This window comes from Dreissena polymorpha, chromosome 11 (genome assembly GCF_020536995.1).
Source record: "Dreissena polymorpha isolate Duluth1 chromosome 11, UMN_Dpol_1.0, whole genome shotgun sequence".
Taxonomy (NCBI): domain Eukaryota; kingdom Metazoa; phylum Mollusca; class Bivalvia; order Myida; family Dreissenidae; genus Dreissena; species Dreissena polymorpha.
The window spans coordinates 46,200,853-46,271,928 of record NC_068365.1 but is presented as its reverse complement, the minus strand read 5'-3'; the positions used below and the strand labels follow the sequence as shown (position 1 = coordinate 46,271,928).

Here is a 71,076-nt window from a genome sequence, read left to right as displayed (position 1 = left end):
TTAAAATCACATTGATTCGTATTTTATAACTTCGTTAGGATGAGTAACGTTTACTTATTATTGATTTAAGAAAACAAGAAACTTCGTCCGGACTTCAAAAATCCATCTTTTGATTTGTTTATCTGGTCGATACTCATGGTTCAGCAAGAAATGGCAAAGATATTCTGGATACATGGGAAGGTAAATGTTTTAAATGTGTAAACAGACATGTAGGTATGAAGATGTTTTTGTCAATATGGACTAGACTGTGATTGTCACTGATGCGTTTTTGTCGTATGTATATGTATGTCAACAATTGCTGTTGAAAGAACTGCTCATGAAAACCCCCAGTCGTTTGTACAGGATGCTCTACCCAAAGCTCTTGTTGGGTACACCTTGCTGAAGATATTGAAGAGCAAGACAGACAACACAAACACAGAGTTGTTCAACCAAATACAAGAATGTCTTAAGTAAGGGTATTTTCTTTTTCTTAAAATGTTCTGATTAACCTTTATGAACCACACAATAAAATAGGTAATATAATACAGTAATGTTTTCAATTATCAACATACTGGGTCACTATGATATAATGCTTCTTTAGTGAATGGTCTGAAACAGCCGTTGGATTGCTCAGCGCATGTCATGCCATGGACGAGCAGAAGACTCAAGATCTTCTAGTCCGTGAGATGTCTTACTTTTTCAACACATCGTGTTGTTTGATTGCTATGAATTCGGATAACAAAGAATTTATATCGCAAAAAGCGTGTCAGACGCTGCTCAACAATATCTGGAATGGAAGATTGGCACACGACAATAGTTTTTTGAGGGTATGTGTTTCATTGTGAATATGTTGTCTAATATATGTTGTTTATACTAACTTCAAAGAAATGCTTCAACTGTTGAAATAATTTGTATTATACACAGGTTCGCTTGTTTACATCGTTAACACGCATGTTTCCTTTTCGGGGGATGAGAGAACTTGCCGTAGATCACATACCTCATAATTATTCCTAAATAATAACACATACACGTATGTAATCGAAATGGATTAAGTCGTCAATCTACATACAGTGTTTATGTCAAATGCAGAGAAAAGTAGTCGTTGATGACAAATATGCATATTTTTAAACACAAGTTTTTGGTGAAATACAGAGTACTAGTGTTTGGTGATTGTTCATGTTTCAAAGCTCTCCGGGGATCGTTCTCACTTTGAAATGTCAATAACTGCCAATGATACTACTTTCTTGAATTCTTATTATCAAGAAGGCATTAAGGTGATATTTGTGGCCTCTTAATCTCATCGTGCCGCAGACAGTTCTTATTTATGTAGTTCTGTTGTATAATATACCATTGGGTAATTAAGGTGTGAAGTTCGACGCGTCATTTATTCGATTGAAGCCCCATGCTTGTCATTGACCGTTCCAAGGCGGTGACCGCAGCCTAAATCATTGTTTATGGCGATAGTTTAATTTTATTTAATTTTCAGCTTCTTTGTTGCATGTTCTGTCCTTTTCTTGCGATCCGTGCTTTGACATTCACCATTCACGAAGATACATTTTCCAAAGTTGAGCACATGAATGTTCATAAAAAGGCAGAAGATATTGAGGCCAAGCCAGATGAGCCATTCCAAAAGTCGTCGAAAAGACAGAAGTGCGAGAAGATTACGAATAAAAGAATGGCGTTAATGTACGTTTGAAGCTTATATGTTTTGTCTTTCCTTGTTTATTCACCATGTATTATATATAATGACTCAGATTGATTAATTGATTTGAGGAATAATACAATATTTGACACAATCAGGATGTTTTTAAACATTGCCTTGGCCAGCCTGAACAAAAAAACTTAAAGCACTGCCTTCATGTCTCAAAATAATTATCGCATATTTATCTTATCATTCTTAAATGATATCATACGTAAAATGCCACGTAATTAAGAATTGTGACACATGTCTTTATGTAACTTTTCCACGTCAAGGCAAATTAAAGTTCACCAAACGTAAAGAACCCGAAACTCAAACCATAATAATAGGGGTTTAAAACAGATTAAATAGAATATGTCCTGTTTAAATCATAAGTTTAAAATTTTGATGGGCTTGCATATGTTATTCGATCAAACAAATGTTTAATGTTTTACGAGTAGATTTCAGTTATTATTGACAAAACATCAAGATATGGGTGATCATATGAATATTAAAAAAACGTTTAGGACTTTTATTTAATAAGCCATGCCGAGAGCATATTTAACGATAGTTCCTGTAACATGTGGTAGGGGGCCGAAACTTTCTGAGGAAATGAAAACAGACAGACAGCAGATCACACTAAGAAAAAAGCTGTACTATTTCTTCACAGCCCCGGTGATCATCTGCATGTATAATGTGGTATGTAAATCAGTTGTTTTGTGTTTTAGCAATATTCATTATATGGTGTTTAGAGAAACACAATCACATTTATTTTAACAGTTGAATTTTAAAGGTAAATGTTTTCTTCTAGATGACTTACGTCGTCTTCCTGAGCATGTATGCCTTCGTACTGATTTTCAAATTCGAGTCGAGTGTTTCCCCTCCGGATATCGCTCTCATTGTGTATGTGTTCTCCATCTTCACGGAGGAAGTACGGCAGGTTTGTATAATAAGACAGCATTGTGTTTGTCTGAGTAACAGGTGACTGTACAAATTGCCTTGAAAGTTGACTTCGAATAAAGTGCATATTTCGTTGTTTCAACTTTCAGGTGGGAAAAAGGCCCTCTTCAGGATTGCGTTCCAAACTGTATCATTACATCTCTGATGTTTTGAACAAGGTGGATATCTTGACAATAGTGCTCTTCATAACAGGAATGACAGTTCGTTTGTTGCCGTACAGTGGTGCGCTTGAGGCCGCTCGCGTGATACTTGCTGTGAACTTCATATCGTTTTGCATCCGTCTTCTTCACATTTTCTCTGTTCACCAACAACTTGGACCAAAACTAGTCATGATACGGAAAATGGTAGGTACACAAGTCTGCGACCCACGCAGTAGTAGTAGTAGTAGTACTGCTATTACAACTTCTACTACTACTACTACTACTACTATTGCTACTGCTACTGATACTGCTGCTGCCGCTGCTGCTGTTGCTACTACTACTACTACTACTACTACTACTACTACTACTACTACTACTACTACTACTACTACTACTACTACTACTACTACTACTACTACTTCTTCTACTACTACTACTACTACTACAACAACTACTACTACTACTACTACTACTACTACTACTACTACTACTTCTACTACTACTACTACTACTACTATTACAACTACTACTTCTACAACCACTGCTACTCCTACTACTCCCCCTACAACTACTACTACTACTATTACCACTACTACTACTACTACTACTACTACTACTACTACTACTACTACTACTACTACTACTACTACAACTACTACTACTACTACTACTACTACTACTACTACTACTACTACTGCTGCTTCTACTACTAGTGCTACTACTACTTCTACTACTACTACTACTACTACTACTACTACTAATATTATTATTACTACTACTACTACTACTACTACTACTACTACTACTACTACTACTACTTCTACTACTACTACTACTACTAGTAGTAGTAGTAGTAGTAGTAGTAGTAGTAGTTTCCAAAGCTAACATTTAATATATCCCATTTAAGAATGCAAAGAGTAAAGTTTGTTCAATAATTTTAATGATTTTAACATCTTGATTTTTCTTCAATATATTGTCTTTTGCTATAATTTATAACAATATTATAAATCGTCATTAAAATATATATCAACATCTAAGAAAATAACAAGGTGCTTGAATAGTTATAAATACTATTGACTATCAACCTATACAGTTGGCAGACTTAATGTACTTCATCTTGATCCTGATGGTGTTCGTTGTGTCTTACGCCATCGCGTCGCACTCCATTCTGTATCCGAACTCTCCTTTGACCTGGAAGACGGTAATACACGTCCTCCGAAGGTCCTACTGGAACATTTATGGAGAGTTATTCATCGAGGAAATTGAAGGTGAATTGGAATAATGTAACTGATTATTTGTGTCTAACAATTTATACAGATGTTATGGTAACATCAAACATTCCATTGAGTTATTTAAAAAAAATTTTTTATACAGCATCACGCATTTAATGGCTTTAATAAACAATATGTGCACAAGAACGTTAATAATTAAAGGTTCAATTAAATTGTGGTCTTCATGTTTGAACATATATGCTGTTGTTACAGGTGGCCTAGAGTGCACGTTTGATGAGATGCTGTGGAGTAACGGTACCTACCCACGCTGCTCCAGTGATGTGGGCAAGATCGTGGTTCCGATCCTTATGGGCGGCTACATGCTGGTGACTAGCGTGCTTCTTCTGAATCTCCTCATTGCCATGTTCAAGTATTTGCAAATCTTTCTTTTGTTCTACAGTCATTATGACAGTGGATTGTATTGTTGGATGCATTCTATACTTGTTCAATAAATGGCCAATGAAACACCTAATTTACTTACTCCACATTATGTTTTCATCTGCAGTTATACGTTTGAGAAAGTGCATGCAGACACTAACAAACACTGGTGTTTCCAGCGACTTTCCTTAATCAGCGAGTACTACAGGCGGCCTGTGTTATGTCTTCCCTTGAATTTGCTGAACCATCTGTTCGTACTTATCAGATATGTTTTTGCAAGATGTTGCAAATGCAACAACGATCAAACACGTTGCAGCATTTTGAGTACGTATGCGTTGCGTAATTTTGTTGAGTCGATACACGATTATTACCGTCAATCAAATAATCTTGTGAACAAAAAACAGTTTCTAAAGCATATGCTTAAACTTAGGTACGTAGGCGTATTTTAATGGTTTATCAATTTTATACAGTTTTTAGTCATCCTGTTGTTAACGGTTTTACATGCGATAATTGATATTAAATATTCCGTTACATAAATGTTTTTGTTTTCTTTGTGCATTAGATGAGAATCATACACTCTTAGGGTTTTGAAATTTTTGGTGTATTTGTTGTTGTTTTTTCTGTTCGCGTTTAGTTGCATTTATATTAAACATACATTTATAATAAAAAAAATAGACGTATTGACTGTATTTTTATAGCGATAGTTATTAAAACACACGGTGGAAACAATAAACAAAAAAGATCATTTGTTCTTTTCGGTAGATTATTGACTGTATGCACTGGTTATTATAGAAAATAAATATTTCTTTCTATTAGATGCGTCACTTATGAACATATTAATGTCTCCGATCGTTTATACTGAAAGTTAAAAATTGATAATCTATTTTTATAAGGCAATAATTTCGGCTAAATTAAATGTATTTTTAAGTTTGTCAAGTTTTTTTTATATGAACATCGGCAAAAGGCCAATTTTCAGAACAAAATACAATTATGTTAACAAACATAAACTACAATGAATTTGTTCAACCATCAAGTTCTTAAAAACATGAATAAAATACAGTAAGTACACACAAGTAATAAACATACAATATATTAAGTGTGTACACCATATTTATTTAAGAAACAGCACATACTTGGAATTTTTCCGCACGGAGTTTCATCAAGGAGCATCAGCAATGAATTTGGCAAAATTGATAATGACTTTATTATTTTGGCAAAAACATGTGGTTTTAAATTTCGCTAAATTCGGCAAGTTTGGTCGAAGACAAAATTTTTGTGAAAAAATTAATAGATTTAGTAAGTTGGAAAGAAGGAGAATTCGGATTCAACAGTGTTCGCGCAACATAGTTTATTTGCTTCCGACTCTTCCTTTGTTATTATATAAACAAGATTCTAAGTCCAGTTCATAGGCACTTAGACTAAATCTTGATACCTGTGGGGTTTTGTGTTATTACTCAGTTGAACTTTACCCTAAAAACAATAATGTCAATATTTGTGCAAGAATGGTTTGTATGTCATGCAAGTAGTGTTAAATCTTATGTATATGTGGTTTGATAAATCTGCTGCCTGTTATCTAGCCAGTTGAAATAGGACAAATGAAGCATATTTGTACATTTGCCCTATATGCATTATTTTTATTATAGACCGAAAGCTAAAAAATAAGGACATTGAGAGAGAGTTTATTCAATGGGAAAAGGCAAGAGCGAATGCTTACCACCGGCAGGTAGAGAAAAAAGCGCTAGAAAGCTTGGATTGTAAAGTCGACTGTACAAACGAAATGTAAGTTCTAAGCGAGGACACTGCTATCGCCAGGTTTAATTGTTTTGCATATCGAATTAATATTTTGACAGATTGTTTACGTTTGCACTTCAGGGGTCCTTTGGTAAAAAAAATAATTCTTTTTTATGCACTGGTATATTGCAGTGACAAACTTATGTAAATTTGTGATACGTATAGGTCGCCCATCTTGGCTGGTCTTTATAGCGACTCTTTTGTAATTATCATTTTTAATAAAAAAGGATTCCATTTGGCGAAGTGTTATCTACAAGGTCATCATAAGTTTTAAAAAATAACTATAGAAGTATAATTAATGACAGAATATACATATATAATAACAGGTTACTGACTGGTCTTTTTGTAATATATCAAGCAAGGCTTTGAATAGAATAACGGTGCGGCTTGCCGAGCCGTTATTTAATTCGTGCCGAGCCTGATATATTGCAAAAGATAAGACAGTAACCTGTCTTTCTGTTTATCATATTTCTACGTCCCCGATTTTAAAGAAATAATGAAAGAAAAAACGCTAAAAGCCGCATTTTCAGCGGGAAAGAAAATGATTTTTGTGGTTTGACGTGTTAATAATGACGTCATGAGCTCGTGCGCTTATTATTTGTAAAACATGTTTTTTGCTGTCTGTGTTGCATTTTGTGTGTAAATATATTACATTAAATTGTTTGTTTTGTTGAATCTGATTCGATTTTACTAAAGATTATTACTATATAGTTTATTTCGAGTAATATGACCATCCTCCACACATGACTGATATAAGAATTTCCTGTTGACCATGATATAAAAAATATATCAGGAAACGTTATTCAAAGCAGATATCAATCCGGTGGTATGATAACAATGCACAATACCCTACATCTTTAGAGTTTGCAATGTCCATTTAACGCTGCCAATAGGTTAAGTTCGCTAAAATGTCTACACACTTACAAAAAAGGAGATATGTTTGATGCCTTTCCTATTGGCTGCTTGCCAAATTTGACTATAAGTGTGAGTTTGTGTTTAAAATTAAAAGAAACAAATTTTTGGTTACAGTTATTTTAATGATGGTTTTTAGGACTCACATAAAATAAACCGATTTTTCAAATATGATTGGATATCCATTACACAATGCATTTACGTTCATATACTTAAAAAAATAACATTAAAAGCAGTGATGTGTTATTCTACATATATATTAAAAAGCTAGTATAGATTTAATATGTTGAAAAATATAAATATAAATATTATGTTATCTTATAAGGTCAGCTTGCTACTTGCGCGTATTTTACTAAAATTAAACCAATATCAGGCTTAATCATTCCTATTATGCGCTAAATGATTTGAAATTGTGAACGATTAAAACGAATGCATATGTTTGTTTAATTGAGTTTGACATGATGTGGCGGTTCTTTTATTGGGTCAAAAGATGTTCACTTAAATTGAAATTTTCCATTTTGAGAATCTGATAATTTATTGTGTGACTCTATTTTCACATTGAAGATTGAGTCGCATTGAGGAGAAGCTTCAGAAGCTGCAATCCGCTCATCGAGAAATGAAACAAGAGGTTAGTTTGTCAGTTTTTCGTTACAGTTTCTCGACTGTCAAATATACATAGGCTAAAATTAACAAATTATTTAATAATATATAATTATTTCATGAGAATTGAACAATGTTTTGCTTTGTATTAGTCTCTGTAAAATACATGATCATATCAAGTTCACGACTAAGGGTATATGTTGACTTTAAAAAAACTACAGGATATATATGGTTAGCTTAAACCTTAGTTTTACATGTCGATATTCCAGATAGATGTACTTAGAAAAAGCACAACACGGGCTGGTCAACTATATGAAACTCATATGTAACCAAGAGAAGGCTTGTTATTTCATGAACAATGAAAGATGGCGTTAAACTTTAACCGTGTGCAGTCTTACACAAAACGTTCAAACGTCCACATAGAAATTTCATATCAATATATCTATACAACCACGTAAATAAAACAATTATATTTGAGGTACATGTTATCTAGATTACAGGATACGGTAGATCTGTCAGTGTACCAAGACCATCAGATAGAGCAGACATACCGGGAGCCACACAACAAGTCCATATATAGAGAATTGACTCATGTTGCCAGAACATCATATGTATAGACCTACTAGTATATCCATATAAGAATATAACATAAACCTTTTAATGTAATAAGATTAATTCGTTTGATTACTGTAGCTTGACTACTAACAACATATTAGTAGACCTGACTTGCGTTGTGCGTTTGTTTAGGTTGTTTTAAGAAATTAATATAGTTAACATGTTATTCAGCTACGTGATGTTTCCTGAGCGCTTTGTGGTGAAAGGAATTTAATCAAAGGTCGTTTTGATGCGCCATACAAAACAACCAAGGACGCATCAAAATAAATCTCTCCCACCATATATTTTCAACGACCATATTTAAATCAGTGACGGTAGTTTAAAAGATTGGGAACAAAATGGAATAACCGTGTGTTTGCCTAAGTAAAAAAGTTCGCGTGTATGGACGTTTTCGTTCATATACTCTCCGAGTGATTTTTTCATTTCAAATAAGTATGTCTTTGTGAGACCTTATCTATGCCTAGAAATAAACGTTTCAAGGCGATGTTTAAATCTAAAATATTTGTTCTTTTGTTTTTGTACTGTATCAAATTATTTTTTCTTCAGTTTGTTTTGCCATAAACAAAGGCTTATCGTGCAGATTGTTTATTCCTGCTGCAATTAAATTTACATTGTTTATAGTATCTTTTTTATATTGGGTACATGTATGTTAAGACATGGCTGGGTTCCGGAAAATAATTGTACATTGATATATGCATATGTTGTTTGTATAAGTATAATACATGTTATACATTACTCGCTGTATAGATAAGATAAATCACAATATGGTCATTTAACAGTTTTTTGAGCTTATAATACAGGTCTTACTATAAAATCAAGAATATAACCTAACATCACTTACTCTTATATAGCATTTTTGCAAATAATTGTTTTAGTAATAAATCAATCATACCATGATGTTTTACATGAAAGTTCATGCCTAAATAATACATAATATCGCGGTATGCAAACAGCTTTCTATTCAAACAATATTTATAATATGTACTTCACGTACACAAATTGTAATTGAAACACTGGTTACACCAAAGCTTGCTTGTAGTATCCTCTTTGAAAATATTTCGCGTTTCAACAAATCACAACGCAACTAACTCCTTCTTTTCGGTCTTAAGCTTTTGGGCCAATTCTGTCCAATTTATCCATGCAGTTTTCTTAAATTTATCATATTTATGTTCAACATATGTGTCAAATGTATTATGAATGTTACATGGATGGCAATTATATACTGTAGATTTAAATATATATATATATATATATATATATATATATATATATATATATATATATATATATATATATATATATATATATGATCCAATAGATTAAACCAATTTATTGAATAAAATGTTTCATATTTGCTTCATAATTTGTTTCGCATTATTATGTCAAACATATCCTCATTTTGCTCACTTATCCTTGTTTGCAATGGTACTAATGGGTCATGCAGCTAAAGTGTTGTAGCGGTTGAAAAAAAATGTCGACTTAAATGATTGTAAAAGAAATTGCAATTATCTCGTGTTATTTGGAAATACGCATTTCTGCAAGCCCCTATGCAGTGTGTACATATACAGATAACTAGTAATACAACTATGCTTAATCTCTCAATAATGCATGACACTGTTCGTATATTATCAAGAAATCAATGAGCACTCTGTATATATGCATTTTATATGATAATAATTCTATATAAATATAATTAATAGCTTTTTATTATGTTAAAGGACACCTGTTTATTTATGTTTTCCCAATTGTATTTTACTATGTGATATAGCTCGTTAACATTAACTAGATGCTGGCATTTATGAATGAATTTTTAAATACCGTTATGTCTGATATATTAATTTTCGAACTGCGATATGCTTAAATAAATCCCACTATCTCACTGTAATATAAGTAATACTTCTCGTGAAACACGTGAACGAACAATAACGAGTTTGAATACAGGACAAAATTCAAGCGTGCAAAGAGGTCACAAGTATCAATTCAATTTTGGCGAATTATGCGTATGTATGTAATATGTTTTGGACTTCTCAATAGCTATATACCATGGCTTAACAATGGTATTGTCTTTTGTTCTGTAATTAATGCTTCATGTTACATGTTTGTATTTGGCAATGACTTCGTAAATAAAATCAAATGGGTTTGTCTCGTGTGTGCTGTTTTATATCATCAATATGCCGTTGTAATATCATATAAGAAAAATATGTGCAAATAATATGTCAATAGTGTGTACTTTTGTGAACACACACATCATACACAATATGACCTGAAATTTAACGTTTACAGTCTGTGGAAAGTTGTACGTCTTTTCAATCACAATCAAATGAAGTCCTTTTAATAAACCTTTGCTTTGAAGCTATGTTTTTTGTCCAAATTTTAAATGTTATAATGACTTAACAAATGAATATATGCAAATATTTCAGAATATTATATTTGTTTAAAAGTAATACAATACGAATACGTGAAGATGAAGAGACATGCCATGTGATAGAGAAATGATTTGCAAAGTTAAATATTACAGATAAACATCCACCGCGCCTGGCAAGCATGTATTTAACGAATCAACGTATTTTAACGAATGACTTCGAGAAAACAAAACTCGCACCTTTCTGTCCATTTATTCATCTTGATAAATTATGGCGACATGTCGATTTAGTGTTCAAGTGGTCGTTTATATAAACGTCATTTCAAATTAAACTTGACCTCGACCTTTGAGCTCGGGACACGCCATGTCCTCTGAGCATGGTTACCATGTCAGTTACCTTATTTAAAACAAAAAATCGGTTTATGAGTTTGTTACAGTCTTCAGACGCTGTAGTGTGGTCATACATTCGGAATGACCCTTACGTGTGACCTTGACCATTGAACTTTGAACACGATATTTTCCCTGTTTGTTTGGGACACGGGTCTTATGCGCTTCACACAATGCCCACATACTTAGTATGTTAAGTTTTAAAATAACGATAAAATATAAAGTTAAAACCCAAACCAGATCTCAAATTTGACATTTGACCTCCAGGTTTGACCTTAATCTTTGGGTAAGTAGAATGGGTCTTACATGCATGACGTAATCTTTAACCGAATGACATGTTAACGAAGTCATTTTAAATGCTCTTGCTTCGATATTTTAATATTTTAAATGTATCACAATTATTTGAAAATAGTTGGTTCAGAGTCAGCTGAAATGATGTTCAATGTGTACGCTTTTGTAAGAGACTAGATATTATTTTTAATTTTGGCTATTTGGCGCCGTTTACGCGCTGCTAGAGCGCTTGGTGATAAACATGCGGTGACTTGCATAAGACATTTTTCAACATCGTCTCATTACTAAGACATTAACTTTTGCAATTACACACAGACTAAAACATGACAAATGTATAAGTAATCATTTAACATTTAGGACAGATAAATTCATCAATCAACACTGTTGATGAAAAAAAGATATTTAAGACTGTTTTATACTTAAATTATATTAACGATTGGTGCTGCGATATTCGGAAACTGCAATTATCAGTGTGCCCCTTACTCTATTGATAACTTGTTATAACAACTTAGGATCAGTATTTCGGAATGATAAAGGTACTCAAGACTTGTTCTCTAGTATGTTTTCAATTTTTGGACGATCAGTAAATTTTGCGTCTACATTAATTCTGACACATATATTTAAATGCCATCTTCAAACAGACTAGAGCTTTTGAAAACAAAATCATAATACGTCTTTATGAAATCATTTACCGAATACAGCAAAACGGTTTTGTGAAATGAAATATCTCTTGCTAAGAGTTGTAGTTACTCGACAAATGATGAATGCTTATTTAAATCAAAAACTGAAGTCTCCCTCCTCATAAAAATAATCGGACCTAAATGTAAACTTATATCCGAGAATACCAGTATCTGGAAATGTTGTATTTTAAATATCAAAACATGATTTTACAATATTTACCACACACAGAGAGTGTGCTTTAAGGTATTCGTTTCTAAACAAAGAACAAAGATATTGGAAAGTGTACCTGTATAATGGACAACTTATTATACCCATTTAGTACTGTTTAAACTGATATGACAGGGAACGGACGCAACCAAGGCACTTGCTGAATTAATTATCGTATGTACTTGCAAAACGATTTATAGATAAATAATTATTAAGTAAGTGCAAAGAGTTTCATGTCGGAAACAAAATAGTTCCATACATTTTATATGTAATTCCATTTATAGCGCATATATAAAACTTACTTTTTCACCATTTGTATATATAATGGTGACCTCCATTCAACAAAAAACAATTATGAAAATGTGAAATTGCGTATGCAAATTTTGGAGTGGTTGTCGATATCAATACTTTTGAACAAAATTAGTGAAAATAAAAATTCCTAAAAAATGTGTTTCTACTATTTCATTCTGCAACAACATAGCCGGCTGCAATTTCGGTTTTGTAAGCAAACCACCTTCTGAGTAGATTTGCTATTGATCGCAAACTTTCGTAGCGCACGTTTGCGAACAGTTGAGAATACGCTTTTCTGATTCACAGAATCATCTGACAAAGTTTTGTTAAGATAAAAAAAAGTTTGCCACTTAAGTTAAGTGACCACATGATCGCACCATGAGCAAGATGCACTTCAAGTTTAGGTGACCTGAAAAAATGCTATTATTGCCAGTGCTGTATTTAACCAAGTAAACGTATTGAACTGACAAAAGCAACAAGTATACTATCACAGATAAATAAATAACTGTGATATTGTCAGTTGTATGCACATACATTACATTTCTAATTTGAGAAATAGTATATTAAATGAGTGAAAGAATAAATAAATAATAAAATTGATATATAAATTAAAATAAATAAATAAATATATAAATATATATAAATATAAAATGAATGACTTAATTAATCAATTAACATGTTGATAGACAATATGAAGAATTTACACTGTAGTTAGCAGACTTCTTTAAGATTACAAAACGGAAATAAGAAATGTCTTTGAACAAAGAATTCTGCATGTGTCCTGATTTGAAAGTAAAGGTGGAAATTTAACATTTTTAATTGCTTTTTGTTTTTCATTTATTTTACCATGTTTGACATTTACATACGCAGCATTTACATTTTCATACATAACACATTGGTAATATAATATAACATATATGGATCACTCGTTCAGAATTGTTTTTAGATTTTCAAAAGAGTAAAACATATAAAGTGCATTCATTCATAATAGTTCGCACACATACATCATATAAATGTCAGTATAAATCATTTAACATGAGAGGCAAACAAAAAGCATGCACTCAGTCGGAGTCACACTCGCTGTCACACACACACGCACACACACGCACACACACGCACACACACCCACACACACACGCGCACCCGCACACGCGCACGCATGCACTTGCATACATACAAACAATACATATTTTTGTTTAAATGGTTCAAGAGAAATATCCAGCAACTTATAAGCATATACAATACATAGTAAAATATTTATCGATTATGAAATTGCTAGTACTTTGCGCTTGACATAAACATAAACATGTTCTAATGGTTGACAGCGTGGGCACTTATATAACAATTAATATGTACTAAAGAGAAGTTCTGTTGGTTGAAAAAATATTGTATGAAGTGGATCCATTTATTATTATTTGTTTCATATTTGTTTTTAATGAGAGCGATTTCTGCATCTGTCTGTATTTTTATCTTGAGATAATTAAGAAAAATATAGAAATTTGGGATGCATTTTTTTATTTTCATGTTATATATAAACGTTTTCATTTAAATTAGTATAAAATTAAGAACATGATGGTGTACTTTTTTGTCGATAAAACTAAGGAAGGCCATTTCTTTGCTTAATTTCATTTCAATGTTCACATCTTTCAGAAAGTGTCGCAGTTTTGTCCATAATTCTTGAACGTAAGTGCATTCCAAAATTAAATGGTCAATTGTTTCAATATTTGATTGGCAAAATTCACACAAGCTTCACGCTTTCAGTCCACATTTGGTTAAAAATATATTTGTTGGTACTATTCTAGATAGAAACTTATATTGAAAATTGCGCAGATATGTATTAATTGTTGACTTAAATGCAATTTTTATATATATTTCTCCAGTCTGTATTTCCTTTAAGATTCAATTGTTTGTTCCATTTCATTTCAGTACAGTTAACAATTGTAGTTTGTGTTTTTTGTTGTATGTTATAACGTGTTTTATTTATTTTTTTGGTATTCTATATCAAATTACCAAAAGTTCCTTCCGAAATTGTTAAAGTGTTAATCCCTTGTGTAAGCAATAATGTTTAACATTCTTTGGGAATCGCAGATAATAGAGAATTTCTGTAATTAAGACCTCTTCTTCCTTTTTAGATATTTTATTTTTATTGAACAGTATTTTATTGTTTCATTACAAATTTTACTCTAAAATAGTTCCCACATTGTGTTTGGATTACATTCTTTATTCAAATTCGTTATGCCATTAATACTTTGTTTTATTTTGTTTTGATATTCAACATCTAGTAGAATGGCGTTATTAATTTTAAAGTATCCACGTCCTTTTCCATTAGAGTAAATTATCTATGTTTAACTGTACAAGAGAGTGGTCCCTTTTATATCCAGGTTTAATGTTACATATTGATATAAGATTACATAAGTTATTTGATATCAAGAAAAAGTAAAGTCTGCAGAATATATATTACAATTAGAGTGCCATGTGAATTATTTTTTGTCTGGATGTTTTATCCTCCTGATGTCACTGAGTTCATTGGTGGCCATTACATCTATAAGATATTTTCTGCAGATCTTATGGGTATTGAAATTACCGTTTTTCTTGTCAAGTCCTGTTAAGACAGTATTAAAATCACCGCCTATAATAAAATATCTGAATAATGTATGCATCTTTTATTTGTAGAACCTAATAAAAATACCATTAACATGAAAACAATTACGAAAAACAAAAGTTACTGTTTCTTTCTGACCTAAACACAATAATATTGTATGTTTACATAAACGAACAGGTTAAATGTTAAGTAACATATACAGCATAAAATACAATAACATCGTTTAGTACAGTATTTCTAAGTTGTGTTGTATTAAATTGATTATTAATAATAATATTAATAAGCATTCTTTCAAAACTATTCAGGTACGCATCTATCGATGATTTAAGCTCCGTGTACATAATTCTGTACTAATTTGAGTCAATTAACATAAACTATTCACGTGCACATGCACAAAAACTATCTATGATGTCCTGCTCAGTGTGCATAGTTTGATAATAAGTTGCCTCAATTAGCCTATACATGCGTATCAATTTCATAACAGTTTTTACATACGGACAATCAGTACAAATTACGAACATCTTGTTTACGGCTGAAATTCTTATAAAAGCAAAAACGAAAAAATATTAATAACCGTATATAGCACGTTGTACAAGCCTTATTGAGTGGTCAATGGTAACCAAACAATATTGAATTCATATCTTTATAATAAAAATATTATACATACCACTTAATCAGCACAGTTTTTATATATCACGATTATAACTAATGTTTTTCCATGCGTGTGATTATACTTTTATAAATCGCTCAGGCCGTGCTGGTGCCCGCACGTGATTTTATTTAGTTATATATATTGATCAAAATATGTAAATTTGCGCAATCAACATAGTTTCCAATATCATACACATATCACGATAATAACAAATTGTTTTCAATGTGTGTTATACTTTTATAAATTGCCCAAGCCGTGCTTCAAATAATTTTTGTATATCACGAGTATTACTAATGTTTTTCAATGTGTGTTATACTTTGATAAATTGCTGAGGCCGTGCTTGTGTACGTACGTTATTTTATTTTATTATATATATTGATCAAAATGAAAATGTATGACTTTGCGCAATCAACATAGTTTCGAATGTCATACAAATAATTGTACCCACTGTCGTGAAAAGAAAAGAGAACAACTACACAACAACGTGGATTAGCAAAATAAACATAGTTTGGAAAGCAATCATTGACGTCCAGAGCTAAAGAAAACACTGGGTCGATACAGGTTAGAAAAAACAAGAGGAACCGTATTTTAACGTAAGCGTTCGTAAGATCACCCCTTAAAACCCGATATGCTGTGAGAAGTTGGATATGCTAGGAGAATTTGCCGATAGATTTCGATGAATTTCGGTAGGGTAAGTAAATCCAGTTCATAATTGTTAAAAGGCATTATTTAATTAAAATATATTTTGGTGTATGCAAAGGAGGTATTACCGTGTATGTTAGAAAAATCCTGGTTATTAATATTCGAGATTTATTGAAATATGGCTATTTAAAGTCGACGATGCAGGGATTTGTCCCATATTTAGCACTTTATTTACAAATTTCTTTAAAGGTATGCCAGTGAAAATGTTTTAGCACCAATAATTATATTAACCAATGTCCCCGAGTAAAATATCCGCCAGCGTTTCTTAAAAAAATTTGTATTGGTGGAAAAATTCGACTTTACATTCAACATGTTGATGAAAAAATGATATGACATGGTGTTGTACAAAGATGTCGATATATGACATGAGAACAGTTCATTTATAAACTTAAAAGTTCACTATTACAGTTGATGTATGCCCATTCTGATGCATTGTAGATCATTTTCATTGCACTTTGAGGTTTTATAATTGTATCCGTTATGAAGCTAAGTCAATTTCCAGCTTATTTGTATCTTTTTTTATTGTTTTAAAATCATTGTAAAGCAATTGATTCATACATGTAAAAATATACGTCCGGTTGGCAATCTAAACATCTATAATAATATTTTCTGCCTATAGTTCCAATTATGGGTAGACTTTCATAAATGTGAACTAAATTTGGATCTATTATACTTGACTTCAAGTTGACAGCTTTGCAAACATCTCCGACAATGCACGCGTGTAAATGTTTGTTTCTTTTCGTTCTTTTTGGTAATGATATATGCAAAATGTAAACATTTATTTTCAAAACCCAATCCACGCCTCCTCTTTATGTGTATTTGAATAGATAACACGCATTTTTCATCTGATGAAGCCCCAAGCCTTGAATGAATATATTCAGCCAGATTTCAGCAAATTATAACATCGTACCATCGCATTGTCGCCATCGTACTATCGCGTTGTCACATTGTCGCCATCGTATTGTCAATTATAACTTCTTAACTTATAGCCATTGACTTGTTTTTCGAAGGGTTATGATGACCAGAGTGGAGTTCTTAAATACGGCGACTTGAGATCACCTGTCGCTTTATGTTCGATCATATTTCAGATGTTACATATTTCAAGTCAGACAATCATTGGGAAGGCGTTTTGAAGGTCTATGGGTAGCCCCATGTGTTTTGCTCACGACGCATTATACTCAAAAGGCATATTGTGATTTTCTCCACTATAATAAGCCGGAAAAAAGCCAATATATGGCCAATGACTTTAGAGATTAAACGCTATGCACATCAGAATGAAAATAAAATTGAAATAGATTAAAAAGTATGCGTATATGTAACTTTATGTTCTTTGAATAATGTTTCATGGGTTTTCATATGCAGACAGCGTTATCGAGTGTGTACCCCGAACCTATTTTACGACTTACTAATCTCAGATGTTCCTGATGTACCAACAACAGTATTCGATAAACAGTATATTGAGATAGGGTATATTATAATCTGAATTAGCAAAATATGCTATGTTATGTTGTTTTATTATAACTAATTATAGTTGGTATGTTTGTCTTAGTAGTATCACAAATGTGATAAGGCAACTATAGACAATCAAGTCAACACACGCGTGCTGTTTCTTAGGCGTTTATTTTACAACTGGCAGATAACATGTGGCTAGTGCCGGGTAGCGGTCAGTGGGCATGCGCATAGAGATAAACATGCAGACACGTGTTCGACATATATTACATCCTCCTCTCTTTAAAGAAGAAAATTTATACAAAGCATAATTAAGTTCTGTTAATCTCTTGATCAAAGTTGTTTCTGTGGGGAGTGTTATTTGGTGTTACTTGTGGAAAAGTCTGTGCTAAGATGTTAGGCTCAAAATCGGTAATTTCCGGGAAGCTCTCATTGGTTTTGCCTAACATCCTACGATTACGACGATAAATTCCGCCGTTTCGCGTTTGTACTTCGTAAGATCATTCACCGTGAACCTTAATGACTTTGGCTGGTAACCATATTTTGCCATGCTGCATTCGAACATATTCATTGACTCCAAGTTTTGGCAGTGTTTTTGTTGACCTATCAAAATAATGCTTTTATTTGTCTTTCTCTCTCTGTTTAAAAGATTGAATATGTTTTGTGTTAACTGTTTGGAGACGCAGATGTTTTTGGGTAATCGGTATGACAGATTTAGTGCGTCTGCCCATCAGCAGTTGTGCAGGGGTGTAGCCAGACTTAAGTGGTGTGTTTCTGTATTCAAGAATGCACGAATAAGGATGTTGTCCGCTTTCGTTGGGTTTTTTTTGCAGCAAACGCTTAGCTGTTTTTACGGCATTTTCTGCTAGGCTATTTGACTGTGGATGTAGTGGACTGGAAATATTTGCGTAAAATTCCACTCATTTGCAAAGTTTTTCATTGTATCTGATGTGTATTGACCAGCATTGTCGGACATAAGTCTGTCAGGTATACCATGTCTAGCAAAGTGACATTTGAGTTTTCGTACGACTGTTGTACTTTTCATGTCAGGTAGATAGTCAATTTCGAAATTATTGCTGTATGCGTCGACAGTAATCAGGTAGTCTTTGTTGTTAAGCGTGAATATGTCAGTAGAGACAGATTGCCATGGTCGCTGTGGTACCTCATGTGAGATCAGTGGTTCTTTTTTATTTGACTGGCTGTATTTCTGACAAATACTACAGTTTTGCACATTGTCTGTTAATTGTTTTGCCATGCCGGGCCAAAACAATGCTCCTTTTGCTCTGAGTATTGTTTTCTCGATACCCATGTGGCTATTGTGAACTGATTGCATCATTTCCTGTCTGACCAGTCCTGGTATAACTATTCTTTGACCTCTTAAAATCAAGTCATCAGCACAGGATAGCTCATCCCTGTGGTTCCAGAATTCTAGAACTGACCTATTACACTGTGGCCTTGTTTCTGGCCATGCGTCTAGGATAGTGGCTTTTAGCGTTAGCATCTGAGGGTCATTTTATTGTTGCTTCGCGTAGAAGTTGAATTCGTCGGTCAGTCACATTAATTGATTGCATAACAGTGTGTACGTGCAAGTCATTGCCTTCTAATTCAAATGAATCTGTGACTGGTTGTCTGGAAAGTAGATCACTTATTGGAAATTCTTTCCCGCTAACGTGTTGTACGTCAAGGTCGTATTTCTGCAATTGTAACATCATTCTTTGCAGACGGGGTGGAGCAACAGAAAGTTACTTTTTCATGATTGCTGATAATGGCTTGTGATCTGAGTGTACTGTCACACGTCTACCGTCACATTCAAGTGTAACTGGTTTCTTGGGGTCAAAAAATGTTAAGACAGGGCTCTGTGTAATAACGTGCTTCATTTTGTTGAATGCGTTCGTCTGTGCGTGATTCCAGATCAATTCCACGTCTTTCTTAAGTAACGATCTCATTGGACTCGTCACTTCAGCTAGGTTTGGTGCAAATATTTGCAGGTAGTTGACCATGCCAAGTAGGGTTTCCAATTCCGTCCTGTTAATGGAATACCTAGCTTTGTGGTCGCTTCTATTTTTGAAGGATCGAGTTTCAGTCCATTTGAGCTGATCACATGACCAAAGAATGTGACTTCTTGAACTGCGATTTTGCATTTATCCGCGTTAAACCGTTCTCCATTTGCTCGTGCTCGCTCGAGACAACGTAGCAAATTTGTGTCATGTTCCTGTCTTGTCTTTCCTGTTACCAACAGATCGTCGACAAGCGCTTTCATGCCCGTCAGTCTATGAAATACTTCGTCAATTTTATTTTGGAACAGGTCTGATGACGCAGAAATTCCAAAAGGAAGTCTCAACCATCTGTAACGACCAAAAACGGTGCTAAATGTCGTCAACAATGAAGATTCTTCGTCTAACTGGATACTCCAGTATGCATGCGTTATGTCTAGTGTACTAAAGTACTTAGCATCAGTCAGTTTTGACGTCACGCCGTCTAGTGTTGGCATTGGGTAGTGTGGTCGTCGTGTGGCGTCATTTAATGCTTTCGGGTCTAGGCAAAATCTCAAATCGCCTGTTTTGGGCTTCTTTACCACTACAATGGAGTTAACCCAGTCAGTAGGTTCGGTGACCTTAGCAATTATGCCATCACGCTATAAGCGTTGGAGCTCATTATGTAACTTATCCTTAAGTGCTTCCGGTACACGTCTAGGGGGGTTAATTACAGGTATGGCATAAGGCTTGATGTGTAATCTGCAAACACCTGGAATGGTTCCTACGCCTTGAAAAATGTCACTGTACTCTTTCAGTCTTTCATGTCTAAAGGGACATTTCTGGGATATTTATCTAAAGCATAGGTCAGTGTGATCAGACCTAGGTCAACAGAAGCTTGGAGGCTCAGTAGAGGGGAAGCATTACCGTCCACAATGTAGCACATTTGTTCGGTAATCTTATCTTTGTATCTCAATGTCAGTTTGACCATCCCTTTCAACGGAAGAGTGTTTCCAGAATATGAGGTTAATCGGCTATCTGGCGCTTCCAACGGGGTTTTGAGATTTAAAGTGCGAAAATGTTTAAGCGGTATAACTACGACTGCACTACCTGTGTCTATTTTGAATTGAATCGGGACACGGGAGGGGCCAACATTTAATTGAACTAATGCACGATCAGGATGAAAAGAAAGCTTGCTTACCATATCAATGTTGCAATCAATATTGTAACCTGCAAGGTCTGTTTCGTAGCATAAGCTGTTTGTTTCTGCACTCAGTTTCTGCACATTTTTTCGACCGGCACACTTTTGCGAAATGATTGTTTTTGCCACATTAGTGACATGTCACTCCCTTCGCTGGGCATTTCGCAGTCTTTGGATGTTTTCTTCCACAAAAGTCACACGATTGTTTGAAATGTTCCCGCGTCTTCACCCTTGCGATGTTTGGTCCTGAACGCCTATCTGGCTGTAGCTGTTGCCGCTGCGGTTGCACGTTACTTCCCGCTCTCCTTGTATGGATACGATGAACGTCCTGTTCAGTCATGGTCCGAAGCTGCTTCTGTGAGTACTCTAAAGACTGTGCAATCTGAATTGCTGTGTCGAGAGTTACTTCTGCTTCGATGTTTATAAGCTTTTCACGAATCTTCGATGAATTCGTGCCAAACACAATACGGTCGCGAATCATGTTGTCCGTGTCGCGAAAGTTGCAGTCTCTTGCTGTCAACCGTAGTCGAGTGACGAATGCGTCGATTGAATCGCCGCCCTGTATTTCGTTGTAGAATTTGTATCTCGCAAATATGGGATTCAGCTTTGGCTGTACGTGAGCTTGAAATCTGGTGTAATACGTGTCCAGTTTCTTTGAATCTTCTTCAGATATGTCACCCCACGTGGAGTGAATATCCCTTCCTTTTTCGCCTGGCCATAGTAATAGGTAGGACAATTTCTCCTCCTCGCGTTTGGCTTTCAGAGGTCCGGAGAACATTAATTCCACGTGTCGTTTGAAAATTAATAAATGTGTTTACATGAAAACGAAAACGTAGTAAAATATTATATGACAAAATTTACACTACTCAAATCTTGCGCAGTTGTAAGTATCCTTTAAATGAAACAAACAACTTCTCCTTTGATATCATAAAATCGCCTTATTTAGTGTAAATATAAGCTGAGTCTAAGATTATTATGAGGCTTATCGTTGCTGGCATTGGGATAATATATTTCAGGCATTGGCTATCTTAAGTCTCTCACATGTGAGTTCTGGTATCAAGAAAACAATCTTTAAGGTCTTTCATATCACCCACCCCTCAAATGGAAGTGCTGGTATGAGGAAAGCATTCGTTAAGGTCTTACCTATCAACCGTTAGTCACAGGTAAGTGATATTACATCACCAAATCGTGATATCGTGATATCGTGATGAAACTGGGGATGCATCTGACAGATCAAATTTATGTATTTATATGCTCTTTCAATACACTCTCCACAATTCATAATTACCACTGTTTATATATTGACGTCACAGCATGGTGCAATCTCAATATGTCCTCACAAATTATGTACATATAAATGTTGATCTTTTGATGAAAATCAATTAACAGTTAAGTGATTTGGCGGTCTACATTAACTTACACATTAATGTTTGTTAGGTTGTATAACCAAACTAGTAACAAACTAGTGACTAACATGTCATGACGATACTGTTTTTGAAGTTTCATTATAGTTTTTTTTATTCAACCTTCTTCAGGTAGTGTTTGCTGTAACGTATAATGCATAATGTTTTATATGGTAAGCTGAAAATTATGCCTGCAGCTTACAAGAAACTGCAGTGATTTATTTAAGAAAAGCATTCAACGTAATAAATGCTATTTAATGCTTTACACATGTTGTCTATGTGTATGATGTCAAAGTATCGTTGGTTATTTAACAACTACCAGAAAGTTACTCATTAATGAACATTTGTCGACCAGTTTTTCAAGACAAATCGACATTTTTAAATAACCTGTTAGGGGGAAAAAACTAGGAAGGTGTTTATTTACCACCATAGTTGAAGTAATTTCCCTTGTTTAGTGTATTTACTGACAAATGTTTGTGCTTAGATGTCTACGATTTATAATATCAGCGTCTGGTATAACAGTATAAAAAGCAACCAAAATCGTTTGTATCAAGTCAAGTTAAACGTCAAAAGGCAGAAGAGTTCAGTTCAAGTTAACGGTTGGTGTTATTTATTGCAAACGTAAATGCTGACGGCGGAACTCGTGTATTTAACATTATACTTTTCGGAAATTACAGTTGGAAAATCGACCATGCAAAACACAAATAACTAAATGGAACGAAAATTAAATTCAACTTTCAAGACGCTCGGTAAAAGTGTGTACAGCTTATGAAAGAAAGCAGTAAAACTTTTCATTAAACGTACGAACTTGTAAACATTGCAATTCCTAAACATAAACAAAGGCACTGTTAATAACCAGTTTTACTTGGAGGACATACTTTAAATGTAAAATACTTCCACAAAAATTACTTTGTTCTTTAAAAGTATTAAATACTAGGTCAAGCAATATTGGTACTGTATTAGATATGTGTATGTCTTTTTTATTGTATATTCTCCATGGTGCCATCTTAACAATTATGGAGACTTAGCTGTTAACCCAGATGGGACAAAAATGTTTAGAATTGCGCCACTCATTCATGCAAACATTTGTAAAATATTTCATTCAAATTAAGCCATTCAATAATTTTATGCATAATGTATAATTTTGGTTATTGCCTATACCAAGAGAGGAAAGCATTTTAGAATTAGCTATTTATGGAAACGAGCAAACAATGAACACATCCCGTAGTCTTATGTGTTAAACAAAACTACTTTTGTCATTTATTTTCCTAACAATATGCACGTATTATTTCCTTCATGATAAAATTACACACATTCATAGCAATACGTTTCAGTAATTTATCTGCTGCGTCTTCAAAACTTATCAGACTGATCGTTGTTGGCATGGAAAATACATACTGCAGGGTTTTGTTTATCATCCGTCGGACACGGGTAAGCGGTGTTACGTCACGTAATCGCGATATCGTGATGAAAATATAAGACTGATTGAATCGAATACAATAAATGTAACCATGTTCAGAAGAAACATTAGTTAACGCAGATTATATACTGGGGATTGCACGCTGTCGGTTCTTGCATGCTATGGTTAATCATAATCAGCGTTTACTGGGCGCTACGAAAGGCTATTTTAGCATGATGAGGTCTATTAGTTACAGTTTAAAACTAAATTAGGTACAGGCAAATGTAATAAAACCACTGTTCATGTGCCGAGAGGTTTTTCAAATAAACGCAGCTCTGATGGTAATTTGTATGTACGTGCAATTTTAACAACTAGCTGTAAGCTTCGTTGTGTGCCGAATGCATGTAAGTTTCAATCCTAATACAATATATTACTGCGTGTTATATTATAATATTTATATTATACAGTCTAATTTGTCGGTTGTTTCATTCATTGAACATTAACTGCACATGTGGTACTTTATCATCACGCTGCTATATTTACGCACTCCTTATCAACTAACCGAATGTTTAAGTAATACTTTAAGTTTTACATCTAGGCTTGCATTCATACAATTCATGCTAATGCAGCTATGATTCTAAAATAAAATGCCCAAAGCTTCGACAAAAATATCCTTCTTATTCCGAATTTCAATTTGTTTTTAAATAATTTGTAATAATTTAGGTAAATATATGTATATTACCACATGAACAACAAGTATTTGAGTGTATTCGCGGAAGCGGACGTGTGCTTCCTTGAAACCGAGAAATCATTTACTTTATTTGAACCTCGATTTGAGACAAACCAGGTTATATGCATTTTCTTAAAGTGTCGTCTAAAATTATCATGTGTAGCTCGCATAGGCTTATCAGGGACGGCACTTATCGCATACGCTTGATGTTTGTTGAGCATAGACTTCATTTGAACAAAAATGGCCATTAAAGAGGACATTGTCGTTCCTGATTAGCGTGTGTGGCCTGCACAGGCTTATCTGAAACGATACTTAAAGCAACTGCGTTAAGTCCTGTTGTTTTCCTAGGAACTGACTCAAATATTGAGATTTACACAATGGTCTTGACGACTTCCAAGCAGGTGTTTATCTCTAGTTTATTATTGGATGTCCAGGCAACAAGTAACTTATTTGTAACGGTGCACAGTGCATTTCACATGACAATAAACTCGAGAATGTATTATTTAAATAAGCATGACTTACCTATTTTGAGTTGATATGAATTATTCAGTTGGCCGCAATCCAGTCCATCATCTGACCCACAATTTCCGGTTCGCGAAGAAAATTGAAAGAGTACATCTGTAAGTTACTTGGATTGAGGTTACGAGTAAGATCACTAGCTTTCAACACTTTGATCCTTACTTATTTGACGCTTACGCCCGTTCCCACCCAACGATGTTTACCAATTCTAACCCAATTTCACGCTCGTTTTTGTTAACTAAATATTATTAGTGTATCTTTAATTATGACAGATGACTAAAATACTTACCCGGTTAATATATATCATACTTAATTCAGGCTATTTGTACATTACAAGGCAACAGATAACTTTAACTGGTCGAACTGGAAACTCGTCATACAAAAAAAATGTAAATAATAAAAAATGTATGCCTGGAAAAAATATGAGGTTAAAGATTGTGAATGAATGCATGCCATGTTTGGACAACGGTAACACATGCATGTAATACCAACTTGTGTTTGTTTGTGATACCATTGTGGTGTCTCCTGACAATCCGATAATTTGGTGGCATTTATATGAGAATATCAGCATGGTTTTAATAGTATAGCTTTCAGATATAAAAATAGAAAGTCAATTCTATAATTATTGATACATGAAGTTGCTCTGTATGGGTCTTTATATACAGCTTTTAGTAACAGTGTCCATAAGAAACGTGCGTTGCACAGTACAATGCAATCATTCGCAAGTATTAATACATCCATTACTGCAGATTTCTTTATTCTGAAACCAGAAAAAGTAGCACGCAATATAACAATTGAAAAATCCGCATGCAATTTTGTCATTGTCCCACTAGGTATGTTCATAGAGTGTTAGGGATGATTGCGCAATAATCTACTGGCAATACCACGCAAAAAAATCCCTATCGCCAATTAACTTGTTGTTGGTTGCTGAAATAAAGGGCGAGTGCATATGTTTCGGAGAAATATCACGATCATTTTATTACGGTACATCCAATTACTTCTTAATATGAGAATATCGCGGCTGTAGCTAGCTAACATAGGTCTTCAAATCACTGCATTGTTATATCAATCAATGGATTGCGAAGTAAATGCGTCCCAACAAAAGAACTAAAAGCCATTCAGACAAACATGAACCTGAATATTGATACGGTTTTAAGATTCCCTTTTCTCAGAATCTTAAAATAAAGTTTACTGGAATCATGACTAATCAACACGGCGGATTGAGCAGGGGATGATGCTTAACTCATACATATTAATCTGCATACATGTTAATATATTACGGAAAACAAAATAAAACGTCTTTCATAAAGAGTAATTTGTAATGTTTTGTTGTATCGTTAAATAATTTCTTCTTGCATCATGTTGTAATCGAATAATTAAATTGTAACCGTGTATTAATTCTAACGAGTTCAACAATTTAATTTTAAGTACATCTATTGCGAAAGTGAAACGTTATGTATATGAAAACATTTGGTTTAACTTATTATAAATGACTACTCGACCGTTCTATACAAAGTTGTGAGAAAAAAAACAATACAAATTTCTCCTTTAATATCATAAAATCATGCTATGTTTTAGTTTATTAAGTGTAAATATCAACCGATTCTTAGATTGTTATCAAGCTTATCGTTCCTGGCAGAGGAGAAACATACTTCAATGTACTGATTATCACCCGTCAGTCACACGTTAGTGTCGGCATGAGGAAAGCATTCATTGAGGTATTGCCTATTACCCGTCACTCACAGGTAACGCGATATTACGTCGCCAAAGCATGATATGTGCCTTGTTCTGAGAAAACTGGACAAAATGCATGTGCGTAAAGTGTCGTCCCAGATTAGCCTGTGAGGTCTGCACAGACTAATTAGGGACGACACTTTCCGCTTAAACCAGATTTTCGGTAAAAAGGAACTTCCTTTAAACGAAAAATACTTTTTTTTGCTACTACTAATGCTTTATATGTTCTTATTTTTTTCGTGAAACTTTCGTTTTTTAGCGCAAAAAGGCTACATGATAGTTTGCTTGATTTTCGCGGAGCCTAAACTTGTGTTTTAATTTTTAATTTATTTTATTTATGTATTTATTATTCATTGTTTTAAATTCAACTTAATAATCCGCCTATATATATACAATGACCTTAACACAAAGTTGTAAACTCCATATCTCGTCAGCTATTGTAGGTTTGGACATTCTTTTTATATGACTGCATTTTGAATGTTTAAAAAAAAAATCTTACCAAAAACAAATTAAAAATTTTTCAGGATGATCTAATGGCTACATGACCGTCATTAATATAGTTTATTTCCCAACAATTTTATTTTGATGCTTTAGAATGTGTTTCACCTTTTTGAGAAAACTTTTAAAACTTTCGCGAAAATGTTTAGCTTGTTTCGTAAAAGTATGATATGGTACTTATCACAAAAAGGTTAATTTAATGCCCAGTAATGCACAAGATAAATTTTATTTAATACTTTTCACACAAAAACAAGATACTTCGCTAGTTTTCTAGAATATTAGATTTTCGAAAAAAAAGTTTTATAATTTTGGTTTGTCGCTAAATGATAATAAAACAAGTTGTATTTATTCAGATCCAGACCTAATCTGAATTTGGTCGCTAAATATATAACAAAAATAAGTGAAATTAAAAAATGTCTAATTTTCATGCACAATCTGGTTACCACATGAAGAAGTTGGTAACAATAATTTTGTGAAAATTGTAGTAATTCGGAATAAAAGTCAGAGAGATGTGTGAAAAGTCCACTATTCCAGAAAATTGTCTGGTTATCTTATTCAGAGGTATGTTACGATAGCAGTCCAATATGTTGCACAAACCTCAATAAGCAATCCAATGATTACACCAATCCATCAATGTATACGTATTAGTTAGAACTATAATACACATTATCCGCGCAATTAACTCGTCAAAATCCTATCACTAAATTATTGATAAAATATTGAGATTTGAACCCTGCTCTGACGTCAAAGCGCATCTGTTTATACTTTAAAGATAACTAATTAACAGTCGAATGAGTGACGTTTACATTACATTACACATTAATGTTGTTTGGTTGAAAAAACAATCACAAACAATAGCATGATGTTAATATTTGGTGAATTGAATGATCATTATTATATTCAATTCGCTGTCCCTTATGATGCATTCTATTTTATGCGGTAAGCTAAAAGTTTTTTCGTCAGCTTCAAAGAATCTATTAACTTCTCTACAGTGGCATCAATACGCGACCGAATGTGTAAGCTGCAATTATTTATTAAACAAGTATAATAAAATGAAGTATACTATTAAATGTTTACCGATGTTGTTCAGGTACTTGATGACTCTCTAGTAACAAACATTCATATTTATTAATCTCATACTTAATTTCTTAAATTTTTATTTTAATCTGTTTAATACGTCAATTTATATTTCATTTAATTTATAGCAACCATCAGGCAGTATCTCATTAGTCGGCGTTTATCGACAATTGTTCATGCTGAACGGATTTTATTAAATATTGTAAAATAACCTGTAATGGGAATTATTTTTGAAGATTTTTCTTTTCCACAATATATATCGTAATGTCCCTTGTTAAATGTAGTTACTGGCACATGTTTGTGCGTCAATGTCTAGGCTATGCAACCGTCTGATATTGCATTATATTATATTGGCAGAAAATATTGGTTTAGACCTAGCATGGCTAAATTTGTAGATCTTATAAAGTCAGAAAATGAGAATATACTTAGAAACTTAGGAACCTATATTCATAAAGCATTTATTATTAGAAATGAGGTAATGTATAGAAATTGACATGGTAAAATTGTTGCACAATGTGTTTCGTGTGATACTGTAAATACATGCTTTCTATGTGTTTCTTTGTACTTGAATTGTATATATTTCATGTTTTCAATGTTTTTCTGCTGAAACTGTTAATATGTCTGATGTACTATGTATGTTCCTTGGTATATTACAGAAACCATACGCAAACTATGTTTACATGATTGTTGGTTACTGTTACATACATTTTGTCATACGGATAATAAATATGATATGAGGCCTTTATGCCGTTTTAATTGTTTTAATTGTTAAGTATACCAGACTATGATAGCGTGCTATTTAGAACTGTAATGTATTGTAGTGAAATACGATTACATTATAACATTTACATGCATTTTTCTATTACGATTAAGAGATAAGACATGTTGCCTTAATACCCTTTGTATTATTAGTAGTTCATGATCGTACAATTAATGTATTATAATGTGTCATTTTAAGTCTAGTTTCCACAATATTTGTCTTACATGTTTCTTTCGGTAAGACAAATATATGAAAAGTGGATATAAATTGTTAAGTACAGATGTTAGTGATAGCAGTTGCCTATGATATCAGTCTTACATTTTCGTTTCGGTAAGACATATATATCTATGGCACTCTTAATGTTAATTCCATAGATGTTAAAATACCATCTGTGATAGATATATAACTCATATATGTTTAATAATTAAACTATATTATAATTTTTGTATTCAAAGGTTTCTTTTACTTGTTTTTCGTAATAGTAAAATTGAACTAAATTTATAAACATATCCGAAGAGGCCTATGTAGAGAAACCATTTAATGCAGGATAAAGTGGTGTAATATGGCATACTTATGTAAATGTGTATGTTATGTCGTTGTTTGTTAAATCGATGCATATGTTTAGAATACAGCCCGAAAATGCTTCCTTTAAACAACATACTACCATGCTTATATAATGATATTTGATAGTACGAAACAAATTAGGATAAATGTATGCTACATTTTAAAAGCCAATTTCTATGTTTCTACATTGTTAATAGAATATCATCCAGTAATCGGATTGAAGAAACCTCTAAGATAAAAACATATTGTATTATATCTTAAAATAGATTGGTTAAATGCTTAGAAAACGTTCCAGAATTATCTTGCATGTATGCTTTTTGAAATATTGTTCTCAAAGCGATCTTCTCCAAATGTTGGAAACATACAACTACAACTTTTGTTAAAATTTTGTATTCTAGTCTACACTGTTCGTCAACACGTGTATTGTATATATGTCCTCGTGGGCTTAAATGCCTTATTGGATTGAAATAAACTGTCTGTCTGTCTGTCTGTCATTATAAAAAAACAAGCACAACCATTTGTATCAAGTTTAAAAGTTCAAAAGGCAGTAGCGTTCAGATCAAACTTAAGATTGGGGTACTTTATTGCAAACATAAAGCTTAATGCTTGACGTCGTGAATTTAAAATTTACTTGTTTGATTTTATCATACATAAAAAATAACATGAAATACATAAGTTATTGCATGAAACGTAAATTAAATTCAAGTGAAGCTAAAATTCAAACTTTGTGCAAACTTTCCTGAGTCAAGTAGGTTAGTTATCTAGGAGTGCTGAGACACACTCCGGATCCTCAGATAATGCGGTTTCATGCGCGGCAGGACCTCCTAAACTTTAAAATATGAACAATTCAAGTTCAGTTGTCATTGAAATTGATTTGAATTACTCTGCAAGTGGTAACATAATTATGACGATTACTAAGACATGCGCTATGATTTAACAGATACCGGTCAAATACATATACGAACATAGATAAACAATTAAAACATATTTTGTCTTAACATATTCTCTTAAAGCTATACTGTAACTTGAATTCATCACGTCACAATGATATGCTTATAATGTTGTAAAAATATATTTATTGTACAAATGTAGAGGAATAACGAAACTCCAAAAACATTTTGATCTGATTAGACTACTTTTATATTCATTTAATTAGATAACGGTACATTATGTATCATAATACGACATTATTATAACAACTGTGCTAGACATTTAGACTTCTGTTTACATTGTTTATTCAACATGTGGCCATTTACATTTGTATTGACATTTTATTTAAGCTATTAACCTACATGGAACAAACTGTTTAGCACTGCTCATTACATACATACAAACATGTGTACACTATTTCTTTCAAGTTAAACCATTCAATCAGTTTATGCCTGATGTTTAATTTTGGTCATGGTTAATACCAAGAGAGCAGAGCATTTTCAATTTAGAAGTCTAATTAAACGAACAAGAAATTAAAACATTTTGAAGTCGTCTGTGTCAAGTTTTTCCTGAACTCTATGCAATTTTCATCATTTATATGAACAAATTCCGCACCATCTTAGCAATATGTTTTTCACTTTGTGTTGCTATCATGTTGGTCTTATCAGACTGATCGCAGTTGGCATGGTGAAAACATACTGTAGGGTCTTGTCTATCACCTGTCACTCATAGGTAAGCGGTATTACGTCACATAATCACGATATCATGATAAACGAATGAGCTTGATTGAAACGAATCCAATTAATGTAGCCACGTTCATAAGAAACATTCGTTAACGAAGATTCCATGCTGTGTATAGTACGCTGTCGGTTCTTGCATGATATCGTTTCTCACCGTCGGCGTTTACATGGTCTTAGAAAGGTTATTTTATTATTTTATCATTCTGAGGTTTCTTAATTCCAGTTTATAATTACACTACCTGTGTACATACAAACGTTATAAAACAACTGTATTTTAACTGAGAGGGTTGCAAAATAAATGAAGCCACGATTGCTATTTATTTCTTCGTGTATTTTAAACAACTGTCTGTGTGCTTTTTGGGTTAAGTTTATGTTAGTTTCAATTTAAATGTAATTTATTTCTGCAAGTTTAAAAAAATGTTTTTACGCAAGTCAAACCTGTAAAACATATAATTAGTTAATTACACATACAGTCTAATGTGTCAGAAATTCAAATCTTTTAAAAGTAACTGTACATACAATTCAAGGCATCATAGTCCTTTATATACATGCACTTATTATCCATTAACTTAATAATAATATGGTAGTTAAAAAATTTACATCCAGGTATTCATGTAATGAACACTATTCTTTTTAAATAAAATATATTCAGCTTAAACAAAAATATCCTAAGAACTCCGAATGACAGAGACATGCTAGACCTCAATATTACTATGTACTACGCTTTTAAGGATACGGCCACAACATTCTTATAATTCATGTAGGGATTTGTCGAAAACATTGTCCTTAGGTTGGCTTTTCTTGATTTGGCTCCCGATAGAATAACGTAAAGAGTTTATAGAAACACGCGTATCTGCTTTGCATTATAGAAATAATACATTTCAATACAAATGCTGATTTAAAGATTTATCAGATGTGCTGAGCAATTAAATGTTTTAAGTGGTATAATAATTTAGGTATATATATATTACTACATGTTATACATTATGTGTACACTATACGTATTTGAGAGCATTCGCCTGTTGTTCATCAGTTTAACCGGAAGATCCTATTCAAAACTGAAATATGGTTGACCGACAGGATTGTTAATTCAATTCAAGTTTGTTGTAAAGCGGTTACCACGACAACGCGTAAAAACAAACCACAACTCTGCATATTCGTTGCATGCTTTCGTTTGGCTCGTCATAATCAGTTCCAGACTTGAAATAAACGCACTGCTAAGTTAAAAAGCAAATATTAAGATTTACACCATGATTTAGACAACTTCTCTGCAGATGCTTATTCCTCGTTGATTACCTGACACCCAAGAAATACTCTACTGTGTTATGGTGCACAGTACGTTTCATATGAGAATAAATTCAATATAATGTCAAATAAATAATCATGAAAACATTTTGCGTTGACACGATTTTTTCATGTGTTTATTGAGTGCATTTATTTCATTTTTCATTTTGATCATAATTAACTGGAAGGTACTCTTAATGATTGTTGTCGGGATTTAGTGTTTCGATATTGTATAACGTCTAAATTAAATACATTAATTCTGAAATAAACAGGAAAACTACGCGATAGCTATCTACATTTTATTACGAATAATATATTTTATTAAATAATACATAACATGATATACATATCTAACTATTAAAACAAGGCAGTTATGAAATGGAACCAAAACATATATTTCATAAAACTGAACAAAGTAAACTTAATATAATATTCACAGTATAAATCCACACACACACACACATATGTTTTACAGTGCACAACATGTGTTGACGTTTTTAATAACCTGCATTAGTGGATTGTTTAAATACGAATTCGCTACATTTTATCTTAAAACATTTTAATATGTGCATGTTACGTTACCAACAAACGTTTCGAATTTATAGTCAGCAAATATGTTGTTGGACAGAGCAAACATTCGACTCAGAAAACAAAACAACACTGCTACATATAATCATGAAAACACATTTTATTATGAGTATTTCTTAAAATTTAAAATTCTCTAAATTTCTTTAGCCGGAAGTTTACATCAATCGCTGTTTCCCGAACGACATACCGGCCTGATTGGCGCCTGTGTTAGAACCATACATGGCGGTGTTCACGGTATTCTTTGCCTCGGCTAGCTGTTCCGGTGTAAAGTTACATTCCTGTTTTTCCGCCATTTTTGGGCCCAAGATAGGTCCCTTATAGTCATCTCTTGTTTGCGCCTGAATCATCAATTTTAATTTTTGATGTTAACTTTGGAACACAGTTGCCACAATAACTATACACATGGTACTTATTGACAAATCGTTATTTATTTTAGAAGAGTTGAACTTATACGAGGGTTCACATCCGATATAATTATTGAGATTTATTATACAAAATAAAAGAACATATAGGACACGTCATATAGATTCTTTAAATATCATAAAGAGTAAAAGTATGTAAATATTCGAATGCCATTAATACTGGCATAGTACAAGGATATGCTCGAATTAATAAACGCAGGGCAATTGTATTGATTTCTTCTTTTGATTATGATCATAATCAAACAAAAGAAATCATTACAATTGCCCTGCGTTGATTAATTCTAGCATGGCCTATCAGTATGCCAGTAATAATGATATTTGACATATGAAAACAATATAATATTTAATAAAGCATCTTTGAAAAAAATACTTAAGAACTTTTTGGAAAATCTGGGCAAGTTTTGTTAAACCCTTCCAATCCAAAGAAGCAAAGTGAAAATGTCTATATGAAAACCATCACATAATAGCCTGCAAGTTACAGGTGTTATGCTGTTTGCTGCACATCATTATCTTAAGGTTGGAATTGAATCCTTAAAAACGTGAATGTAATAAAAAAAGGTCCTTTGTTTAAATTGATTTATGGACTACAAGTGGCTCAAAATACGTATATGAGCAGTAAAGGGTAAAATCCCGAACCATATTCACTCACCACACGCCCCAGAGCATGTATCGCCAATGTGACAGCGGGGACGTTCTTCTTCTCCCAAAGGTCCACCGTCTGGAACACCTCGCGTACCGGAACTCCGTACTCCAGGGCCGCCTTATTGAAGCGTTCGATGTTTTGCATGAGAGCGAACCCGCCTCCCTTTGTGTCAATCTTCTTGATGCAGCCTGGCATCAGCTTGTTCATCAGACTGAAACGGAAGTTGAACTTATTACGTACTCAAATAAGCCTTAGTATGGGTAACGGGACTTAATGTATGTGCGTTAAGTGCTGTCAGAGATTATCATGTGCATTCCGTAAAAGCTAGTCAGAGACGATCCTTCCCGCAAAAATTGATTTTCGGTATTAAGAGACTTCCTTTAAACAAAAAATACGTAAAAGCGGAAAGTGTCGTTCCAGATCAGCCTGTGCGGAATGCACAGGCTAATCTGGGACAAAATTGTATGCACCTGCATTAAGCCCCGTGTTCCCTAAGCGCGGCTCATATATTTTTTTCAGAAGTAAATGTGTCTTGTATGCCGTGTTAGCGTGCACGTACTTGCAGAGTGTGATGCCGTCCTTGATCTGATCCGGCCACTCGAGGCTGCGGTCCAGCTTGGCTCCCGTGATGGCCTCGATCCAGTCCATCGCCTGGTTCTCCGTTTCGGGGTCACGCTGGAAGAGAAAAGACGACGCTGTTGGTTCCGAAGTGAGAAGAAGAAGACGGGACACAAACTACCTTTATATAAGCCGCGATCTTAATGCGTGTGCGTAAAAACTCGTCAATCGATCCGCGTTCTGGGAAAACTGGACTAAATGCATGGACGTTAAGTGTCATACCAGATTATTTTGTTCATTCCGCAAGCTAATCATGGACATTATTTTCCGCTTGCACTGAATTTTCGTTTGGAAGAGACCTCCTTTAAACGGAACATACCATTAAAGCGGATAGTTGTGCCCCTTATTTGCCTGTGCGTACTGCTTATGCCATTCATGGACGACACTGTACGCACATGCATAAAGCCCAGTTTTTTTTCTGGACGCGCCTAAATACATGGGATAGCCTAGTTATTCACACAGTATAACACTTAAAACAAAAAAATCTAGATGGCGTTACTGCCTTTGAATGGTCAATGCAAAGCATTATTGGTAAATGCCACTGATTCCCCATTGTCGTGCGATCCTGCATGGACGCAACAATAGGCCACATGTAACATATCGTGGTCTTTTTCTGAGATTTCTGGCTTAAGTAAGGTATTATTAGTTACACCGTTAGTAACTGACGGTGTATGGGATATACCCCCTCAGTAATTACATACAGTACGAGCGTGAAGCTCGAGTATGGTATTAAATTACGGAGGCTGTATATCACATACACCTTCAGTTACTTACGGCGTAACAATTATATCTCAACCAACTTCTCGATTACTCGGTGGGTATGGAAATTACTCGGGATGTATGGAAAATACTCCATGGGCACGTAAACGCTCTAGGCCAATCGGGTTAGATCATTTTTGAAGAAGGTGAGATATGATATATTACCGCATGATAAGATCGGCTGCTTTGTGCGCGATTACAATATGTTCACAATTTGACAAATGCAAATATCATAAACTGACACGGTCAGATCTCCGGTTCACATACGATTACAGACGGTGCTATGGGGGTGTTTGATTGGATTTCGATCCAAAATACCATAAGGTTATAAGGAATCCATGTGCTCCGTTACGACACGAGACGATTGTGGTTGTGATATTTTCACGATTTAATCGATGATACGATGAGAGCATAGACTGGGGCCAAATGAAGTCCATGTTGTACTATCGACTTCATTTATTCTCTTGATCGAAACAGATCGTCAGAGAATCTTACTTGTTTCTTGCATACAATCGGAAGCGGTCATTGAGATGTAAAATATTAACAGATAACATGGTCCGCACTTTGTTCCGTTAAAAAATCGTTTTAAAGGGGCCGTCCAACAGATAAAGCGTCGTATCGACGCGAAACGATATTTTGGGAAACTACGAGGATTGCTTATATAGCTATGAAATACATCCGCTCAAAAAACATGAGCGTGGATGGTCGAGTGGTCTAAGCGGGAGGCTTTTTACTCCAGGAATCCAGGGGTCAGTGGTTCGAGCCCTGTTGAGATTTACTTTCTTTTCCTTTTTAAAAAAATTGTATTCTTGTTTTTTTACAGGAGATTTTTAGTTCAAATGTTAAAATTTATCAATATAAAGTATTTAAAGCATTAATGACAAGCTTCATTACATGCCAAAATCTGTTGGACGGCCCCTTTAAAAAGATGGTTCATTTATGTATGCATCGCATGTGTAGAAATGTATTGCACAGTTTACACAATTGTCACGATGGTCAAGCTTCATGCTCTTATAACACCCGTAAAGATCTTATAAGATCTCCAATATAATGTTTAACATTTTGACCAGGATTGCAATCTTGGCGTTAACCTTTAAAGAGGGCACGTAGTATGAGCCAGTTTCAAGGCATTTCATATAATGTTAAAGGTAATCTGCGAAGTTTTCCATTGTTCAATTAGAGATCCAGGATTATTCAGACTCACATTACGTTAATTACCTAGCAATATGTATTCAGCATTTTGTTGGTCTCTGCCGATAAGATACGAGCCGTGCTCTGTGAAAAAGGGGTTTAACGCATGTGCGTAAAGTGTCGTCCCAGATTAGCCTGTGCAGTCCGCACAGGCTAATCAGGAATGACACTTTCCGCCTAAACTGGAATTTTGCTAATAAGAGACTGTCTTGAAAAATATAATTAAAAGTGGAAAGTGTCGTCCCTGATTAGCCTGTGCTGACTGCACAGGCTAATCTGGGACGACACTTTTCGCACACGCATTAAAAAACCCTTTTCATAGAGCACGGCTCATATGTTTCTGATAAATAATTCTATATTTTATTATGAAGCACTCAACTATTTAAATTTCACGTTAGTCTTCAAACCGGTTTAAACCGCCTTGCTTTGTATTTACCGTTTAAAGGCGATGGTCCCATTTTCAGCCATTTTCTGTTTTTATTTGGTTTTACGCTATAGAACATGCGGACAAGAAATTCTCTCCTGATAAAGTTTCTGGATTTTCATTGTTTGCTTAATTCCTTTCGTTACAGTCGTATATAAATAAACAGATAAGATTGCCTTGTGACTGGGACCATGGTAGACAACCGTGCTGAATATATATCAAACCAACATGCAATCGCAAAAATTGATCAGCTGCAAAATGTTTTCGTTCTCAGACGCTCACATAAAGTTTACAAGAATAATTTAATGTTTGTGTATTTCTTTCACAGATATGACTGAAATTCTGTAAATGCGTATATTCAAGATGTGCTTCTACCATGTGGCTCTAGTTCCGACGGATACGTTCTGAAAATACTTGTTATTGAAATTCCAGAAAAGAATCTTGCCAAGAACACGTTTTCCTTGAGTCGACTTTCCCTGTGCTGGCTTCAAATAGAACGGCGTGCAGTTATTTATATAGCACACAGATAGCCAGCTTGCAGGTAGGGTGTAACCTTTTCATGACTAATGCTGGTTTGAAGAATAATCAGATGTTTGGAACATTTAAATGTTCTTATTATGTAATCATATGTTAATGCGTTTTGAAGTGCTGCTATGGAAACAATTGAGTTCTTCGTCGGAAGACGTCAGGGAACATTCAAGTATTTAAAACGAAATAAATCTTGCTGCATTAAATACATTGAGAAGATTAATTGAATATCGTTTTGTTCTGAGGAATATTTCATACTTAAAGAAATATGCATTATTTATGTACATTTAAACAGCGAATACAGCGTTATAGACATACCGTACTTTACAAGCTATTAACGTCCAAAAAGTAAATCAAAACGTAGCACTTAAATAGACGTACTGTACGTAATAAGCTATTAACGTCCAAGAGGTGAATCAAAACAAAGAACACAAAGTCAGGAATGATGGCACTAGTTTAGTCGTGGATCAACGCCATTTTGCCTTAGACTGAGAACTCACACATTATTTCATGTACTTGGGATACAGATAGGAGTAGGAATACAGTATTCTCATATCGCTATATAATCACTATTTGTTAATAGTTGAATGTGTAGTCAGGAATACAGAAACCCCTTAATTCTTACCAAGATTGATTTACTTTTCTTGAAGCTCCCTTTGCAAATGCGCCACATTTTTCAATGGGACTCAGTGTTAAAACAAGGCGTTTAGCAGAAGAAGAAAAAACAAGGCACAGGACGATAACCAAAAACCGAAGTGCAAACTACTACATCAACATTCATCTGATATAATAACATGCTAAATAACTGTAGATTAAACCACAGGTGGTTAGCGTGTGGCTATGATATTAATAAGTAAAAACATCATTTTGAATGATAAGTAATCATATTATAACGAAAAATTAACTTATCTGAAAAAAAAATTCGATCGAAGCGCTAAAATACGAGCTTTATGAACGGTTAGCTGACAGTGCTGACCGCAATCAAAATCTACCTGCATTCCAACGTGTTATACCCACGCCAATAAAAAAAGTGATTCAAATTACTTAATATTGAAAGTTAGAACCGTGTACGATGCATTCGATCTAGCTAAGATAAACTAATAAACAAATTATATAATTTGCACTACGCTTTGGAGGCAAAGCCAACTACCTGATTCGCATTTATCTCTTGAAGATCATCAATTATCTGTCGTATCAGGTAATATGTACCTTATACCTTACATTTCAGATAAATATCGGTGGGTTTGCGTCAACAAACTTGTTTATAATCACCGCATGAAAATAACTTCGATACAAGATGTCATTCATATATATATATATATATATATATATATATATATATATATATATATATATATATATATATATATATAATAAAGTCGCTTTTAGCCGTTTATATAAAATAAAACGCTTTTATTTAATTTGCCGTTAAATTTACCATTGAACAACTTTGGAAACGCAAACTGAGGACGTTCAAACCATATGGACTAAACACAAAAGACTAAAATTGGCGCGCAATGTAACGTGCGATAATATAACGTCACTTCCGCTAAAGATGATATGCTTATTCACAAATAAACGCCGCTGAAGAAGACCGAGAGGTCGAAAGCTACGGCAAATTTAATAAAAGCGTTTTATTTTATATATAAATATATATATATATATATATATATATATATATATATATATATATATATATATATATATATATATATATATATATATATATATAACTCGTTCTACTGATCAAGGTATTAGCCGAGAGATGTAGAGTATGTGCATAATGGAAACATGCAACACTTTCGTGTCTGTCTGATAAATTGCATTCAAGTATATTTATTGTGGTACCAATTATAACGATGCATCATTAAAGCTAACATGTGAACTATGACCTCAGTTCGATTTTTGTATAATCGTCTTTACAATTGAGTTTTTGTTAGATTAACCAAAATTTATGAATTAGCACGAATCGTTGGAAATGCCACAAACGAATTTCATTTGCATTCCAGTATGTTGTAAAGTTGTACCCACACCAACGCACACACATTACTCCACATTCAGAAACTGTTTCCATTTGGCACCGAAACAAGTTATGTGCACTATTGACAAGAAAACACCCATATCGCTTAATTAATAAGCAATTGTTATGGATAAGTAATTATCGATATGTTCTGAGAGAAATGCAAACTACTTGATGTGTGTTTCTTCTTGAAGATACACAACTTACAGGTGTGTGCGCACGGTTCACAATAAAGTTCGCATTAATTTTTTGAAGATTTTTGGTAACACTATACATATTCATACTGATGAACGAACGTGATAATTCGTTGCATATTGATATATACATGCATATCTAAAGTAACTGATACAACACATTCAGAACGTCGGAAACATGTTGAATAATATTTAATTTCAATTTTGGTAATACTTGAGTTGAAATCTCAATGATTCTTAATGATATAGCTGTCACCGCGAACTCAGGAGTAAGTCACGTAAAAGTTATTTAATTATTCATATATTTTTTATATACATCAAACAAGCTTAAGGGGTCATATCAACCGTTTTCCCCATAAACATATGCAGTTATTAAAGTAGATTAAATTCCCTCTTTTGTGTTTAGTAACAATACTATATAAATAAATAAAATAAAGGTGTATATAATTGTTTTTCGATCGTGCCACGTGAGCCATTCGAATTCAATTCTACAAAAGAGCCCATTTCAGTGATAATTTTACTTTTCTAGAGTCTAGACATTGAAAGTTTGCATCCGTCTAGAGGTACATTTCATAAATTCATTTACAACGATTTAACAACTACGCTCATTTTTAATCGCCTGTTTAAAGTGTCACCGGGAATACATTTTCGTAAGATTTTTTATTTTATTTTATTGCTCGTTAATAAAAAAGGAAACATAACATATTGTTTTGCAACTATTTCATAATTACTGATTAAACCTTTAATCTTATGGTTAAAAATATTACGCCAAAATAAAATAATTATAATTCTCAATATCTCTCGTTTGTAGAAAATGATTATGTTCTCATATACATTACACCTCATTCGCTCAATGATTAACGTTTCCGCAACTTTTAAAATAATGCTAGCTTAAAACGGGACTAAATGCATGTGCGTAAAATGTCGTCCCAGATAAGCCTGTGCAGTCCATGCAGGCTAATCAGGGACGAAATTTTTTGTTATCAAGGAATTTCTTTTAAAGGCAGTTTCTTCTAAACAAAAATCCATTCTACGCGGGAGAGTGTCGTTCTTGATTAGCCTGTGAAGACTGCACAGGCTTACATGTGAAGACACTTGAAGCACATACATTAAACCTTGTTTTCCAAGAACTCGGCTATATAATAAAACCACCGGCATTGCTAATGTATGGAGTTTGCTTCAATACGTTTCGGTCATATTACAACGACCAATGTATGCTGAATAAATGAAAGGGCATATAATTATGTGTATTCATAGAATACATGAATAAAATAGAGTTAGTAATGTTCTTGTACTTTTGAAGAAACACGGCATCAATTACTACTATAATAAGCCGCGCTCTGTGAAAACCGAGGGAAATGCATGTGCCTTATGAAAGCATGTCCCAGATTAGCATGTGGAGTCTGCACAGGGCGCTCTGGGAAGACCGGGGATCTCTCCTAGACTGGATTTGTGTTTAGAAGAGACTTTCTTTAAACAACAACACAAAATCCATAAATGCCGAAAATTTCTTCTCTGAGAAGCTTGTGCATTATTTCCAGAGGTGTTTCTCGGTTGTCATAACACACATTAGTACCCTGTAGTAAACGATAACAGTTCATCGAACGGTCATTGCAGAGCAATGCCACTGGTTATGGGCTCACATAAATGATTCTCCGTCTACAAACACACAACACAACAAGGGCGTCAAAGGAATATACCGATACGGTCGCTTATGTCATATTTTTCATATGAGTCTTCCCAGATTGGCATGCGCAGTCCAAAGAGGCTAACGGTTGAATTTCCCCTTGACCCCCTGACCCCCACCCCTCGCTCCGCCCTGCCCCAAACTGTCACACTTTCTTACACTCCCTTTAGCGTGACGTACTTTATGTACGGCCCCTGTTAAGATAAGGTGTTCCGAAAAACAAGAAACAAGATAATCACAATAGATGCAGAGCAAACTTCAACAACACCATTCACCAGAGATAACACGATGTTAAGGCATAATAAATAAAACTGGTAGTTCAGTATAAGAACGTTCTTCTTTGATCGAAGTGCTGCAATACAGACTGGATCACAGTTTTGCTGACAGTGCTGTCCGCAATCGAATTCTATTGCATTCCAGTGTGTTGATCCAACTGCAATAAGCGATTCCCGCATTAAAACCAACTCATAACTGCATGATGAAATTTAGGACCCTGAACGAGCCTCATAAAAAGGGAACAACCGTATCTTAATAAATTAGAACAAGAAATATCTTTTTAAAAAGATTTACGGCGGTGATAGTTCAATGAATGAGATCAAGGATAGCGAATGTCTTTTTCTGTGCAGTTCTTAGCTGCATCACACGCAGTACGGGATGTTACGCGGAGTTTTCGCGGCTTATTTTACATTATCACATATTGCTGGTTATAAACCTATAGATACAAAACAGAAAACCAAAAGAAGAATGGAAGTGAAATTAAAACATATGAGTCAACCGGCCACACGCGAAGTATCCGTATTTATAGGCGCGTTCTTCGAACTAATCTGTTTGAGTGGTTTGTCGGGCATTGCTATTTGATTCGATTATTAACAGTATCGAGAAACATCGCGCTCATGCTTAATACATTAGTCAATATGGTGGAATAATTATTGTTAAATTAATCAAAAATAATATGTATCATTGTATTGTTGAAAACACATTAAGAATATATTATTGACATACCATAATTATATTGCTGAATATCTTCATTTAACATATTTCTGGTCTAAAGAAATTCCAGGTCACCTAGTTCACGGATAGCGTCTTTATTATATAACGATTATTTTACTGGCCGCGAACTCCGGTGATGACCTGTATATAAACTCTGACATTCACACACTGGCCGCGAGGTGGCTTTAAAGAGGGACCCCGGGGCGGCGGTACCTAGTGCGCTCAACGCGCTGGGGAAACCGTCTCGGGGATGAAGACGACGGCTGATGACAACAAGTGGGCCATAAAGGCGGAGCTGTGTGCTGCAGCGGTGCTGCGTTCAGACATGAATTTGTCTTTTGAGATTGTCTAACTACCAGTGCACATTAAGGTCTCATTGGCCACCGTGCACTGGTCTATTTGGATCTAAATTATTTCTTTGGCGAATACCCGGGAAGCCGGGGTAAATTTGACCTACTTTGGCTCTAAATTAATCTTTCTCCCCTGAAAGGTCACAGGGGCAGGTCGGGCTACTATAACCTCGTGAAGAGGCCAGTAGGACCTGTAAATAAACTCTGAAATACACACACACACTGACCGCGAACTTACCCGATACCTCGCGGGTTGAAATGCAATGCATTAAAGTGAGGCCTCGCTTCCACTGATACTTTACATGTTAACATGTTGACAGGAATATGGAAGTAAGTACTCAATGTGAGAACATAGCCTTTAAGTATAAACGCTTTTGCGCTGACAATCCTCTGAAAATAAAAGGTGCACGCACAAACTGTATTGATGTCGAGAATTGAGTGTAAAACTGTTCTATCTATTAAGCCTTTTCATTAGAGATAAAATTGTTTCATGCAGTAAAACAGTGTTACAAACACGCGGATATGTTTCCAATGTTCTGGTGGTATACTCAAATCAGCCAATGGAATAAATGAAGTGTATTCATTCGTATCTAGCCGCGGGAAATTTTATTTGAATTTTATTGGACACTTACAAAGGTCAGGTAAGGTGAAAAGCTGGCTTAACACAGCTACGCCAAAAAATAATAATATTTGTATTCACCCCATGCGGTGGAGGCAAGCTTACTACCCATTCGCATGTATCTTTTGAAGATAACCAATTTGCAGTCGTGTCAGATATAATACGATGTATATCACATATCGCATTAATATCGATAGGTTTGCGTCAATCAACTGAATTCGTTTTTATGAGTAGTTAGTAACATAATTATATAAAGGTAATACTTAAATATAAAATTGAGCGGCGCTCTGTGAAAAGGGGGTTTAAAACATGTGCGTAAAGTGTCCTCTCAGATTAGCCTGTGCAGTCCGCACAGGCTAATCAGGGAAGACACTTTCTGCCTTAACTGGATTTTGGCTAAAAAATATACTTTATTAAAACGAAAAATATTATCAAAACGAAAAGTGTCGTCCCTGATTAGCCTGTGCGAACTGCACACGCTAATCTGGGACGACAATTTACTCACATGCATTTAACCTTCTTTTCACAGATCACGGCCAAATTGTTTTTCATACAAACGGTGTACCGGTAAATGTTTTGGTAACTTCCTGATTAAATATTCATATTACTGATGAAGGCAATGACTATAGTATGTAAATAATTAAAATAAATAACATATATGATGGCCATCAGCGTCTTTAATATAGTTTGATTCGTTGTATGTTTGAAGAAAATAACAACAGGTGGATACAGTGTTAAAAATAAAATAAGTGCCGGCAAAATTAATATTTATTATGGTACAAATCATTACGACATTTACAATAAAGCTTCAAACGTGAACAATCGCATCATTTCGATTTATTGCATGCATGTCTTTAATGTTTAGTTCCTTGTTTAGATTTATCTAGCCAAACCGATGTGACTGAATTTGCACGAATCACTGGCAATCGAATTTCGCATGCATTCCAGTGTATTGTCAAATTGTACCACACAAGAATAACTACACATTCTGTACACGTTTCCATTTGGCACCGAAACAAGCAATACGCACTATTGAAGCTAAAAACGTATCGCTTAAATAATAAGCAAATATTATGGATCACCAATAAGTTTAATAATGCAGTTTTTTTTTTAAATTGAAATATCATGTTTGATGCGCGCGCATGATAATTCGCGTATATCTATACCGTATAAACCGCTACAAGTTCTACCAAACTAATTGCTAAAACACAATAAGAACATTTGAAACATGTTTAATTACATTTCATTTCCATTTGTGTTAAACTATTGATGAAATTTTAATGAAATAGCTATAAAAACGTGCTCGAACCCCGGAATAATTAACGTTAGACGTAGTTAGTAAACACGTCTATGTACATGTAACAAGACCAAATGTCCGAATCAACGGGTTTTCCCATAAAATTAGACAGTTATTAAAATAATTTAAATTCCCTCTTTTCCGATAGAGTAACAATGCTATATTAATAAAATGATTAAGAAGAACTTAAGTCTTTAGAAATAACTCTTTTTTATTGTGTCTCTTGTGCAATTCAAACTCAGGCCCACAAAAAAATGCCTATTTTAATAAGAAGTTTATTACGCCACAGCCCCAAAATTTAACATTTGCACGGGTATTGAGATACTTCGTGTTAATGTCATTATTTCACTCAAAACGATTTAAAAGAATTGCTGATGTTCTCGAACCAGTTTTTAAGTGTCCCAAAAGACAATTTTTCGTAGTATTAAAAATTAATATTTCATTGCGCGGTTAAAAAACGAAAAATCCTATGTTTGAAAATGTTATTCCGTATTAACCATTTATATGCCCCTTAAATCCAATATAACAGTAAACAATAATTATTTTACCTCATTATCTCTCGATCGTTTGTCGGAAATTATTATTTTCAGAAAAACATACACCCCATTCGCTTTAGTTATTAACGGCTTCCACAGCTCTGTTAATACTGCTAGCTGATAACTCATAAAACCCACGGCATTTCTGATGTTTGGAATTCGTTAACTAAATTTCTGTCATAATACCACGAGCAAAAAGTCTTGGCATGAATGGGAATATGAATGACGTGCATAGAATACAGTATATGAATTACAATCAGTCGTTTATGTACATGTAGTTTTGAAGGAACACTGCCGTGCAATACTCCTAAGCAGGCTAATGAGGGACGTCGTATTCCGCCTAAACTCGATATCCGATCAGAAGAAACCTCCTTTAAACGCAATTGATAAGCATTTGTGTACTACTCAGGATTATCTGGGACGACGGATTACGCACATATATTTTGCCCGGATTAGCGAGGCATATACATTAAGCCCGGTAGCGAGGCACATACATTAAGTCCTGTTTAGCGAGGTTGATACATTAAGCCCGATTTTGCGAAGCTGGTACATTAAGCCCGGTTTAGCGAGGCTGATAATTAAGTCCGGTTTATCTAGGCTGATACATTAAGCCCGGTTTAGCGAGGCACATACATTAAGCCCGGTTTAGCGAGGCACATACATTAAGCCCGGTTTAGCGAGGCACATACATTAAGCCCGTTTAGCGAGGCACATACATTAAGCCCGGTTTAGCGAGGGTGATACATTAAGTCCAATTTGGCGTGGCTGATACATTAAGCCCGGTTTAGCGAGGAACATACATTAAGTCCGGCTTAGCGAGGCACATAAATTAAGCCCGGTTTAGCGAGGCACACACATTAAGCCCGGTAAGCGAGACACATAAATTAAGTCCTGTTCAGCGAGGTACATACACTAAGTCTGGTTTAGAGAGGCACATACATGTAGCCCGGTTTAGCGAAGCATTTATATCAAGCCCGGTTTAGCAGGGCATATATATTAAGCCCAGTTTAGCGAGGCATACATATTAAGCCCGGTTTAGCGAGTCACATACATGTATATCGGTTTTGCGAGGCACATACATTAAGTCCGGTTTATCGAGTCTGGTACATTGAGACCAATTTAACGAGGCACACACATTAAGCCCGGTTAAGCGAGGCACATACATTCAGTCCGGTTTAGCGAGGCACATACATTAAGCCCTGTTTAGCGAGGCTGGTACATTAAGCCCAGTTTAGCGAGGCATTTACATTAAGCCCGGTTTAGCGAGGCTGGTGCATTAAGCCCAGTTTAGCGAGGCATTTACATTAAGCCCTGTTTAGCGAGGCATTTACATTAAGCCCTGTTTAGCGAGGCATATACATTAAGCCCTGTTTAGCGAGGCACATACATTAAGCCCAGTTTAGCGAGGCATTTACATTAAGCCCGGTTAAGCGAGGCACATACATTAAGCCCGGTTTAGCGAGGCACATACATTAAGCCCAGTTTAGCGAGGCATTTACATTAAGCCCTGTTTAGCGAGGCTGGTACATTAAGCCCAGTTTAGCGAGGCATTTACATTAAGCCCGGTTTATCTAGGCTGATACATTAAGCCCAGTTTAGCGAGGCTGATACATAAAATTCGGTTAAGCGAGGCATATACATTAAGCCAGGTTTAGCGAGGAACATACATTAAGTCCGGTTAAGCAAGGTTGATACATAAGTCCGGTTTAGCGAGGCTGATACATTAAGCCCGGTTTAGCGAAGCTGATACGCCCGGTTTAGCGAGGCACATACATTAAGCACGGTTTAGCGAGGCATATACATTAAACCCGGTTTAGCGAGGCACATACATTAAGCACTGTTTAGCGAGGCATAAACATTAAGCCCGGTTTAGCTAGGCACATACATTAAGTCCTGTTTAGCGAGGCACATACATTAAGCCCGGTTTAACGAGGCACAAACATTAAGTCCGGTTAAGCGGGGCATATACATTAATCCCGGTTTAGTGAGGCATATACATTAAGTCCGGTTTAGCGAGGCACATACATTAAGACCGGTATAACGAGGCACAAACATTAAGTCCGGTTCAGCGAGGCACATACATTAAGCCCGGTTTAGCGATGCATATATATTAAGTCCGGTTTATCGAGGCTGGTACATTAAACCCGGTTCTAGCGAGGCACATACATTAAGCCCGGTTTAGCGAGGCATATACATTAAGGCCAGTTAAGCGAGGCACATACATTAAGCCCTGTTTAGCGAGGCATATACATTAAGCCCAGTTTAGCGAGGCACATACATTGACCCGGCTTAGCGAGGCATATACATTAAGGCCAGTTTAGTGAGGCACATACATTAAGCCCGGTTAAGCGAGGCTGATACATTAAGCCCAGTTTGGCGAGGCACATTCATTAAGCCCTGTTTAGCGAGGCATATACACTAAGCCCAGTTTAGCGAGGCACATACATTAAGTCCGGTTCAGCGAGGCATATACATTAAGCCCGGTTTAGCAAGGCATATAAATTAAGTCCGGTTCAGAGAGGCTGGTACATTAAACCTGGTTTAGCGAGGCACATACATTAAGCCCGGTTTTGCGAGGCACATATATTAAGCCCAGTTAAGCGAGGCACATACATGAAGTCTTCTTTAGCGAGGCATATACATTAAGTCCGGTTTAGCGAGTCTGGCACATTAAGCCCGGTTTAGCGAGGCACATACATTAAGTCCGATTTAGCGAGGCTGGTGCATTAAGTCCGGTTTAGCCAGGTTCTGATTGTGGTAGAGTGTTGTTGTTGTACTCCTTGCCAACAGTGTTTTCCATTTTGTTGTAAGCAGAAAACTTTCCAAATAACTTTGTAAAGGATTGATCAATGTTAACATTTCATAAGCGACTTTCTGAAACTTGATTTGTCAATTAAAAGATGACATGTATTTGTTTGAATTTAGGGCACGTTATGAAAGAAAACTCGAACCAACAAATCTTTATGTAATGAGCCTCGCTCTTTGAAAACTGGACTTAATGCATGTGCGTTAAGTGTCGTTCCATAATAGCTTGTGAAGTCCGCAGAGGCTAATAAGGAACGACAATAACCAACTGGATGTTTTCTAAAAAGAGAAAAATTTCATTAAAAAAATAACAATGAACCCGGAAAGTGTCGTCCCTGATTAGCCTATACAGCCCCGTTTCCCAGAGCGAGGTATCAATCTGAATTATGTGGAATGTCGTCCATTGTATTGGTGCTGATAATAAAGGCGTACCCCTAATATAGTGAATGACGTACGTAGTGTTGATGTAATAAGACGTTTTATTATAGGAGAATAACGTACTTAAAGTCAAGGAACCAAACGGAATGCATCATTCAGTAGTATTGAAGTCAAACGTATACTAAGACGAAACGATCATTCGGCTTCGACAGTTGTTGATAAGCGTCTCTAACATAGCTAGAAATGAAGCTGCATTCGTAGTATCTTTGTAAATTACCGGAACACATTTGAAACGGAAAACCTGCTGGTTGTTTGTAGTGAGAGGTTGGAACGATATATACGCGCGATAATGAGAAATAACGCTAGCATTCTCGAATTTCTCTGCAAACTGAAACCTGCTATATCTGCAAACGTTATCGGTGAACTGCCGGGCAAAACGTGTGTAGCTACGATTCCAACAGTTTGTATATTTCATTTCGTTCCAGAAAACAAAACTCGAAATGTTTGCTTACATTCGTGTTTTGGTGCATCCATTCCAATGTTGTTTTAATGAAAAGTTAGAAGAGAAGTTTGCCTACTGACGATACGTACAAGACCTATTTCTCCAGGCGTTTTAAAACTACATGGCGTTTAAACTTTACTTATTCTTATTCTTTCCAACGCTTTTTGAGTAGATGTAAAGTTATGCAAATTCGTTGTTTAGACTTACAATCTCTATTTTTAACGAATCTCTCTCTATTATTATATTATGCCAACATAAAGCTCACAATTACACTAAACGTGTTTTAAAGTTATGTAAGACTGTATCGAAGTGTGTCAGTAAAGGCCATACATTGATATATCTCGACCACGGAACTGTAAATCTCCATTTTAAGAATAAGAATACAATTTATAATAAAACAATGAAAATAAAAATAGTGTGATGCCAGCGGGGATTGAACCAGTGTCACTTCGATTAAAAGCCTATCAACTAAACCACCAAGTCATCCGGATTATCTTTCTTATTATTACGCATGTTATATTTAAAGTGGCCAAAGTATTGTAAGACAATTTAACGAACGCTTACGATTCAGTTCAAATTATTAAAAGAAAAGTACACACTTATTCAAAACTATAAAATCGTTTTGAGTTTGTAACGCTTTATAAAGGTAACAATTTCAAATTATTATAGATCTAAATTATAAATGTATAAACGAAACTGTCTTTTCGTCGTGAGCAAACGTCATTAGTGGTATTTCGCTTCCTGATTTGTGGTGCTCTATTATTTTATTTGAATCAATGACAAAAATTTGAAAAAAGGACAGTTTGTGGACAAGTCCCCATATAATAGATACATAAGTAGAATAATATATATATATATTTTTAGCACCAATTTATTTAAAAAGTTTAGTTTACTCAATAAAGCCTTAACAGGATGAAAATTTTAACAAGCAATCATCAGCTGTATTATCATCTTCACTTTTAGTACTCATTCATGAGTTTAAGTACTAGTTTAAATGATTATAGTAGAGATAAATATTTCAAGAACTACACAAAAAGACGCTGGTTAATAACAACTTAATAACAAAAACAACTTAACTATATTATATAAATTAAGTATACATTACGTAATATTATTTAAGTAGTTGCATTAGCAATACAATAAATTGTTCAAGTCAATAACCCATGTATACAACAAATAAGCACTCTCTTCCTAGCAGAACAAATAATGTTAAATTGCATTACCTTAGCGGCTGTAGGCGGCATTTCCTTTGATATGTGTTGATAAGTTTAACAATAAACCTCCGCTCACATACAACAAACACTAGTTCTCCAAGCGTTGTCTGCGTTTCGTCTGCAGTCTCAAAAACTGAAGTGCGTCAAGGGGATTCCCGGTCTATAGCGATCTGTGTTTTCCTGTTTCCGGATTGTAGGCGTACAGGTATCTCTCCCCCCCCCCCCCTTCCCACCCGTCGCTGTTTAGTCTACAATAAAACTGCCTCAAAACGAATGCAAACATATGTTCGGTGAATTTCTAATTTAAGACTGTTGCATTTCGTGTGTTATGTAAATTTGAAGGATGGTGTTCTTATTATCGCACAAAAAGTGTTATAATGTGTTGTTTTATTCTATGCTTCATGATAAAGGGTTTTTGAGACATCATATTTGTTAAAGAAATATTCAAATAGTGAGGTAAACACTAAATACGAGCCTCGGTCTGGGAAAACTGGGCTTAATGCAAATGCGTTAAATGTCGTCCCACCCAGATTAATCAGCGAAGAACTTTTCCGTGCATTTTTTGCGGACTGCACATGCTAATCATGGACGACACTGCACGCGCATGCGTTTGACCCATTTTCCAGAGCGCGGAGAAAATTAAAAATATTCTATACGGAAACAATTGATAAAATAACACGAGTATCCACTTTTCAAATTTTGTTTCCGATTGTGAACAATACGTAATGCAACACTTGTAGTGTAAGCAACCTGTCACAAATTTAATATCTACATGTTTATCAAAATTGTGTTACCAAATCAGTCACAGGACCCCAAAAGTCACAGGACGCCAGAAGTCACAGGACGCCGCAAGTCACAGAACGCCAAAAGTCACATGACGCCAACAGTAACACGATGCCAAAAGTCACACGATGCCAAAAGTCACAGGGTACTGCTATTTATACAGAGATTAGAAATAACGAAACACATCAATTGGTCATGGAAACATACTTGCAAAGTATGTTTTAACAAGGACCAAGCCTGAATATACGTGAAATGAACCAACTGGCTTGGAGAAATGGCAGATCCTTTTTGTATATTAGGTTTACCTTATCTGCCTTCATGTGCCCCTTATCAAGAATGACAAATTTGGTGGTGGAAATACCGACCTCTTCCATCTACCGCCAATGATTAGCATCTACCTTTTCCAAGGCGATAACAGCTTTTATCATGTTTTTGCTGGATTGTAAACGCAATCGGTCACTCGGCTTGAATATTGACTAGCGGATCATGAAAATATTTTATCTCCTGCCGATTTCTCTGGTGTTTTATTATTCCCTATACCTTAATTCATAGAGAAGGTAATATATGATCTAATATTTGCATGCCTGGCCAAACATGGATTCTTATGCGTGGTTTCTGGCATTTGTTTTAAACTAACACCACATTTGTTCTCAACGATAACACTCGTTCTATATCTCCAAAAGGTCTGTGACCCGGTTTACCATTATGTAATGTTATTTTAAACAAAATATATTCTAGCCGCGTTTGGGGGAAACTGGGCTTAACGCATGAGCGTTCAGTATCGTCCGTCATTTAACATATTCAGTGCGCACAGGCTAATCAGGGACGACACTTTTTGTTTTAATGGAAATAAAGTATAGGCGAAAGATGTCATCTTGCGGAATTCACAGGCGACAATTGACATGAATTAACCCTTTGCATGCTGTGAAATTTGCCGTCTGCTAAAATGTCGTCTGCTGAATTTTTAAAATTAGCATTTTCTTCGTTTTTTTTTAAAGAATACTATCAGAATAGCAAACAGTTTTGATCCTGATGAGACGCCACCTTCTGTGGCGTCTCATCTGGATCCAAACTGTTTGCAAAGGCATTCAAAATTTGGTTCCAGCACTGAAAGAGTTAAAGCAGGTTTTCTCCACAGCGCGACTCACTCTACAGGGTGCAGAATCAACGGGGTTTTCAGGGATTTACACAAGGCTGGACAAAATTTAAACACACCGTTAAGAACTTCATTTTTACAAATATCTCAAGTTATTGAAATACATTTGCAAATATGTTAAGTGCATAAGAATAACTCATTGAATACGTTTGAAATCTTTGAAAAACATTCACGTTGCGTTAAACATAATCGTGCAGTATACGTGGAATTTTTGAACAAGAACACATACATATTAAATTAAGTAATTTTGACGTATTTCACATTGCCATAACCAGCTGTATTTTATGCACTAGCTCAACTTCTTAAGAAATGTAGTTTAAAAAGTTATTTGGAAAAAAGCATTTACCGGTGTGTTTACTTCCATTTACATTGAATTGGGAACCCAAGTCACGTGATCCTACACCCTTTATGATTATGTCAATCGGTCGTGCAATATATCCCGCAGTATCCCACAGGTAAAGATTGATCACCGTTGCATTTTAGGTCACCTCAGCGAAACGTGCTCTTGGTAAGCTATTGCGATAGCTTAATGTACGTAGTCCGTCCGTATGTGCGTCTGTAACTCCGTTAACCTTATCAACTGACACTTTTTCTTTAACCGATTGGCAGATTTATATGAACCTTTACAGGATTGATCATTGAATGAACCTTTTCCAATAGTTTGTTAAAATGTTTCCGGCCTGTTGATTTACAAGGTCAAATGGCAAAAAGTGGGTTAAAAAAATGACAACATAAAACATTGAAATCGCACGATACACATGTTTAATAGTTGATATGAAACACAGTATACAGTTCAAATAAAGTCACTGGTGTCAAAAGTGGCCCCGCTATGTAGCTTATTTGTTTTCCTAATATGTAAATAGTAAAAACTTGAAAACATTTTCATCTCTGAAACAAGAATGGTCAGCGGTTTGGTATTGAGTGTGTATGTTCGTATAGTTGTCCTCTGCAAATTTAATTGAAATCAAGCTCATAAGGTCAAAACTAGCCTTGCCCTGGTGGAAGTTTTTTTATAAATATTTATATATTAAACCCCCAAAAAATTCATCTGAAACCGCAAGGGTAAGGGGTTAAGTATTTGCTATGCCCCTGAGGTAAAATTGGGGTTGCGTGTTTACGAAGACTTGTTTCGCAAAATAACTTCAAACATTTTATTCTGTTAAAGCCCAAGGTCCATATGTGACAGTTTCATATGTACATGTAACATCAGATAGTGGTTTATGCATCTTTAGAAAATTGTCTTCAATCATGTGGTGGTGTGAACTGTTTTATAAAGACTTAAATAATACAACTTCCATCAAAAGTAGCTACACGAATAGCATTGGCGTAATGGGCATGTTTAAGGGCCCAGGAAACGGACTCGATAGCGTTTCTATAAGCCTCATTCTTTCGATGCAAACGTTCTAAAAAAATTGGTTTATACTAAAAGTACCCATAAATCAGGAGTCTTGAGTGTAATACCAACAAGATACAGTTTAACGGGCCCGCATAGGATGGTCCTCTTCTTATTGAAATGAATGACATGCCTGCCAATATAAGCAGCACACTTCATGCGAATGTATGGAGAGGATTCCGGTTAAACAATGAGGTATAATCAAGTTTTAAATTATGTAGGTGCTTCAGATTTAAATAATACATGCATTGACACTTCAAGCTATTAGCCATGTTCATATGAAACGTGGCATATTACCCCTTGATAAATCGACAAGTGTTTCCTCCACTTGGAAAAAATTGATACTAGTTTGATTTTCGTATTGCAATTTACACCATGCAATATGAACCTGGCTATGGGAAATAGGGGATTAATACATACACGTAGCGTTGTCCCAGATTAGCCTTTGTAGTCCGCACTGACTAATCATGGACGACATTTTCCGCTTTTATATTATTTTTAGTTTGATGGTAGTCTCTTCTTAACGAAAATACAGTCCTGGCAGAAAGTTGCGTCCCTGAAAAGTCTGTGTGGACCTATTTCGCACATGCATTAAGCCCCGTTTTCCCATTGCGAGGCTGTAATAGCACGGTGTAAATGACAATACGAAAATAAAACAAGCATCAAATCTTGCACAAGTATTTTCCCAGGTTTGTAGGAAAGTAGAGAAAACTGCCATCATCTATTCGTCACTTTTATTGCTGAATATCATCAGTCTTACAAATTTACGCATAATTCGGCTCAAGGATCAATCAACATGTAGAAAATGGAATGCTTTTTTCGGTGCACAATTTTTAGTGAAAAATAGACAAGTATCAGCAATATTAATAATGTATTTCTCAGTTTTAAACAGTAAAAAGTGAAAACTATAGATATTTTATATCCGGTCTCCTATCTTATACAGTGAATGAAACAAAAGACTATTTTATACAGTGAGCGAAACCAAAAATCAACATGGTTAACAATTTCAGACCAAAAAAATGACATGATGTCATTTATTAGATGTTAAGAAGTAATCATTCGAGCAAAATTCTCAAGTCGATTTACATTGTTTAAATGAAAATAAACAATGGAAAAGCATAACATGAAAATGATTTTTTTTACTTTAGTAAATAATATCTTTTTATCCACTCATAATAATAAAAATTGATCACTCGTTTATTAAAATCAATAATCAACCCAAATTAACAAATATCCTCTATTTAATTATATTAAATGTAGAAAAAAAAATTAATAATACAGAGACATTCTTATAAATGATTACCTGTATAACATGATTATTCAAAATAAGATAACATTTCAGTTTGTTACTTTTAACCCTTTGCATGCTGGGTAATTTGTCATCTGCTAAAATGTCGTCTGCTGAATTTCTAAAATTAGCATTTTCTTTGATTTTTTTCAAAGAATACTATCAGAATAGCAAACAGTTTGGATCCAGATGAGACGCCACATTCTGTGGCGTCTCATCTGGATCCAAACTGTTTGCAAAGGCCTTTAAAATCCGGTTCCAGCACTGTAAGGGTTAAGGCCAAGAATTATCATCACATCTCTCTATATGTTCATGTCTCTATATATCTTCATGACAAAACTAATTAGACCAATATTTCATAAGACACTTATTAAAACCTTTCCTTGAAACAAAAAATAGTATAAGGGGCAAAATGATTATCAGTCCTGACTTTTGAATATGATTTAAATTAGCATACTTTTGACATTGCTCCCACACTGTTATCATAATGGTCTAAGTTCATGCTAATCTAAGTTCAACAAGGTACTTTATTTGTAAAATCATATCAGAGGAGCCTCATTATGCTATACAAAAAATATTTGTCTTCATAATATCATGATAATCCTCAGTAGTCAATACTCAAATGCACACAAGATTTTATTAATTAACCCTTTGCATGCTGGTTAATTTGTCTTCTGCTAAAATGTCGTCTGCTGAATTTCTAAAATTAGCATTTTCTTCGATTTTTTTTTAAAGAATACTATCAGAAAAGCAAACAGTTTGGATCCTGATGAGACACGTTCTGTGGCATCTCATCTGGATCCAAACTGTTTGCAAAGGCCTTTAAAATCCGGTTCCAGCGCTTAAAGGGTTAAAGTTTGAACCCAGATTGGCCTGTGCCTGACACTCTTCACTTTTATAGAATTCTTTGTTTAAAAAGAGATCTCTTCTAACTGAAAATTCAGTGCAGGAAGAAGGTGATGTCCCTGTGAAGTCGAACAAGGCTAATCTGGAACAAAACTTAACTCGCATGAATCAAGCGCTGTTTTCGAAGCCCTGCTTAATTGAATCAGTTTGGTTTTTAATTATCTCAGCATCTCTATGAAACTGGTAATCAGTGATTCACTGAGCTTGACACCAACACTCCATCCTCAGGTTACATGAGACCCTATGAGCCTGGATTTTGGATATCAGGGCTTAATTCATGTGCATAGGTGTCATCCCAAATTAGCCTGTGATTTCCCCACCGACTTATATAAGAAACGTTTATGCCTACACTAGATTGTTATTTAACCCTTTGCATGCTGGGAAATTTGTCATCTGCTAAAATGTCGTCTGCTGAATTTCTAAAATTAGCATTTTCTTCGATAAAAAAAAAAATACTATCAGAATAGCAAACAGTTTGGATCCTGATGAGACAGACGCCACCTCATCTGGATCCAAACTGTTTGCAAAGGCCTTCAAAATTCGGTTTCCGCACTGAAAGGGTTAAAAGAGACTTCCTTCAAAAGAAAAGATGCATTAAATCAGAGAGTGTCAACCCTGCAGATAAGCAGGCTGCACAGGCTGATCTGTGATGACCCTTAACACTCATGCACGAAGCCCAGTTTTCACAAAATGATGTAAAAACAGTTTGACTTGTTATAACTGCATGCCATGGAATGGCAATTAACCATTACTAAACAGTGCAGGTTCCGGTGGCGGCTCTAGAAGTTGTATGTCATCCCCCTCTTTTACCTTCTGGAGGTTATACTCGTGACATTTCAACTCCTTCATGATGTTCCGTTTTGAATGCTCTGATAGGGTGATGTGCAGCTTGTTCAGCTTTGCGAGAAGCTGGCAACAGAAAGAATGAGGGTTGAGTGTAAAACTCTTGTATCTTGTATAATCAAGAGCACCGCATAATGGGTGCCACACTTGGCTGCTTGTGCAGTTTTGAATAAATGAACAACATGTTTAGGTTTTAGCACACACCGACATCGGATAACAAGCTGGCTATGACAATACCACGAGTTTTCTCCAAAAACAGCCAAGCTAACAAGATGTGTTTGTGAAACACAATGTCGCCCTATATGATGTTTGACCTTGAAGAATGACCTTGACCTTGTGAAGGATGACCTTGACCTTTCACCACTCAAAATGTGCAGCTCCATGAGATACACATGCATGCCAAATATCAAGTTGTTATCTTCAATATTGCTAAAGTATTCATAAAATAAGTGATTTGGGCCACATATATTTGACCTCTGACCTTGAAAGATGACCTTGACCTTGACCTTTCACCACTCAAAATGTGCAGCTCCATGAGATGCACATGCATGCCAAATATCAAGTTGCTATCTTCAATATTGCAACAGTATTTATACAAGGGACAAAATTGTCACAAAACCAGGTTTTCATTGTGAAAAAAAATCTGATAAAGGGAGACAACTCAAACTGAACTTTTGAAATGAACAAAAAAAATTAACCCCCTTTGTAAGTTTGTTTTAAAATAAATCTATTTTTAGTCGTGGCGACCTTGACATTGGAGATATTGACGTGATTCTTTCGTGCGACACACCGTCCCATGATGGTGAACAAATGTGCCAAATGATTTTAAAATCTCATAATGAATGACATAGTTATAGCCCAGACAAGCTCATTTATGGCTATTTTTTACCTTTGAACTCAAAGTGTGACCTTGACCTTGGAGATATTGACGTAATTTTTTCGCGCGACACACCGTCTAATGATGGTTAACAAATGTGCTAAATGATTTTAAAATCTCACAATGAACGACAAAGTTATGGCCCGGACAAGCTTGTTCCGCCCGCCTGCCAGCCAGCCCGCCCGCATTCGCCAATCTAATAACCAGTTTTTTCCTTCGGAAAACCTGGTTAAAAATAAGCGATTTGGGCCACATATATTTGACCTCTGACCTTGAAGGATGACCTTGACCTTTCACCACTCAAAATGTGCAGCTCCATGAGATACACATGCATGCCAAATATCAAGTTGCTATCTTAAATATTGCAAAAGTATTCATAAAATGAGCGATTTTGGCCACATATATTTGACCTCTGACCTTGAAGGATGACCCTGACCTTGAACTTTCACCACTCAAAATGTGCAGCTTCATGAGATACACATGCATGCCAAATATGAAGTTGCTATCTTCAATATAACAAAAGTTATTGCAAAATGTTAAAGTTGGCGCAAACAGACCAACAGACCAACAGACAGACCAACAGACCAACAGACAGGGCAAAAACAATATGTCCCCCACTACTATAGTGGGGGACATAAAAATGAGTGGGGTTCTGGAAAAACTGGGCTTACATTAATGCATGTGCATAGTGTCGTCCCAGTGTCACCCCAAATCAGGGACAACGCTTCCCACTTCAAAAACATGCATTTAGCCTAGTTTTCCTGGAACGTGACTCAAATGTAGCGAACACAAGAGTTTCAAGCTGAACCCTTGAGATACACCATAAGAGTGTCACCTGGGCATTTCATAACAGTTATGTTCAGACCCATGTTTAATTTCGATGACATATTATTTCAAATGTTGTCTTTACTAATCAAATTGTATACAAAAAAAATCACCAAACATGTATGAATCAGCCACACTCACCAAAAACGGGGAAAATATTGTCCCAGGTAAGCCTGAGCAGTTCACACAGGCTAATCAGGAACGACACTTTCCGCTTAGACTTCATTTAAAAGAAAATTCCTTTAAACAAAAAATTCCATAAAATAGAAAAGTGACGTCCCTGATTAGCCTTTGCAGACTGCACATGCTATTCTGGAATGATGCTTAACGCAAAAGCGAGGAGCAAGGTTCTATAATTATGCCTCTTACATCATTGTTCGCATGGCACTTGACAGCAAGAACAGTAAGTATTCGTTGAATTGCGGAGGCGTTCTTGTTACGGCTGTTGACAATCATGGAGTAGATGAGGGCGATGGTTGCCGGCTTGTTCCCGTTATTCCCCACTACCTCATCGAGGAGATCGAACAGAAAGGGGACATTCTTCTACAAACAAATACAACATCTGTAGTGGGCTACACAGACGTTGCATTTGAGCCACGTTCTGGAAAAACTGGGCTTAACACAAGTGACTAAACTGTGTCCCAGATCAAGGACCACACTCTCCACTTTTATCAGGAGTGTGATTGAAGAACCACTTACAGGGAAGAAAATGCCCTAACCCCCTTAGTTAAACCCTTCATTTTTATATAGATCCAGAAAATGTTATAACTATTTGTAAAACAAGAGCACCGCATAACAGGTACCATCGCTCAGCTGCGGGTGCATTTTTTAATAAAAGAAAGCTTGTCAGTAAATTATTTTAATTTTTTTTCACAGTGACCTTGACCTTTGACCTAGTGACCTAAATACGGGTGAGGCGTGTAGAACTCATCAAGGTGAAGCTACATATGAAGTCTCAAAGTTGTAGGTGGAAGCACTTTGATTTTATAGCCAATATTCAAAACCTTGACAACATGTCAAGGTTTTAGCACGATGCTGACGGCGGACGACCAGATGGCTATGACAATACCTCGGGTTTTCTCCGAAAACAGCCGAGCTAATAAGTTTGACATTGAAAGGAAGGAAATCTGATGAAAGGAGAAAATCACACCCTGTTTATGTTTTTGTGTGTTTTTTTTTGTTAATAAGAAGTCCTTTCTTAGCGTTGACTGTAATATCTAACTTTAATTCATTATAGTCATTGATACCATATAACGGAAAAACTTGTTCTAAATCAGCCTCTGCAGACTTTTTCTTCATTCAAATAAAAAACAAAATACTGAATAAAAATAGAGCCAAATGCATGTAAAAACTATTATTTCAAGCATCAAGTCCTACAAATCCTTATTTAATATGAATTAATATGAACACTTTTCAGCTACTGCATCTTCCAATTAAAAAAAATTGAAGTAATTAATTAAGAAGATTTTGTTCAAATTAAAAGATTTCATGACTACATTATCCAATCAGAAATGCACAATGTCAAAATAGCAAACATGACATTCTCCCAGAACAGAACATCAATTGAATGCATGCAATCTGGATCTGTATTCCAATGTTGCATAAGTTATGCACACAATTGTGTTCTAAATAAACAAGAGGACTTATAGCCCTTATGTGCTTACCTTAGCAGGAAATAAATGTGGCTTCAAGAGCAATCACAAGGCAAATATTTCAACCAATGACACATCATCGGCAACAAATAACAGACAAAAGGTGAATTCCAAGTTAGACATGCTCTATAACATCATCAAAATGAGTGGAGACAAGTTATCGATTTTTAGTTAAAATGACACTGACCTCATTGCCCCTCTGCAATTGCAAGCAAGGTATTAACTTAAGTCACAAAGTTTCAGTGTACTACTTCTATCTTAACTAGGGTAATTGCATGGAGAACGTTTTTTCCCCATGTTTTGAAACAGTGACCTTGACCTTACTGGCCCAACATAGTTCTCCATTCAAGCTTGTTTTATCCAATATTGGCATTACTATTGATCAATTCAAACTCCCCCCTGGTCAAATGGCTCCTTGCTATGCCAAATTTAATGACTATAATTACCAGGATTTTCATCTTTACTGTAAACCTGGTAAAAAATCAAAACTCAGATGTTGCCAACTTTCTCTTGGATAAAAACTTTTAATTCCACAACATAGAATATCTTCAATTGTACGTTATTTTTGGGCAAAATAGTGTTAAAGCCGTAAGTTCATATTAAAAAATCAGAATTCATACATGTACCAAAGTCTTTTTGCTCCCGATTCTAAGTCTCATAAAATCCCTGGATAGCTCTTTCACTTACCTTAAGTTCTGCATATGCGTCCGAGAATACTGTCTCACCACTCACGCCAGGGGCAATATTGAAGAGAATGCTGTTTTTGTTTTCAGCCAGCATAGATACTGCTCGTTTTACAACATCAATGATTTTCTTCTGCTTGTCAGTGTCAAATGGCATTGCAACAAATTTCTTCTTCCATTCAGGTAACTCTTTCGTGCCTGCATTAAGGATCTGAACTTAAGAGCATGTAACAACAAGAGCTGTCAGAGGACAGCGCGCTCAACTATTCGAGTGCTTGACAGTATAACGTAAGCCATCATGGGGAAATTGTTCATATTCAATAATTTATAAGACGATCTTTTCAAAAATAAAATAAGGAAAAAAAATATTTATTTTTTTTTTGGGGGGGGAGGGGGGTTGATAGGGGGGGGGGTAGAATGTGGGGTGTGGTCATTTATTAGACGATCGTTAAAAAAAAAGGAAAAAAAAAAAAAAATTGAGGGGGGGGGGGGGCAGTAGGGGGGGGGGTGAGAAGTAGTGCTGCAACAATACGCCAAAAAACGTATTGCAATATATTGTCAGTACAAAAATCCGTATTGCAATATATTGCAATTTATTGCTTACTTGTACCAGAATTATAACTGGCCAGCTAATCACCCAAAACCAACTTAATTACCGGTACATGAACATAACCTCGTCTGCCATTTAGATAACTATTATAAAGGCTTACAAGAAGAAGAATAATCAGAAAGACGATTGTGGATGTTTAAAAGCCGGTCGTGTAACTCATCAGAATGCTGTTACTTAAAATTTGTTTTAATCATTATTACTTCTGTTTATAATAACATCAATTTACATTTTGATTTTGTAATTAACTGTGTTGTTATTTTTTGTATTTCCATAAGCTTCATCTTTAATTTAACAGTATGACATGCAAAAGCAGATCTTGCGGTCTCCCATGTAACAACTGTACCCCATATAATAAACTTTTTAGAATGCTATTTTTACGCAACAATTTATTTTTACTCAACAGTTAACACCGATTTGTTTACCTTGATATCATTATTTCGGATGGCTTTTCTGGACGAAATGTGGATGAATTTTTGTAGAATTTTTGTACCGGTATGATAAAAATCGTATCGCAATTCAATATGCGGATTGCATATTGCGATATATACCGATATACCGGTATACTGTTGCAGCACTAGTGAGAAGGGGGTATAATGTGGGGTGTAGTCATTTATAAGATGATCTTTCAAAAATAAACAAGAGCTGTCAGAGGACAGCGCGCTTCACTATTCGAGTGCTTGACAGTATAACGTAAGCCATCATAGGGAAATTGTTCATATTCAGACGATCTTTCAAAAAAAAAAAAAGGAATTTTTTTTTTTTTTTTGGGGGGGGGGGGGGGGAGTAGGGGGGGGGGGTAGGGGGGTGAGAGGGGGTATAATGTGGGGTGTGGTAATTTAATAGATGATGTTTAAAAAAAAAATGGGGGTTGGGGGGAGTGAGAGGGGGGTATAATGCGGGGTGGGGTAATTTATTAATGATGTTTAAAAAAAAAACATTAGGGGGGCGGTGAGAGGGGAATATAATGTGGGGTGTGGTAATTTATTAGATTATGTTTAAAAAAAATTGGAAGGGGGGGGGGGGGTGAGGTCGGGGGGGGGGGAAGGGATTCTGGTAGGGGCGTGGGGTATTGTTTGGGTGGAATCCATTGCGGTATTCAGGTAAGTGTTGTTTTGTCAAAGTAATAATAAAATGTGATCATAAATAAAAAAGTTATGGCAATTTAAGCAAAATTATTAAATAATCAATTATCTAAGTGTAAAAGAGGCCATAATCATGTCAAAATGCTTGATACAGTGGTATGCTCTTGTTTATAGGTTGGGGTCATGTTGGTAAACAAGTATGCAACATATAAAAGCAATATGTTAAAGGATATAGGAAATGTTTGGGGTTACGTACGCAATCTTTAACATAAATTTATCTATAACATGCATATTCTTACTATAAAAGTGGCAATAATTATGACAAAATGCTTGATAGAGTTGTCTGCTCTTGTTTATAGGTTGGGGTGATGTTGGTAAACAAGTATGCAAAATATCAAAGCAATATGTCAAGGGATAATGAAAATAAATGGGGTAGTACAAAAACTTTAACATTTACTGCATATTCTAAGTGGAAAAGGTGCCATAATTATGACAAAATGCTTGATAGAGTTGTCTGCTCTTGTTTATAGGTTGGGGGCATGTTGGTAAACAAGTATGCAAAATATGAAAGCAATATGTCAAGGGACAGAGAAAATATTTGGGGTAGTACGAAAACTTTAACATTTGAACGCAGACGCTAACGCTCACGCCGACGCCGGGTGAGTGGGATAGCTCCACTATATATATTTCAAATATAATAGTGGAGCTAAAAAAGGGAAAAAAAAATTTTGGGGGGGGGGAGGTGGGGGGGGGGGGGGGGCAGGGATTCTGGGTTGGGGCTGGAGTTTTGTTTTGGTGGAATCCATTGTGGTATTCAGGTAAGTGTTGTTTTGTCAAAGTATTAATAAAATCTGATCATAAATAAAGAAGTTATGGCAATTTAAGCAAAATGTTCAATTATCTAAGTATAAAAGTGGCCATAATTCTGTCAAAATGTTTGATACAGTTGTCTGCTCTTGTTTATAGGTTGGCGTAATGTCGGTAAACAAGTATGCAAAATATGAAAGCAATATGTCAAGGGACACAGGAAATATTTGGGGTAGTACGCAAACTTTAACATAGATTTATCAATAATATGCATATTCTAAGTATAAAAGGGGCAATAATTCTGTCAAAATGCTTGATACAGTTGTCTGCTCTTGTTTGTAGGTTTGAGTCATGATGGTAAACAAACATGCAAAATATGAAAGCAATATGTCAAGGGACATAGGAAATATTTGGGGTAGTACGCAAACTTTAACATAGATTTATCAATAATATGCATATTCTAAGTATAAAAGGGGCCCTAATTCTGTCAAAATGCTTGATACAGTTGTCTGCTCTTGTTTATAGGTTGGGGTCATGATGGTAAACAAGTATGCAAAATATGAAAGCAATATGTCAAGGGACATTGAAAATATTTGGGGTAGTACGTAAACTTTAACATTTGCTGCATATTCTAAGTGGAAAAGGGGCCATAATTATGAGAAAATGCTTGATAGAGTTGTCTGCTCTTGTTTATAGGTTGGGGTCATGTTGGTAAACAAGTATGCAAAATATGAAAGCAATATGTCAAGGGACAATGAAAATAATTGGGGTAGAACGAAAACTTAAACATTTGCACATTAACGCTAACGGAAACGCAGACGCCGGGGTGAGTAGGATAGCTCCACTATATATATTTCATATATAATAGTCGAGCTAATAATTATGAATACAAAACACAATTTAAGCAATCAGAAATTGACATAAGTTTTAAAGGGACTTGTTAACAGTTGGTACACATAAAATTTAAACAAGAGATGTGTTTGTCAGAAACACAATGCGCCCTAATGCGCCGCTTTTTTTATCTTTGACCTTGAAGGATGACCTTGACCTTTCACCACTTAAAATGTGCAGCTCCATAAGATACACATGCATGCCAAATATCAAGTTGCTATCTTCAATATTGCAAAAGTTATTCAATATTGCAAAACTTTAACTTAAAACTTTAACCTAGGTTAAAGTTTTGGGACAGAATGACAGACAGACAGACAGAATGACAGACAGACAGGCCAAAAACAATATACCCCCGATCATTTGATCGGGGACATAAAAAACTTGTAATTGCTTCAAAAAATAGATACAAAGCATAAGCCTCATCACCCGAAAATGGGTCTTATGCCATATGTGGCCTCCACATAAGCGCAGTCTGGTCAGGAGCTACTCTGTCTGCTATTAAGTCACGCAAGGTTTAGCGGAAACCATAGCTGACACGGAAGCTCATAACCAGACTATGCAGATCCGCTACACTCTGAACAGAAAAGGAAGAAGAAAGCAGAAAAACTTAAATGTTGGACTGGTTACCCCAATTGTTCATTTCTGCATAACAATGGTCCACATGCTCTTTGGCGGTAACACTCTCACTTTCTGTCACTGTACCCGTTGCCCCACTTGTGGGGGCTGTAGTGGGTTCATGTAAATAGTCCCTAGGCTTGTCTGAAATATGTCATATCATATGATGCCAGCATTTTCAATAAAAATAAAACCTTCATAAAATCTACAGGATATGTTTAAAGGGTTCTAGCATGAACTCTGTTATCCCTTTACCTCTCAGAAACGCATTTTGATGCATTTGAAGTCCTTTAGAAAATCAAATTCAATTTAAGTCCTTTCTTCATATATTCAAGTATGAAAGGCTTTATTTCCAACACCCTAGGATACTAAATCCTTGATACTGATGAGTAGCAAACAGCATAAAACCTGAACAGGCTGCGAGTTACTCGCAGGCTTTTCTGGTTTTATGTGGTTTGCACATAGCCATGTTCACTTTGCTTCTGAGTGGGAAAGGGTTATCACAGAAGTGTACAAAGAAATCAGATGAATAAAATGTATATATGTTTATTTTGAGTGTTTTACATCAACTATTATAAACATATTTAGAAAAATTGCAAACATCAAAAATTAATGTCAGACTAGATATTGCACATACAATGAGTAACACAGAAAGAAAACACGTTGCAAAAACTTATATCAGATACGGCATACCCGCTACCTAGTTCTTGGTCACAGGAATTAGGTCCTTCAGACTAACTTTTGCTTTTTGTTTGGATTTTTAAACATCAAGGAGATGTAACTGTTAAAGTGTAAATGCTAAGTACATGTAAAATGTTTTATGGTTTAAACATGACATACTGTAGTGATTGACTTATTGTAAATATTATTAGCCATTTCATCAAAGTTGTTTTTCAACACCACTTGGATATAAACAAAATTTATATGTTGATATAAAGGACTACGTACCTGTCACAAGGGCTTTAGCTTTTGCTGTTGGTTGTGTGGCAGAGACTGTGGTAAGAGCAGTAGCTGCTCTTGCAGTAACTTCTGAAGCAGTTGTTGTAAGTACAGAAGGAGAAGTCCAACATGAAGTCAAAGGTTTTAAGGTTCTTGCAGAAACAGGAGGTACTCCTACATTAACTGCTGAAGCTGATGATGTCAGAACAGAGAGAGCAGTCAATTTTGAATTCACAGTTTTGGCAGTTGTTGTAGAAGCATAAGATGCTCTTGCAGAAACTGTTGAAGCGGATGATGTCAATACAGAAGAAGCAGTCAAACTTGAAGTCACAGTTTTGGCAGTTGTTGTAGAAACAGGAGATGCTTTTGTTGTAACTGCTGAAGCAGTTGTTAATGGTACAGAGTGAGCAGGCAAACTTGAAGTCACAGATTTGGCAGTTGTTGTAGAAGCATTAGATGCTCTTGCAGAAACTGCTGAAGCAGTCAAATGTGAAGTAAGAGCTTTTATGGTTGCAGAAACAGAAGATGCTCTTGCTGTAACTGCTGAAGCAGTTATTGTTTGTACAGAGTGAGCAGGCAAACTTGAAGTCACAGTTTTGGTGGCTGTTGTAGAAGTGGTAGCAAAACTACTGGTAGTTGTTACTTTTTCATTTGTGTCTATAGAAAAAGCTTTTAAAGTGGCTGTATTTGAAGTAGCGGCAATTTTTGGATCAGTTTGTGAAACTGTATGAGTCTGAATTTCAAACTGAATCTTCTTTGTAGCATAATCATGTACATCTGGTGGGGCAGGTCGTTTGCGTTTCTTCACCTGTATGTTATGTTCAATGAATCTGAAATGTCAATAACTATGACTCAGTCACTGACCTGACTTTCACAAATCAGCCTGTCTAACAGACATAGAATGGGAAATGCCATGGGTATTCGATCCAACTTAACATGCTTAAATCATTTAAAGCAATGCATGTGGGTGCTTTGGGCACTGTTTGCATCTAATCATATAGCGACAAATATAAAAGTTAATTTTAATTAAGAACAAATGCATACATGCCATAAATTTTCAGACCAATTCCGGAACATTGAGCTAAATTTTCCGGGACTTTTGCCGATTTTCCGGGACATGTATACATATAGCGATATATATATATATATATAGACATATGCATTTATGGCACGCATTTTTTTCACATCGTAAATTGAGTACATTACTAATAAATATGTTGTTAGCATCTAAATCAATTTTATGCATCGTTGATTATCACAGGCATTTCATTAATCTTTTTCTAAGTGTATGATCTCCATCAATAATTCGATCTTTTTTTTCAATCATAAAACAAGTTTGTGACTAATTTTTACACCCTCTGGAACTGTTCAAGATTCATTCTTTCTCATTTAATTAACATAATTTGCTCATAATTTTTGCATTCATGTCCTGTTATTCACACATTACAATACTCACTTCAATCCAATATTTATTTCAAACTAGAGCAAACGTATTCCCAGAGCTGCCATAGCAAAAATTATCAAAGGCTCTGGGAGTATGTTTATAAGGACTAGCGCAGTGAGTAACATTAGTTTTGTTTAATGTAAAAAGAAACATAAAATTAATGTTGGTTATTCTAAATAGATATTTTACCAACACAAGTTTACAGAAAAACATTTTAAGTTGTTTTTCTGTAAACTTGTGTTGGTAAAATATCTATTTAGAATAACCAACATTAATTTTATGTTTCTTTTTGCATTTCTATCAATAGAAGCCTTACACCGTCGAAAATACCCCACACCAGGTTAGTGCATTAATATGATTAATGGTGGTGAATGGTAAACAACCTTTTAAAAGTGATCAGTCCTTCCAGCTTAGCGAGGCATGGTAAACAAATACTGTTTAAATCATCTGCATTGTGAATTAATTCTTCCAAAGCACACTGAGCTCGCAGAAACTTTTGCGAATGTCCCCTTTTGACGACTTGTACTCGTATTTTCAGGCAAAGATTGCAGAGGTTCACCATTTTGGATGGCAAGTCAAAAAGGTTTAAAAATAAAAATCCCTTAAGTCAAAACGGCCTATTGCAGACTACCTATCTATCTTATCTATCTTTCAATACTGCCGGAACCCCCTTGCGGGTACTATTGGCAGGTGCGCGTGTCAGTGCAAGAATAAAAGGTTTAAAAGCATTGAAAGGGAGACTTCAAAGCATGAAAGTGAGGTGAAGATAAACGTATGATAGTGTTAAACAAGAAGAAACATATTTATAGGTTAAACGTTGTTAAAAACACTGTTTTGTGCATTCAGGGACGACTGGGGAGTAGAGTGGGGCTAAGGCAACGCTTGAACCCCTCTAGGTCTGCCTGCTGTAAAACTGAGGCCGGTATGCTGTTCCAAAGAACTATGGTGTAAGGAAAGAAGGAATATTTAAAGTAGTTGACTGATGTATTGACTTGTCTGAATGAGAGTGGGTGCATATGACGAGTCATCCTCATAGGCCTCTCAAGATATGATGGCGGCGAAATGGCTACCAAGCCATACACAATTTTGTAAAAAAAGGGTCAGTCGGGAGAGATCACGTCGGTCCTTCAAAGTCTGCCAGCCAAGTTCAGTCTGCTTACCGGTAACACTGCTGTAGTATGAGAAGTCGTTTTTCACCCAGCGGACTGCTCTACGTTGTACTTTTTCTATTTTGTCACTATTTTTTAGTATGTGGACTCCAGACAGAGGACGCATATTCTACCTGGGGTCTAACTAAGGTCTTATAGGCTACTTCTCTGATGTTTTCATTTTTAGTCTGTATACTCCTGCGGATGAAACCAAGAGATTTATTAGCATTCGTTGTTATGTTGGTAATATGTTTGTTCCAAGAAAGATCATCTGAAATGGAAACACCTAAATATTTAGCACTGTCTACGACTTTAAGGATTTGTCCATGTAGCCTATAATTGAAGATGAATTTATGTTTTTTCTTAGAAATAACAAGGACTACACATTTACTAGGGTAAAATCTCCATGTCCCACAGGTTTTCCCAGTGTACTAATTTGTCTAAATCATTTTGAAGAGAGGCAAAGTCTTGCAAGTTGTTAATAGCCAAGTATACAACAGTGTCATCTGCAAACAAACGAACTTGAGAAGAGATAGAGTTAGGAGGGTCATTTATGTATAAAAGAAAGAGTAAGGGACCAAGTACTGAGCCTTGTGGCACGCCCGATGTTACAGGGACTTCTGATGAGCATTCTCCTTCCAGAACAACTGTTTGCGATCTGCCTATGAGAAAAGACTTAATCCAGGAAATTGTAGATTTGTTCACTCCATGTTGCTGTAATTTAAAAAGTAATTTAAGGTGGCTGACTTTGTCGAAAGCTTTGCTGAAGTCTAGAAGTATAAGATCAGTTTGATGACCGTTTGCGAGGTTGCGAGCCAGTTCATCGACAAGTTGAATAAGTTGACTTGACAGCAATCTCTTACACGACGGTTAAATTGTGTATGTGAGAGCAAGGAACGAAAACTCTGCGTGGAGATTGACTTGACAGAACGATCGAAACCGGTTATTTTATGAAAACGGTACGCATGAACATGTAATAAATGCCAACAGAAAATAAAGAATATTTAAATACTTCAGATAAATAAAATAAAGATTTTTAATATTTTATTGTTGGGTTGGTATCGCAGTCGGTTCTTCTTCTTTATATAGTTTACAAGAACCCAAGAGACATTTCAAGAGTGGTGGTGTAGCGCAGTTTTAAGCTTAAAAAAAGTTAGTTAAAAGTCATCGTTGGCCTATATCGGTACCATCTCATCGTTTAAAGATTCAGGGCTGGTAGCCGTCACTAATTTAGTGGTTTGATAGCTGAATCCACAGACACCAAATCAAATCAAAATGTATTTATTGTCGGTATGAAATAACATGTATATAAGATAAGCTATGTATAGCTTTTGACCGATATGTTGCTGATTGGAAGAAGGAGTGTCTGAGGTAATCTGTTCTGCAGAATGGAATAATGAACCTGATTCTGATGCCTCCTTTTTTATGATATAACAGGGCGGAGGTTAGCGTCACATGGAATATCAATAAGGTTGTTTATTATTCAGTATATCATAGTGACCGTAGACGTTTGACGTCCCTCTTGGCACCCGATGTCAGCTATCATCTGTAAGTGATTGCTTATGGTGCTGTAGTCGCCTTTCACGAGGTGAGCATCGTGTCTCTGAAGGGTTTCAATCTGGTCGATGCATGTCTGAGTGTAAAGGTCCTATGCAGTTGAGGCGTACTTATTGGCCGCACTTAGGTGGTGTATGTTCTTTTATTGAGGCTAGGTGTGCCTAATGAAACTTAGTCCGTGGCTTGCTTTCTGGATGACTGCAGTCACATGTTGTTTTCAAGAAATGTTGTCCGATATTGTCACTCCAAGGTATTTTCCTTCTTTACTTGCACGAGCTTCTGTCCATGAATTACGGTCTCAGACTTTATTGGATGCCGCTTTTTCGCGATGTACAAGACTTCACATTTTGAAGAGCAGAATGAGATTTGCCAGTATTTCTACCATTTCTGTAGGGCATTAAGATCAAGCTGAAGTGTTGCTGTGTACTGTGCTGTCTTGATCCTTCTGTAAAGCAGAATATAGTCAGCGAAGAGTAGGTGTTTTTTTTTACTTTACAGTTCCTGGTAGGTTATTAATTTAAACCATCCTTGAGGGATGTCTGATGTGACGTCGGCTGAACTGAAAACGTTCCTGCGACTAAGACCCATTGAGCGTTTTTCTCACACGTCTGATATTTTTCATTGTTAAATAAAAATGTACGCGTATAGTCTAATTAAAACGTAAGGTACTGCACAAGATTCATTTGTCAAATATTCATTATTGAAGAAAAATTATAAAATGCTGAAACGGACAGTCATTTAAATTAATGAATGAAATTAACTAACTATCGTCTATAATAAATGATAATGATTATAATAAACTATAGTTCATTTGATTAATACAACTAATAAAAGAGAAAGTGTTAATTTATGACAAACTTCAAATATTGAAAATGTTCGTGCTTTTTACCAATGAATACACAGAATGTATAACAAACAAATACATTAATGATTAACCAATTTATTATTTTGATAAAAACATTCCTTATGTATAACCTGTAATCTCAGGTCTTTTAAGCAGTATTATAAGCGCGATTCTAGTCTTTATTCTATAATAGTGAATTGTCTTCTTT

At 35.2% G+C, this 71,076-nt stretch overlaps 3 protein-coding genes across 4 annotated transcripts; all 3 read right to left on the bottom strand.

The window, feature by feature from the left end:
- Positions 1-21,252: 21,252 nt before the first annotated feature.
- Positions 21,253-21,900, bottom strand: LOC127849814 (uncharacterized). Its single transcript, XM_052382566.1, has one exon. It carries the CDS (start codon positions 21,898-21,900, stop codon positions 21,253-21,255), a length of 648 nt encoding a protein of 215 aa, XP_052238526.1.
- An 11,145-nt stretch (positions 21,901-33,045) lies between these two features.
- LOC127850509 (myophilin-like) lies at positions 33,046-50,702 on the bottom strand. Its single transcript, XM_052383597.1, has 4 exons — positions 50,535-50,702; positions 34,973-35,088; positions 34,420-34,624; positions 33,046-33,686 (listed from the first exon to the last, which is right to left on the bottom strand). The coding sequence occupies exons 1-4, from the start codon at positions 50,553-50,555 to the stop codon at positions 33,504-33,506; spliced, it is 525 nt and encodes a 174-aa protein (XP_052239557.1). The 5' UTR covers positions 50,556-50,702; the 3' UTR covers positions 33,046-33,503.
- A 5,851-nt stretch (positions 50,703-56,553) lies between these two features.
- On the bottom strand, positions 56,554-67,913 carry LOC127850806 (platelet binding protein GspB-like). Of its 2 annotated transcripts, XM_052384128.1 has the most exons (6): positions 67,703-67,913; positions 65,885-66,705; positions 64,949-65,080; positions 60,936-61,129; positions 58,966-59,139; positions 56,554-56,960 (listed from the first exon to the last, which is right to left on the bottom strand). In XM_052384128.1, exons 1-6 carry the CDS (start codon positions 67,879-67,881, stop codon positions 56,793-56,795), a joined length of 1,668 nt encoding a protein of 555 aa, XP_052240088.1. In that variant the 5' UTR covers positions 67,882-67,913; the 3' UTR covers positions 56,554-56,792. The 2 variants fall into 2 exon arrangements, with proteins under 2 accessions (XP_052240088.1, XP_052240089.1); XM_052384129.1 differs by lacking the exon at positions 58,966-59,139.
- Positions 67,914-71,076: the final 3,163 nt, after the last annotated feature.

What these genes read in the sequence shown, in the direction of transcription:
- LOC127849814 (XM_052382566.1), bottom strand. Translation starts at nt 21,900, where the DNA reads ATGTTCTCCGGACCTCTGAAAGCCAAACGCGAGGAGGAGAAATTGTCC.
- LOC127850509 (XM_052383597.1), bottom strand. Translation starts at nt 50,555, where the DNA reads ATGCCGCCTACAGCCGCTAAG. An exon ending in TGCCGCCTACAGCCGCTAAG is followed by an intron (nt 35,089 to 50,534) that starts GTAATGCAATTT and finishes TTTCTCTTCCAG; the next exon opens with CGTGACCCCGAAACGGAGAA. An exon ending in GACGGCATCACACTCTGCAA is followed by an intron (nt 34,625 to 34,972) that starts GTACGTGCACGC and finishes CTTCCGTTTCAG; the next exon opens with TCTGATGAACAAGCTGATGC.
- LOC127850806 (XM_052384128.1), bottom strand. Translation starts at nt 67,881, where the DNA reads ATGGTGAACCTCTGCAATCTTTGCCTGAAAATACGAGTACAAGTCGTC. An exon ending in GGACTGATCACTTTTAAAAG is followed by an intron (nt 66,706 to 67,702) that starts GTTGTTTACCAT and finishes TTGACATTTCAG; the next exon opens with ATTCATTGAACATAACATAC. An exon ending in AGCTAAAGCCCTTGTGACAG is followed by an intron (nt 65,081 to 65,884) that starts GTACGTAGTCCT and finishes GACATATTTCAG; the next exon opens with ACAAGCCTAGGGACTATTTA.